This window comes from Arachis ipaensis, chromosome B4, assembly GCF_059453495.1.
Source record: "Arachis ipaensis isolate K30076 ecotype BB chromosome B4, ASM5945349v1, whole genome shotgun sequence".
Taxonomy (NCBI): domain Eukaryota; kingdom Viridiplantae; phylum Streptophyta; class Magnoliopsida; order Fabales; family Fabaceae; genus Arachis; species Arachis ipaensis.
In genome coordinates, this window is record NC_142439.1 from 39,118,477 (window position 1) to 39,180,646 (window position 62,170).

Here is a 62,170-nt window from a genome sequence, read left to right on the forward strand (position 1 = left end):
CACCTTCTTTGAATATTCTTCCACTAGTTTACTTTTATTCACTAGTTCAGCAAAATTTTGTATCTCTAGCAGAACAACAGAATTCATCAATTCTTCTCGGAGTCCTCCTTCAAACTTTAAACACTTCCATTCCTCAAAGTCTGCTAGGTTCCCTTGACAAATCTTGGAGAAACGGCACAAGTCATCGAACTTACGGGCATACTCAGCAATAGTCATATCCCCTTGTTTCAACTGCATAAGCTCCATCTCCTTAGCATCACGTGCTGCTCTCAGAAAATAGTTTTTATAAAATTCATCCCTAAAGGTATCCCAAGGAATGTCATTTTCATTCTGTTGTAGTAGTCGCTGTATCCCCTGCCACCAGTACTCAACTTCTCCCTCGAGCATATAAGTAGCAAACTCCACGTGTTGTCCTTTCGGAACATGCTGCGCTCTCAGTGATCGTTCAATACCTCGAAACTAGTTATCAACGTCAGCCGCAACGAGTGTACCCTTGAACTTAGGCGGATTAACCTTCAGAAAGGTCGCAAGGGTCATGGGTCTTTCAGGATGCCCTAAGTTATTCTCATCATTCCCATTATCTTCTCCGTATTCATTCTCATTCCCATTTCTCACTCCGAGACGTTCAACAGCCCTAGCCGCTGCTACAGCAGCTTCACGCACTACTTCAGTCACGTTGTTCATGGTAGCCATAAACGTTTCCTGTTCCCTCTCGTAGTTAACATTAGGAATTCCTTCCCGTACGCCTCATCTCCGTGAACCCATTGTAGTCCTGTTCACACCAAACAATCATTGTTAAGGTGATCATTCTTAACACTTCAAGTCAAGTGTGAACATTCCCAAAATGAAAACACAGAAACAATCATGCAACATATATCACTGGGATATCCTATACGCATGAGACACACAACAGAGTATGCAATGAAGCATAGTCAGTCCACTCCCCAGGCTCTATTGGGAACGAACTGCTCTGATACCAAATTGTAACGACCCAATTTTCAATATGTCTAGATCATACCGGAAACTGAGCGCTACCAATTTGTCTTCCTAATTATTATCTATTATTTATCATATGAGCCTGATTCGTTGTTAAAAGCGTAGTTAATTTGCGAGGTATATTTTTTTTTTAAAATGTTTGGATTAATAGACAGAATCATTCATAATCAACTCACAACTGATAACAGATAAAACAGTTATAAGCAACCACACATAAATACATCACAAGTAGCTAGCAACATTTAGTTATCCAGCCTTTATTAGAATATAGACCTTTAGTTAGAACACCCCTAGATATAGCTAGATAATAACTATATACATATACATACATACAACATCTCAGGTCCTGACCTGTTCAAGAGGTCCCTAAGCTGGCACCTAGGCTAGCCTAGACTCTATACTCACCTAGTCCCTCTGAACTTCTAAAGCGAGGTAAAATACATTCTAGGTCTTCAAAACTCAAGTCAGGTGAAACGTCATCAAAAGGTAGAACATCATCTGCTACTCCTCTGTACGATCAGACATTGCTATAAGACGTCTCTCTAGTACCTCATCAAGTAGCCACACAATAGGAGTCTCGTACACAGGATTTAGATTAAAGTTCACGTACAAACGGGGTGTAGACATTGGCTGGACTCATAGTATATACATAGACAGAGAACGATATTCATCCTATACTCAGAAGACTACCTAGAGCGGAATTCTTTTTGCAAACAGTCGTCAGCGAACTACTGAAGGGAGCTCATGCTTCCATCTGAAGGGGGAAGGGAGAGAGAAGGGATAAGAATTGGGGAGTTCTTAGTAGGGCCAGGGTTATTAGTTAAGTTCATTAATTTTGTGTTGTTTAGCAGATAAATAGCATAATACAGAAAAGCAGTAAATAGAAGATACAGATAAATAGAGAAGATAGAAAAAACATATAGCAGAATACAAACAAAAGAATACAAGAAAATAACACGAACATAGACACAGAGAATAAAATACAAACAAAGAAAGCATACATTCATGCAACAATCATAATAGAGAAAATGCACAACCAAGTATGATGCATGTCTGGCCCTAGCGCAGGTAATGAGCTCATTTGTCGGTTTCTACCCACTCCCGACGTAACCCAAAGCAGCTGAAACGGGTATGGTTTTCCAGTCAACATAGGTACAGTTCTCACTAACTGTGCGTCATATCCTCTTTAAGCAAACTTTGCCTTACAGGTGACGGCATTCCAGCCGTGTATGAAATAATATCCTCTGCAAGTGATCCCAGGTTATCAGTTGTAGGTATAGCTCTCAATAGCTGTGTAGCACTGGAAAACGTTCTGTGGTCGTACCACTATCTATCTGACTGCCTTCACGCAGCAGATCATCAAACAAATAATTCTAGAGTTTCCTTAAGGCAACAAATGACCTCTTAATAGGTCATCTACTCTGATTTCTCTGTTTAACGTTAGTATTTAAAGCTTATGTAAATTTCGGTATGAATAGTTAGCCTGTCCCAAGTATAGGTTCATTAAGTCTATACTGAAACAGTTTAACTTTTCATATAATACCTAACCCTAGTCGCAACTCAAGTACTAACTAAGTTGCCCAAGTTCGTTTACTAGTCTCTGTCTGTTTTTCTGTCGTTAAAATTTTACAGACTTTTTCTTTGGTTTTTATCTTTTCTTTAAATTTTTATCTTTCCTTTATCTTTGCCTCACTAATATGTTATTATCACTCCCTAAGTATTTTATGAAGGTAATTATGAGATTCTACACTTAAAGTTATATTTCTAAAGCTTTTATAGAAAACTGCTTTTTCTGTATTATTTTATTATTTTTATTAAAAAATTATTTTTAATTAAATATTATTATTTAATATTTTATTATTATTTATTATTTTATTAATATATTTTTGAAAATTACCTTCCTTTAACCTTTTACTTTATAAATTCACTTTTTACCACCCGTAACTTTTAATATTTCTACTTTAACCACCCTAACTTTCAGAAATTACAAAATAACCCCTCAAACACCAAAATATTTACTTCCTTGCCCTTTCTAAGATCTAAAAGGTGTTCTTCAATGTTCTTCACCATATTCAAAGTGTTCTTCATGTTCTTCGTATATTCTTCAGATTCTTTCTCTGTTTTTACCCGTTTTTCAGTCTTTTCAGCAACCGATTTTTACCAAAATTCAAAATAAATTCTCAGCTACTAAAACCCCATCTTTTCCACATGATTTCAACACAAATTTAACCTCAATTTAAGCTCTAGGATTTTGTTTTTCCAGCTGCACTCAAGGACATGTTTCATAGCTTGAATATCATCAAATTTCATCAAATTTTCACCAAAATTTTAACAAGAATCACTCATATAAATCATCAATTTCAAGCACAGCCAAACCATATCATAATCACACAACTCAAACACAATCAATCAAGATTAAATTCGTCAAACCCTACCTTGATTTGCTGCTCCAAATCTGGTTACTCTTTGAAGTGTTCCTAAAGCACTTTTTCCTCCTAAAACACATCAAGAACAACTTTAAAACTCTAAATCATCAACTAAACAAACTTCAGCAGCATCTTAGGAAGGTTATCCTCACCTTAAACGTGCAGGAAATCAAAGATCTTTGGCCCACAAGTCAAGCTAAACAAGAGATCTAAGGAAGAACATCAAGAAAACACTTGTTTAAGCATGTTTCCTTGAAAACCGAATTGAAAAGGGAGGGAGACAGCCATCTCACCTTATTTCCATCCTTGATAAGTTACATGGTTATGTAGAGAAATAAGAGAGGATCATTTTGGTGAAGTCGGAGTTTTGATTTGAGTTTTAGTTCAGAAGAAATCAAGATTTGAAGATTTAAGTGTTCATGAAAGTTTCTCTCTTTTCTCTCTTGTTATTTTCGGCCAAAATGATGAAATGAGACAGCCTTGGAGGTCTTGGGGGTGTAAGGTGAGTTGTGATTGGTTGGCTTGGAGGTGGATTAAAATAATATCAAAATATCTCTAGTGTACAACTACTAAAACTAGATGTATCGGAACACTCATAAAAACATCTCTAAAAATTATTTTCTGAGCTACTAACATAAATGACACTAGTAACATATTTATTGTGAGAGTAAAACATGTATAATGAGACCTTAGCATTGCTAAAGTCATCAGAGAGTGCTGGTGCTAAGCTGCACCAGTAAACCGTAAACCCGGTTAAACCGATTTTCTGTTTTTAACTAAAACAGACCAGGTAACCTTATAATATCATTCAAGAATTTTCTAATACTAATATAATGATAATATTATATTATTATCTCTCTCCTCTCATAAATCGAATCCGGTTCGTCAAACAGAGACTATTTACGAAAATCAGAATCAAAACTGCTAACCGATACGGTTCAAAAACTAGGCTCTTCGTGACTGCGTTATTGAGCTTGCCTCAGAAGATGTTCTAGCTTAAGGATGACATAATGACAATGAAGATTGAGATGCTTGATGATATATCAGAGGTGTTCCCTTTATTGATCTTCCGGAGAAATCCGTACTTTCAGAAAAGATCTCATGTACTCGAAAATCAGAGTTGTTACAATTTCAGTGTCTTTATCCCCATTCCCATAATTCACACCTTCATTCATAACACCACTCTCACCTTTATTCAACTCATTAACCTCGACAGTGGCCTCATTCACAATTTCGTTCACAATCTCGTTCAGAACAACACTCAAAGTCTTATTCAACTCTTTAACCTCAACAATGGTCTCATTCACAACTTCATTCTCTCTCTCATTAATCTGACCATCTACCTTATTACTCACTTCAACTTTGTTCACATTATCAACGGTGGATTGATTTCAAACATACTCTCACTGCTACCATCAAACACCACATCTTCATTAATAATTTCAGGGTTGGCATCAATAGGGTGATCAAAATAAAGATGGACAGTGTTGTCATTCTTCATCGCACTCTCACACATCCTCATCACTTCAGCATCCCTCCTAAGTACTCTTAGACTCTTAGCTAAGTCTAAGCCAGATTCTAGCCAATACACTTCATTATATCCAGGGTAACCCAAGTCTAGAAATTAGCCCTCAACAAAAAATAAATTGCATGTCTCCATATTCACACCATGTATCTCAGTTACTAAACTCCCGTCGTATATCACGTTACCGTCTCCACCCCTTTTTAAGGAATTCATGTGATGATATACAAACATAACTAGATGATCCATCTAAAAAATAGTAGAGAGAAGATACAATAATTAATCAAGAAGTTACAAGCGCAAGAAACAAAAACAAAAATGGCACAATCAAAATGATCATAAGGTAGTCCACAAAGGCAACATAAACGAAAAGATGGAATGAAGCAAAACCTACCTCTTCGTAGGGTTGTTCCTAGTGAATAATGGAGATGCAATGATGCCAGAAGTAAACCCTTACGCTTGAAGCTCCAGATTCCACAATATCTCTCACGTCGTTTCGTCCTTCTTCGCGCCAAGCTTCCAGAGCAACATCTCTCCCTCTCTACGTGACCTTTCAGTTTTACTCATAGTGAAACACTAAGTCACAGTAAGTCAATAACTAGTAACAACGATTGGTAATTAAGGCTTAGAACAAATCCATTTGATTTAGGACAAAATCAATTTCAATTAGGTTTATTTTCAGCTAAGTCTATAATTTATTTAATAACAAATTCCACCTAAAATAAAACCTATCTTGTCAGAAAAAATCGATGTCCAACTCAGCATTGTCCTTGCCAGAGCTGTGGTCCGACAAGCACGAGGACACGCTTGACAATTTTTTAAATCATTTAGGTACCATTTTGTCAATAACGATAGTGAGGTACCAAAATGTCAGCATTTGAATCTTTTGGGTACTGATTTGGTCATTACCTCTTTTTTTAAAGATGTTTTTTAGTAATTAAAATTTAATATATATAATTAATTAAATTATATTATTTTTGTCAAAATTAGATCAGATAAATTGATTTTGTCGAAAAATCGGTAAACTACACCTTGAACCGATCTAAAATAATATTTTTTTTATAAAAATGACTACAATATCTCTATTATAAAAGAAAAACTAAAATACTCTTATTCTTATTATTATTATTATTATATATATATATATATATATATAAATTTTGAGAATCTTAAATCGTAACCATTCTCTTCTCTCTTTATCGTTATAGAGTTATGATATATGATTCTCAAAATTTTAAAAAATATATATAATAGAAATATCTTAGTTATTTTTTATAAAAAAAATATTAATTTAGACTGATTTAAGATTTGTTTTACCAATTTTTTGGCCAAATCAAATTATCTAATTTAATTTTGACAAAAATAATACAATTTAATTAATTATATATATTAAATTTTAATTATTAAAAATCATTTTTAAAAAAAGACGTTTTAGACGTCTTTATCTGAGTAGCTCCCTATACTTTCTCTTAAATTAATTACTCCACTGTTAGAGAAATCAATGATTTTTATCTTAACACTTAAGTGGACGATGTTATGATGCATTTATAGGTTTCATTTTATCCACAACCTCTATACATACATACAACCGTTAAAAAAACACTCCCTCGAATATCTCCCACCCTCTCATGTTAACCCTCCCACCTCCGATCCTCCTCTCACTTCAAAGTATTTGGTGATGAAAATGTAGCGAAAAACTTGTTCACGTAAACATTTTTTCATTCTTAGTCATACACAGTTGACAAATTTGTGTGGTTAACTCCGAAGAAAATAAGAAACGAAAACTTCCCTTAACGCCTTCTTTCCCCCTCCAACTCTTCCTCTTCTTCTATTCCCACATTTCCATTCCACTACTACTATCCACTTTTTCTTAGCCAAATTACTTATTATTGTTGTTCAAAATATATATAACGTTAAAACACGGGGAGGGCGCATTATTATTATTGCCATGATGCTCAACATTCTGGTAGTTTTCAATGAGAAAATTGAAGAATGTTACCATGCGAGGGTGATTTAATTTTGACGAAGACTATGAGAATTAAGAGACGCAACGATGGTGGTGAGTCCAAATCTTGAACATGCTTGTCATGCACGGTATTTATATGGTGTGGTCTATGTCCATGTACCATTTGCCTGTATTTGCGTATCAATAAATTTGTAACTCAAAAATATTACGTAGACACAAAAAATAAATCGTTAAATTACTTGTGTATTAATATATATTTGTTAAATTTATTTTTAATGTGTATTATATATGATAATTATAAAATTAAGTAGTTTAAATATTTAGATGCTCATTATTTTTTGTTTCTCAAGCTATCTTTTTGTCTGGTATTTGAGCTCTATTTAAGAGTTTAAAGTAGTGTTTGGAAGAGAGATAGAAACTGAGATTGAAAGATAAAAACTGAAATAAGTTTCAGATATAAAGTGGAAGAAGACTAAAATAAGAATAAAATTCTAATTTAATTTGTGTAAAGTTAGAATTAATTAATTGAAATGAACATATTTTAAATATAAAATATTAAAATATTATAAAATTTTTAGTCTCCTTCTCCAAAAATTTTTCAATCGTCTAAATATTTAACTAACTTGATTGGTCGAGTGATCAACTCACTCATCCACTTAAATAAGCGTTAGAATTCGAATTCCTTCTTTTATCTATGTAATTCATTAGCCAACAAATTCTTAAATAAAATTAAATTTGCGAAAATTAGTTATTTATTGTTGAACTAAAAAATAGTATCAGAAAAAAAAAATAAACTAGAGAAAAGATGCTCATATATAGTTATTGGTAGTAATCATCATAAATTAGCGAATGTAATAAGTAATTAAGTTTTGCTTGTACACTAGTTTAAAAACTATTTTAATTTATTTTTTCAGGCATATACTCATAAAAGAGTAAGTAGCCAATGAGACACACTCTTATTTTTATATAAATATAAGTGATCATGTTATATGTACATACAAAAATTAATTATTAATTTATATAAAATATAAAATATATATTAAAAATAAATTAAATAATATATATTTTTAAATACATAATAACTAATTTAATAATTATTTATTAATATACATATAATAATTTTTTAATTATTATGTATTATTAATGGTTGTTACGCTCTTGCACTGTTGTCCTTCCAATGATGTATGTGATTTGCTTCATTATATATACAGGGATCCAAGGTGACATGATTGATGAGGTAGCTTGAAGAAGGATGTTCAAGTCAAATTAGAAGTAGTAGAATAATAGTAACATAATTTCATGGAGCCTAGCAGCAGTAGTAGTATTAATAATAATAATAATAATTGCATGGAAGAAGTGAGAATGGACGTGCAGTACCCGCCAGTTGTGGCACCACCTCATAAGAGCAGCCTACAGAAGTTCAAGGTCAAATTGAAGGAAACTTTGTTCCCTGATGATCCAATGAGACAATTCAAGGGTCAACCATTTGGTACAAAAATAGTCCTTGCTGCTCAGTATGTGTTCCCTATTCTTCAATGGCTCCCTCAATATAGCCTCAAACTCTTTAAATCTGACATTATTTCTGGTATCACCATTGCTAGCCTTTCAATCCCTCAGGTTAATTAGTTACTCATTAATTTATTATTCTTAATTACTTTTACTTTTAATTTTGTCTATAAAATTTATTAACAAAAATATTATGTACACACTAAAAATTATCTATTAAATTAAAAATTATATATTTATGTATAAATATATATTATTATTAACTTATTTTTAATATATATTTTTTAATTTTACTTATATTTTATATCGATAATTAATTTAGTAATTGATTTTTAATATATACGTAGTAGCATGATTGATTTATTAATTATCCTTCAATGATGTTTTTTTTTTATCAGGGGATTAGTTATGCTAAGCTTGCAGGTTTACCTCCAAGTTTTGGACTTTGTGAGTGCATATATATTTCTTGGGTTTATAATTAAATAATTATAACTTAAAAGTTTCAGAACACATTAAAAATTATTAGGAATATAATTTTAAGCATTAATGACATAAATATTATATAAAATCATCGTCTAATATAATTAATTTCACGTTTTGAAGATCATTGAAAGTTTACCATACAAGCATGAACAAATAGTTTTTTCTTTTTTATTAATGTATCAATATGTAATGAGAAATTCTTAGAGGCCAATAATTTTAGTAATTTTGGTTATTATTTGATTAGTCTAAATATTAAATTATTTTTAATAAATAAATTTTATTAATTTATATTTATAAATTCTAAAAAATTGAATATATTATATTAAATCATGTATATAAAATTCTAATAAATATAAATATAAACTATATGCATCTTATGTATAATATCTTTGTAAATATATGTACAAATTATAACTGTTAATGTATTAACAAAAAATAATAATATTTTTTAGTTATATAACATTGCTCATATATAATTATTGAATACACGTATAAACTATTTTTTTAGTGGTGCATTAAAATTAAATCCAATTATTAAAGCTATATACACCCAACTATAAAATAGAATTATATATATTGTTACAGGGAGGAGAAACTTTTCTTTAAAAAATAAAAAATTAACGCACACCATTTACACGGTAAAATGACAAGTATGAATGTGTTAGGAAGTTTGGGCTATTCAATTTAGTTGAGAATATAACATAGGTTGGTTTTGCATGTTTTATTTCAGATTCTAGTTTTGTTCCCCCACTTGTGTATGCTGTTCTTGGAAGCTCAAAGGACCTTGCAATTGGTCCAGCAGCTATTACTTCTCTTGTGTTAAGATCCATGCTTACGCAAGGAGTGTCTGCCACATCACAACCTCAACTCTTTCTTCAGCTTGCTTTTACTTCCACTCTTTTTGCTGGTGTCTTTCAGGCAGCTCTTGGTATTCTAAGGTTAACATATCTTTCACTTTTCTTCCTTTCTCAATTCCTAGCTGTAGAGTAGGGGTATCAATGTATCATGTTTACGGTAGAAGATTCAAATATAACATTTGTTGGAATATGATATCATTTATTTAAATGTCACCTAAGTATTAATAAGATGTTAATTTTTTTTATGAAGATATTTGGGTTTAAAGTTTGATTAATTTGTTTAGTTATATTTTAAAAATACATACTAAAATTAAACTTTATAATTTATCATCTAACAATAAAAAAAAAAAAAAATTTAAGATCTTTTTTGTCGTTATGGTGACTTTTTAGGAATAATATTTATTAAGAATATAATCATCCATATATCTTTTGTTATTGGCTTAAATTTTTAAAAAAAATAATTTTATAATATGATCAGAATTTTTATAACCTAAAATCTAATGTTCAATTCTTTTTAAATTTCAAAAGAAAAAAGAGAAAAAAAAAATTTAACATAAAACAAAAAAAAGTCTATATACATTTATCCAAACTCAAAAAAAATTCTTACATGAGAGAATATTTTAAAAATATAAATATTTATATACTTCTTCTTATTAACTTAAATTTTGTTAACAATATCATAAAGATATTTAAATGTGACACTCATCATTTAACAGCTAGTAATTTGGAGTAGGTGGCTAAATAAAATCTGATGGACTATTATAACAAACGATTGCAGGCTTGGATTTATCATTGACTTTCTATCAAAGGCCATACTTGTCGGATTCATGGCTGGAGTTGCTGTAATTGTATCTCTGCAGCAGCTTAAAAGTCTTCTTGGAATCACACATTTCACCAAAAAGATGACCATCGTTGATGTATTGAGTTCTGTTTTTAGCAATATTCACGAGGTTAATTAACATATATATAACTCCCTCTAATATTATATATCATTATTATTTCAATTTTCTCACACATGAATCCTATTCTATTTCATCTTTAATTTTGGGTTCTCTGCAGTGGTCTTGGCAAACAATAGTAATGGGCGCTGGGTTCTTGATTCTACTACTACTAGCAAGGCAATTTGTATGTAACTATATATATATATATATATATGAGAAAATATATAAGGAACTAACTTTTAATTAGCCAACATTAGCTAGAAGAATTTTTTTGTTAAAGACTTATAATTTAAGGTTTAGAATTTTGTAAATAAATGTCATATGTACACTAAAATCAACCATTAAATCAGTCACATATAAAATATATATTGGCTAAATAAAATATGTATTTATATATAAATATATAGTGGTTAATTTTTATTGTATATGTAATATTTTTGGACTTCTTATATTGATAATTAACGTACTTGTAAATTCAGAGCTTAAAGAAGCCAAAATATTTCTGGGTCTCAGCTGGAGCTCCTCTTCTGTCAGTAATAACGTCAACTGCCATACTTTTTGCAATTAGGGGTAAACATCCTGCCATTCTTGTTGTAAGTATGATGCAATATAAATTCATGATTACCATATGTATGTAATGTAGTAATTATATTACTAAACAAATGTATGTATATATTTATATGTATTGGTAGATTGGAAAGCTTCCAGAAGGAGTAAATCCTCCTTCAGTAAAGATGTTGTATTTCGAAGCAACTCATTTAGGACTGGCCATTAAAACTGGGATCATTGTTGGTATTTTATCCCTCACTGTAAGTTTACAACTTATATATGTTAGGATTTTTTTTCCTTAACTTGGATTATAGTAACTAGTGTACTGATTCACTCTTTTATATATTAAATGTGTAAAAAATATTAAAAATTAAATTAGTTGTTGAGATGATAAATAGTTTATATAATTCTACTTAAAGGTCTTTAGTTTAAATTTTGTAGATAATATTTTTTTTAAAATTATATAATAAAAAGATGAATTCTGTCTAACCCTCTTTAAAATAAAAGATAAGTTACATATCCCTTATAACATATTCAATAATTATTGAATAAAATTAGTTAGCTTATTATCATTCACTTTAACTTTTAATTTAATCTAAATTTTGATTACCTAATTAATCAATTAAGCATGATCTAATTTCTTTTGTAAATTATAAAAATTACTAAACATCAAAATGTTTTAAAATTCTCTAGAGAGAAAAGGAATTATATGTACATATAATAAAAAAAAGAAAAGGAGACAATGATGATCAACTTTCTTTTTGTATATATGGTAGGTGCTTGGTGAAAAGTGAATATGAATATGAAGAGTGATTGATAAATATGAACACATAAAAAAATTAGTTAATAATATTGAACGATAAATCATTTAGTACAAAGAGTGCAGTAATATCTTTTCTTAATTTTAAAATAGAATGATACAAATAGAATCTTTAATGACTTTTAAAAAAGTCTCAAAAAAGTATCAAAATTTTTTTTATTTTTTATTTTTTGTAATTTTTTATTGTGCAGGTAAAATTACAAAATATAATTTTTATAAATTGCAAAAAAAATTATATTTTGATTAATTAGCTAGTTAAATTATCATAATTTAGATTAAATTAAGAGATAATATTAACTGTAATAAGTCAATTTATTTTATCTAATAATTATGAAACATATCACAAAAAATAACTTATCTTTTATTTTAAAAAGAGCTGAATAGAATTTATCTAATAAAAAATATTTAAAAAAATGTTAGATACCAATTTTTTTCATATTGTCATTATATAGTATAGTATAAATATTGAAGTATAGATATAGGATAGATTAATGGTAGATAATAATTTTTTGAAACAGGAATCTATTGCAGTTGGAAGGACATTTGCAGCTATAAGAAAATACAAAGTGGATGGTAATAAGGAAATGATAGCTATTGGGTTGATGAATGTAATAGGATCCACCACATCATGTTTTGCTTCAACAGGTATTATATAGTATGGTCTCTAATTAAGTAAAAATGATAATTAACGTAGACATATATTATGTATGTTAAATAGTTCAGTAACAGATTAAACCATCTAGTTATATCTGTGGTCATGACTATTTCAGGATCATTCTCTAGGACGGCTGTGAACCACAACGCAGGGGCAAAAACAGCGATGTCGAACATAGTTATGTCGGTGGCAGTGTTGGTGACACTCTTGTTTCTGATGCCATTATTGCACTACACACCGCATGTGGTGTTGGGTGCAATCATAGTAACAGCAGTCATTGGCTTTGTTGATATACCTGCTGCTTACCGTATTTGGAAGATTGACAAATTCGATTTCGTTGTCATGTTGACTGCATTCTTCGGTGTCATTTTTATCTCAGTTGAGTATGGCCTAGCTCTTGCTGTAAGTTTCCACATTCATCATATCCTCTAAATTTTGATTCACATCTATAGTATATAGACACGCTATGAAATATATGTTAAAATAATAATATTATATAACTAACAAATATTGATATTTTAGGTCAATATTTATTTAAGGAAAAGTTTAGGGCCAGCAACTTTATTAAATTCTGATCACCCATGTAACCAGCAAAAAAAGTGAGTCATTGGATAAAATCTCACACCAATCTCACACTATTAAAATCATCATTGATGGCTATTTGATGGCTACAAATCACAAAAATTGCTGTCCCCTAACACTCCTCTTTATCTAATAATAGTAAGAGGAATGCTAGGGACCAACAATTTTCGTGATTTGTAGCCATTAAATAGTCATTAATGATATTTTTAATGATGTAAGATTTTATCCAATAGTGTGAAATTACTCATTTTTGTTTTGCTGATTACATACTGGTCAGAATTTAATAAAGTTGCTGGCTCGCTAGACTTTTTTTAATAATAATTTATATCCATGGTTATAGAAGTTTGTATTTATATTTATCAAAATTTATACATATAAATTAATAACATTTATTTGTTAAAGATAATTTGGTATGCTAAAATTTATTGGTCACTTAAAACTTTCTGTATACTAAAATACAGATTGAAAATAAGTTAAATAAAATATGTACATAATAAATAATTTGATAACTGATTTTTAGTGTATAAATAAAATTTTTGAATATCTTTTTGGTATTGTTTTGATATAATAATTAATTAATACATATTGCCATATTGGTACAATAAAAACCTAAATGAATAAAAAGCGTGATTTAAAGTTTAAACTTTTTTAAAATGTATGATTTGATTTTGAAGAGTTAGTTTTCTTTCAACTTTACTTCTTAAAATAATTATGTTAATAAAATACATAATAAAAAACATTTTTTTAGGATTTAAATTGTGCATTTTAAAAAAAATAAACTATACATAAACAAAGTTCAAGGATAAATTGCATTTCTTTTTTCAAAAAAACTAAGGTCCCAAGAAATTTAAGAAGCCTTATTATAGTAGCACCCTTCTTGGAGGTTGAGTATTTGAAAAGAAAAATCAAATTATGTGAAAGTTGTTTGATTCATCATTATGATTGACCAGAGGAAATGCTGATCATGGTGATGATATCAGGTTGGTTTATCAATCTTAAGGATCCTATTGCAAATTACAAGACCAAAAACAGTAATGTTGGGGAACATACCAGGGACAAGATTGTATCGAGATCTTCACCATTATAATCAAGCTACAAGAATTCCTGGTTTTCTCATTTTAAGCATAGAAGCTCCCATCAATTTTGCCAACATCACCTATCTCCAACAAAGGTTGGTTTAATTTAATTTCAACGAGTAAATATCTAATATAGTTCTGTACATTTTTATGAAAGATAAAGCGATTTTAATAAAAAAAAAAAACACTTTAATCTTCAACCTTTTTATTTTAGGAAAATATAATTTTTTTGTTAAAAAAATTATTAAATAATAATAAAAATTAATTTTGTAAAAGTTTTATTTATATTTTGTAGAAATTTTAAACCTTCACAAAATTCTTTTCAGTAATATAACCAATTATGACCACTGCTATTACCACCTTTTTCATCCTCATTGTTATCACTTCTATCTTTATTATTTTTATTATGTAATCATATTTTATCATCATTGTTATCTCCTCAACCGTCATCATCACAAATATCGATATTATCAACATTAATGTTTTCTTTTTTCATTTTTTATTGGATGTTATTTTTTCCTTTTAAATAAAAGATATTCATACTGTAATTATTTTTTTTCTTGCAACATCATTTTTATAAATAGTTTTTCTCCACTTAACTACTATTATTGGTGTAGGAATTTTTCAAAAACAAACTTATTAATAATTTGTGAGAGTTTAAAACCTCAACAAATGTGAATAAAATCTCTACAAAATTATTTCTTGTTATTATTTAATGAATTTTTTAATGAAAGGATCGTATTGTCCCAAAATAAAAAGATTGAGTGTCAAAGTGTCCTTTTTTTTTTTACAAAAATTACTTTATCTTTCGTGAAAATGGACAAAGACTAAATTAAATATTTACTCTAATTTCAACTTTACGTCTTTTTATCGCTCACTAAATTATTATATTATTTTCAAGTAAATCAAATTGACCTCGGCAAATTTCACTGCAAGTAGTTAAACTAGTTACCTAAATTTTGATGGAATCAAATTAGTTTCTAACCTTTTATTTGTCTTCATAACATTTGATTATCTTCAGTATAGATAAAAAATGACATGGAGAAAAAAATGGTCTAATTAAAGACGCTATTGGTTAATACCAATTTGATTTAATATAAAAATTTGATGGATCATCAATTTAACTCATTGGTGAAATTTCACGATCAATTTGAGCATTTATTCGTTAATTTTCTTTCTATTGATCAATTGTTCACATTTATTCTAGGACTTTGCGATGGATTGAAGAAGAAGAAGAAAGCATGAAGGATAACTCAGTTTTTCGGTTTGTGATATTGGAGATGTCAGGTAGTTACATTATTATTGTGAATAACTATATATAATATCTGTTTGTAATTTTATCAAACTTTACTTCTTGCATGCGGATCATAATACTACGCAGTAATAACGACAAGATGTTTTGAGATTTTCAGCTGTGAGCAACATAGATACAAGCGGAGTCTCACTTTTTCAAGAGCTGAAATCAGCATTGGAAACCAAGCATATTAAGGCATGAATAATGCTAACTCACTCATACATATTCTCATTTATATATATTATTTAATTTATTTTTAATATATATTTTAACATATATTTTATACAAACAATTAATTGAGTAAACATTTAATCCGGTTCTTGTTCATTTTCACGAAAGACAAAGCGATTTCTGTAAAAAAAAAAAAAAAAAAAAAAGACACTTCGATCCTCAACCTTTTTATTTTGGAACAATACGATCCTTTTATTAAAAAATCCGTTAAATAATAACAAAAATTAGTTTTATGGGGAGTTTTATTTGTATTTTGTGGGAGTTTTGAACCTCCACAAAATTCTTTACAACAATTTAACCAATTACTACCACTACCTTCTTCATCTTCATTATTATCACTCCTACTTCTATGACTTTTATTGCTTTATCATTATTATTATCTCTTCTACTATCATCATCACCAATACCTATATTATCAACATTCAAGTTCTCTTCTTTTATTTCTTATTCGATGTTATTTTTTTCTTTTAAAAGATATTTGTACTATAATTATTTTTTTTTTGCGGCAACATTTTTTGGTTGTCCACGGTATCTCTCAACCTGACAGGTCAAGGACTAATCCGTCACGAATCTGAGCTCCATTTAATGCTCTGTCGCTGGCCAATGGATTGCTGCATACACAAGACAAGATTCAAACTCCCGACACTTGTTTAAACGGATGTGTGAGCTAACTACTCGATCAATCCAAGTTGGTTTTTGCAGCATCATTTTCATCAATGGTTTTTTTCACTTAACCAACATTGATGAAGAAACTTTTCAAAAACAAATTTATTATAATAGTTTGTGAAGGTTTAAAACCCCCACAAAATACAAATAAAATTCCCACAGAACTAATTTTTGTTATTATTTCATAAATTTTTTAATTGAGGGATCGTATTGTCCCAAAATAAAAAAGTTAAAAGTCAAAATGTTTATTTTTTGGATAAAAATCGCTTTGTCTTTCGCAAAAATAGATAAATATCGAGTTAGGTGTTTACTCTAATTAATTTAGCCACTATTTTTTTTTTTTTTTACTCATGACATAATGGTATATATCACATATCTTCACACCCCTTTGGATGGACATGTTTGATAAAAGACACGTTGTTTGGGAGGAGATAGATATAAACCAGATGACATATGTTGACTTTTAATTTTCTCCAAAAAGAAAAATAATAAATAAAAAAATTGTCTGAATTTTATCTATTATGAAGTTAGAAAACGAAAATTAAGGACAAAATTATAGCTTTTCTATCTTATATATAGGAATAATGCCAAATAAATAAGTTTTTTTAATTAAGTTTTCAATTATGTTTTTTTTTTTTTTTTTGCTGCTTCTCCTTTTCTCTTTTTTTTCTCTTTCAACAAGTTTTTTTTTCCTTCTCTTTTATATTGTTTGTTATTCATATAGAATTTTTGTATTATTTTCCAAAATTTTGTGTTGACTTTAAAAAATGTCTATGTTATTAGATTCATCAGATTAAGAAAAACAGATGAAAAAAATAAGTAACCTGTTTGACATATGTTTAAAAAAAACTTATTCATTTAGTACTTTTTTATGTGTAATTTTTGTATATCTCTATTCTTTTGTATATGAAATATTTAAACTATGGTTGTGAGAAAATTAAATATGATCGGTCAGTTTAGTTGGGATAATAAATTAAAGAAGCTCAACTGATCGATCCACTTCGCTATAAAATCCAGTTGAGAATAATAAAAAAAAATGGTAAAACAAGTGAAACATTGAACCAATTTGATTTTTTATTGAAAAATAGATTTAAAAATTAAATTTTAGAGACATTAATTTATACAATATATTATTTTTAATAGAAAAATATTAAAAGATCATTAAAATTTATTATTTTTTACCATTATTTTAAATCATTAACTCAATTTCTTTAATTTAGTAATCCAACAACATACTTTAACTTACATTTTTAAAAATTAATTGACTAATAATTAATAATAAAAAAATAAATTTTAATAGTTCTCTAACATTTCTTGTATATTCTCAAAATATTGACTTAACATTCAAACTAAAAAAGGTGATAGATACTTTTCTCAACTATTAAATAGATTTATGAATTTAAAATAGATAACTACAAAAATATCTAATAATAAAAAAATAAATAACTACAAAAATATTTAATAACAAAAAAAATTAATTAAAAACAAATAAAATGTATCTTATTTATATTTGTTAATTATTATTAAAATTAATAAATATTAAATAAAATAAATTTTCAACTATTTTTTTGGTCTCCCTTGACTAATTAAGATGTTGTGATGTAAAACAGCTAGCATTGGTGAATCCTCTTGCTGAAGTGATAGAAAAGCTGACAAAGGCAGATGAATCTGACAGCTTCATTAGAGAAGACTACCTCTTCTTGTCTGTTGGAGAGGCTGTTGGAAAACTTTCATCAATAATGGAGAACTCCCCTTCAGTCACCATGCAACAAGAGCAGCCACCTTACATGTAAGTACCAACAATATGCACATCCATTAAAATCACACTCAATTTTTTTTTTTTGATAAAATATATTTTTTTGCTCTAATATCTTGAAAATATCTATTTTTAGCATTTAATTATTTTATTCAATTTTATTTTTAACGTGTTCAATTTATTCAATTTTATTCTTAATATTTTTAATTTATGTCAAAATTATTCTTAAAGGTTAACTCTATCGAAAATGTTAACAATAAAATTAATTTTGATAAAAAAAAAATATTAAAAACAAACGTGAATAAAAATAAACATTAGAAATATTTAAAAAAAAATATAAATATTAAAAACAAAAAACATAATTTTTTTTTGTTATACCACTTTTATTAACAAATCATCGAAATAAACCAATACCATATGCCAACAAGAACATTCAAAAGCGCCGCATTTAAAAATAGAGGATCTTTTTCAGATTTTCTTGTATCTTCTCGTTAGAATTTGCTATTACTATTCACAAAATCTGAAAGATACAAAGGGCATGATACAAGAAAATTTGGAAAAGATTCTATTTTCAAATGTGGTGACACGTGATTTTTGGATGATTCTGGAAATAATCTTGCTGACATATAGTATTGGTTTATTTTGTTTGTTTGTTATATATAATTTTATAATTATATATGCTTCTTAAATTATACAATGATTATGAATATATCCATAATATAATTTTTGTGCAGGTCCCCTCCAACAGAACTCCCAGTAGAGTCGCCTGAATACTCTAACAACGTTTAACTGCGTAGTGAACTGTGGAAAATTGGTATAAAATTCAGCCATTTCATGTTATTGATTGATTGCCTTCATGTGCTTTTTGTGCACACATGATCACAATGAAATTAACTAGTGAATATTGTATACACGAATTACAAATAAAGAGATAGATAGTCATGTATATAGATCAAGATATTTGTAAGTTGTAACAATTATAATAATATTGTATTTATAGGTTTTCCAAATATTAGGATAATTAATTTAGTTAGTGATGTAGTACTACATGTATTGAGAATAACTGAAAGTTTATTACTGCTCTTCAATTTTGTTACTACACTTCAATTTCCTGTCACACAATGCATCCGTCACCCCGAACAGAAATAACAAGGGTACTCTGGATATATAAAACATTAACTGCCAATCAATTACGATATATATTCGTTTATTACAAGTATAATTATTCTACTGTAGTAATTTGATTATTCTGGAATTAGTTATCCAACATAGTGACTTATTTGATAATTAATATCTATTATCTAATATACGTAGACATTTTTTGCAAAAGATTAATCTCCACATACAAGCTTTTTCACTATACAAGTTATACAAGTTTTGAAAATCCTTAATTCCTAAAACGCGCCTCTTATGCCATGTATGTTTTACGCACCTCCTTAACAGTTTTTTCAATCAATCAACGCGTAAATATATAACTTTCTTTTTCGAAAGGATTTCGTTTCCTTTTTTGAATTCCTTTTGCATTTTCTTGTCTTCTCTCTTCGATCTCTTTCGTGCGTTTCTCTCTCCCTTCTCCTTTGCCGTTTACGTAAGTTTCTCTCTCTGTTCTCTTTCTTCGTTTTTCTCGTTTTCAAGTTGTTTCTGAAATTAAGCTCTGAAATCGTTTTGAAGATAATGGATGATTCAACTTCAGATTATCAACTGAACCAGAGCGAAATGGATTTTGAATTTGAATCCAATGAAGTTCCTGAGGTGTGGTTTAATTCCAGTTAATAATTGAATTTGAATTTGAATCCAGTTAGTAGTTTATAATTGTGTAGTTAAATAATGCATGAATCTTATCTGTGAAATTTGCTGTTTATTATTCCTTGTTTGAATTGAATCTAATGTACTAGTTCTGATGAATTTTTTGCATTTTATATCAAATGTTCGGGTGTAAATCAGGAATATTTGTGTGTATTTTAGGAAAGTTTGGGTGTATTTACAGTTTATGACTTTTCATCTCATTGAGGGTGAATTGTTTTATTCTTTTAGTTGAATTGTTTTAGTTTCTGTTTAATGATAATTCATGAATCTGATTTTTGTTATTTTTTATGATGGTTTTATAGTTCTATTTGCATTCTATAGTTTATGCTTGTTTTAATATGGTGTATTTTTGGTGTATTTTGCAGCCCCTCTATGGTATTGATGAGCAGTTTGTTCTCCACATACAAGCATTTTTCTCATACAAGTCTTTACAAGTCTTCTCCTCCTTTTATTGTTTTGAATCCAATCAAGTGGCTGAGGTGTGGTTCAATTCAGAAGAAAAAAATGTAGCATTAGAGGAAACATTTTTCTGTACAAAAATGCTATTTGTACACTAAAATCAGCTACTAAAATCAACCACCAATGTATTTGTGTATAAATACATGTGTGGTTTAATTTATTTTCAATGTATATTTGTATTCCAGTATGTATTTTATACTGGTGGCTGACTTTGGTGGCTAATTTTAGTGTACACGTAGCATAACTCATTTCTGTATTTGCACCAAATTTGGGTGTAAAACGAAGATATTTTGGTGTAACACGAAGATATTTGGGTGTATTTTAAGAAATTTTGGGTGTAGTTTTATTCTGATAAGTTCTGCATAATTTAGAACATTTTCTCTTCCTCCTCTTCATCTTCTGCTACTTTTTTTTTAATCATCATTACAATCTTCTTCTTCTTTATTTCTTATTCATCTTTTCCTTTTTGTTTTACCTTCTCAAGTTTCTTAACAAGAATAAAAACAAAAAATCAAACAAAGAAGAAGAAAAAACACATAATGTTCCAAAATTACTTGGAAAAGGATGAACTTACATTCATTTAACTAAAAGAAAGAAAGAAATAAGGAAAAGAATAAAAAAAATACAGCATTAGAGGAAACATTTTTCTGTACAAAAATGCTATTTGTACACTAAAATCAACCACTAAAATCAGCAACCAATGTATTTGTGTATAAATACATGTATGGTTTAATTTATTTTCAATGTATATTTGTATTTCAATATGTATTTTATACTGATGGCTGACTTTGGTGGCTAATTTTAGTGTACACGTAGCATAACTCATTTCTGTATTTGCAGTAAATTTGGGTGTAAAACGAAGATATTTGGGTGTATTTTAAGAAATTTTGGGTGTATTTTTATTCTGATAAGTTCTGCATAATTCAGAACTCTTCTCCTTCCTCCTCCTCATCGATTCTTTTTTTTTTTCATCATTATCACCATCTTCTTCTTTTTTTTCTTATTTATCTTTTTCTTTTTGTTTTACCTTCTCAAGTTTCTTCTCATTCAAACAAAGAAGAAGAAGAAACACATAATGCTATAAAATTACTTGGAAGAGGATGAACTTACATTCATTTAACTAAAAGAAAGAAAGAAATAAGGAAAAGAATAAGAAAAAAAGCAGCATTAGAGGAAATATTTTTCTGTACAAAAATGCTATTTGTACTAGGGGTGCACATGGGGCCGGGTGAAGCCGGGTTCGCCGTGACCCGAACCCGACCCTAAATAATGACCGGGTCTGTTTATGAGACCCTAACCCGGCCCTAGACCCGATGAAATCGTGTTACTTTCGGGCCACACTTAAGCCGGGTCTAGACCGGGTGAAGCCCGGGTCTTGATCAACTTTATCACGACATCACCAAAAATTAGATTCTATATTTTTTGAACCTCTAAATTTTGAAAAATAATTATTCCATAACATTGTAACATTCACATAATAATAATTTAGAATCTAATAATAATAATTTAAAGTTTCATAATAATAATTATGTCAATTACACACTAAACATTCAAAATTCAAAAGAAAATTAAAACAAAGTTAACAACCAACACAAAATTAACATAATAATAATAATAATAATTTATAGTGTCATACCAACCAATAACAACAAACTATTAAGTAGCAAACAACTACAGAATAAAATTCATTTGATTGGTAGCTTGCTCTCAAGATTGTGAACTTGATTCTTGTTGTGTGGATGTGTTAGTAACATCTGCAAAACATAAAAATTAGTCTCTTAAGATCATCATATGAATTAAATTAAATAATAAAAAAAAGTAAAGACATCATAAAGTAAATATACCATTAACAATCTTGTCACTACTGTCAAATTGATCAATCTCAAGTTCTTCAAATATCTGCTTAGAAGGATACAACCAACTTTGAGTGCAGATTAAAGCTTCTGCCATTTTTGGTGACAAAGAGCTACGATAAAGATCAACCACACGCCCACCGGTACTAAAGCATGATTCAGATGCAACAGTTGAAACTGGAATACCAAAGACATCACGGGCTATGGGAGACAAAATTCTATATTTTGATCCATTTAATTTCCACCAAGCCAATATATCAAAATTCTCATCTTCGATGTCCACAGGATCTTCGGCCAAATATTTCTCAACATCAGATTTGCTATCAGCATTAGCTTTTTCCTTCTTTTGTTTTTTCCACAAATTCACTCTATTTGCAGCAACACACCTAGCACTAAACTGACTACTGTCTTTATCATCCAAAACAGCTCTAGAGGAACTGACACCATCATCAAAAACTTTATCATCTACAATTTCTTTTGAATAAAATTTGTACAATGTCTCCAATGTAAATTTCACAAAACTAGTCATACTAGTAGCCACTTCCTTATCATATACATCCTCCAAACACCAAGAAAGATAATCAAGTTTGTATCGAGGATCTAAAACAACGGCAACAAGTATCAAAGGATTAAACTTGTCAACTGGTCCCCAATATTTATCGTATTTAGCCTTCATAGAGCATGCCATAGTTCCCAATAATTCAGAATTGTTGTGGCTCCAAGATGTTAGTTGAGAATTTATAGATGCAATTTCATGAAAGCATTTGTTTGAAGTAACATGTAAAGAAGATGAGAAACACAAAGTAATCTCATAGAAGATTCTCAAAAAATCAATGAATAGCCTAGCATGTTGCCAATCAAGTGCCGTGGGTGGACCAACTTTCTTTTTACCCCCACTATCCTCTCCAAACCATCTAAAAAAATCAGTTTCTTGATCATAAAGTCTATCAAAAGCTTTTTCAAATTTTTCAGCATGTTCCAACATTAGATAGGTGGAATTCCATCTAGTTGGAACATCTAAACAAACAAGACTTTTAGACTCTATCAACTTAGCCTCAATGCATTCTTTAAATTTTTTAATTCTTTGGGGAGAAGATCTAACATACCTAACAGCATTCCGAATGCTTTCAATGGAGGCATGTTGCTCTTTAATTCCTTCATTCACTATCAAGTTGAGAATATGAGCACAACACCTCATTTGCAAATATTTTCCTCCGCACACCAATCCACCCCTTGTAGCTAGTTTTCTTTGAAGGTAAGTGATAGCCCCATCATTTGAAGATGCATTGTCTAATGTGATTGTGAAGACCTTTTCGATTCCCCACTCTCTCAAACATGTCTCAATTTCTCTCCCTATTGTTTCTCCCTTGTGGTTCTCAATCAAGCAAAAGTTGAGAATTCTCTTTTGTAGCTTCCATTCGTCATCAACAAAATGTGCAGTTAGGCTCATGTAGCTAAAATTTTGATTTGATGTCCAACAATCTGATGTCAAACAAACTCGAGCACATGACTTTGCCAACCAAGCTTTAAGTTTTTTCTTCTCATCTAAATAAAGCTGAAAGCAATCTCTTGACATTGTCATCCTGGATGGTACAGTGAATCTTGGCTCAAATCGATTAATCATTTTGCGAAACCCAATCCCTTCGACCACGTTAAAAGGGTGTTCATCAAGGATAATAAACTCAGCCATTGCCTTCCTACAATCTTCCACGCTATAGCCATTGACTTTGAAAGTTTTGCCGGCTTCACCTTCTTCACCAACCTTAGGCATATAACCATGAAGTGTCCCATTTTTGCCTGCTTTTGTAAATATCCACTTGTGAGAAATTTTCAAGTGTTTATTCAAAGAATTTGTGCCATGTCTAGTTGGATGACATAGATATACTTTTCGACAGTGATTACATTTGGCCTTGTGCTCTCCATTGGTCTCGCTAAATGGAAGCTGTTTAAAATGCGTCCAAACATAAGACTTTTTTTCCTTGCGAGTAGCCTGCTGTCCCTCATTAGCTTACTGTCCCTCGTTAGCCTGCTGTCCCTCATTAGCTTGTTGTCCCTCGTTAGCCTGCTGTACCTCCTTAGCCTGTTGTCCCTCATTAGCCTGCTGTCCCTCATTAGCAGCAACCTCATGCTCTATGTCCATAGCTTTGTTGTCCTCATTACATTGGACTGCAATAGAACTAGGATCTCCTCCTCCCATTTGTGTTTATCTAAACATAAAAAGATTCATATAACAATATATCTAAAAAAAACTAAACATACTTAAACAACTTATCATAAATTCAATATATCTAAATAAAACTGAGCATACTTAAACAAGTCTTCACTGTTCAGTCTCATCATTTAACAATAACAAATGCAAAAAGAATTAAATGTTTAATTTACTAATCCAAAAAAGAAAAACAAAACAAATAAAAAAGATTCATAAGTATGTTGGTAGTAACCAGTAATCGTGGAATTCATGGTTTCAAAATGGTTTGGCATTTTCTGCATCATTACTTTTATCTCTCTAAATGAACCTTTTTCAGCACAACATCATTGCAATCTTTTAATTTTTGTACCCTATCTGTGCATAAAATATGTGACCACTCGTACCCTCACAAAAAACAAACAACTTATAAGGCTTTCCAAGATTGGTATTTAGTATTTACTAACATAAAGTGCAGTAGTGCACAAACCAGAAAATTCAACTTTTAAATAACAATCAAATTTTAAGTGGAAGAGATCAATTACAATTATTAGTGGTGCAAATTATAAAACTAAAATTATTGTTCCTACTTCCTACTTCCAAGAATTTGCTAAGGCAGCCAATAATTATAATTGCAAATTATGTTCCTGCTCCCAATTTCTCTCAATTGTTAATTCCTATCTCTAATCAATAACTTCTTCCTATTTCATCTAACATGTAACTCTCATCATTGAAGTATTCAAAATACAAACCAAAAAATTAAACACAAAAAAATCAATTTTGTTAGTTTTTCTCAAAATCAAACCAATTATAGCAAGAAAAATATCAACGATTTCATTAGTTCTTTCCAAAAATTAACAAAACAAACAAAATAGGGAAAATATTTAGCACTCAATAGGCCAGTAGTTGCAAGAAAAAATGAAAATCAATGATTTTTAGCAAAAACAAATTACCTGCTCTGCGTCTTGCGATGAGCACTGCGTTGGTGAGAACTCTAAGTCTCTGAGAGATGATTAAAGGCGAGTTACTGGTGCGCACGGTGTTTGACGGTCAGCAGTTGTGGTGGTTGATCAAACTTGGTGGAGAAAGAGGAAGCTCTCCGTTGGCCGTTGGGGGCTTGGGGCTACGGCGCTACGCCTCAGGGGAAGTGGTTTGAGTGAGAGAGACTGATAGAGTGTGTTGTATGCAGTTGTGGTGGTTGATCAAACTTGGTGGAGAAAGAGGAAGCTCTCCGTTGGCCGTTGGGGGCTTGGGGCTACGGCGCTGCGCCTCAGGGGAAGTGGTTTGAGTGAGAGAGACTGAGAGAGTGTGTTGTATGGCTGTATGCTGTGCAGTGTGCCCTAACCCCTGAATATTGTGGGGCTGTGGGCTATTGGGCTGTGAAATGTGAAGCCTGAGTCCTGAAGAATAAATTTGTAGACATTAAACATAAAGCCAAGAAACAATAAAACATAGTGTAATGCATATTTTTTTTTATTTTTTTTACTGCATGCACGGGTCCAACGGGCCGGGCCCGGGTGACCCGAAGCTTGGCCCGAATCCGATTTAATAAATAACCGGGGCCATTTATTGAAACCTCGGGTCTGACCGGGCCATAACAAAGCCGGGCCAAATTAGCCCCGAAGTCACCGGGCCCGGTCCGGGTCTTCGGGCCGAACCGGGTCTTGTGCACCCCTAATTTGTACACTAAAATCAGCCACTAAAATTAACCACCAATGTATTTGTGTATAAATATATGTGTGCTTTAATTTATTTTCAATGTATTATTTGTATTCTAGTATGTATTTTATACTGGTGGCTGACTTTGGTGGTTGATTTTAGTATACATGTAACATAACTCATTTCTGTATTTGCAGCAAATTTGGGTGTAAAATGAAGATATTTGGGTGTAACACGAAGATATTTGGGTGTAAAACAAAGATATTTGGGTGTATTTTTATTTTGATAAGTTCTGCATAATTCAGAACTCTTCATCTTCCTCCTCCTCATCTTTTGCTGTTCTTCTTCATCTTCTTATTTCTTATTCTCATAATTCTTTTTTGGAGGAAAAAATCAAACAAAGAAGAAAAAAATACATAATGTTGCAAAATCAAAAGAAGAGGGAGGAGAAACACTATATATGATGAAGATGAAACACGCGAAGAAAAAGGAGGAGAAACATAAAGAAAAAGGAGAAGAAGAAGGAAGAAGAGGATGAGGAGGAAAAACGCGAAGAAAAAATGACAATTATGATTTTCATCGAGGAAAAAGAAGAAGAGTCGTTCTTAATGGTGAGGGAGCGCTTTGGAAACGTGATGCGCGTGTTAACACGCTTTTGTGGGTGAGTGTAGCTTCTGTTGGGTTTGACCCAACTTGTAAGACTTGTAAACCAAAAAGACTTGTATGTGTAGCATGACTGTAAAAATAAAATAATATCCAAGCTTATTCCAGGATAGTAGTTTATTATTATTATTATTATTATTATTATCTGAAACAGATGGATTGGACCTAGATATGGGTCCAAAATTCTTTTGGGCGCTAAATTCGACGTCTCTATAGAAGAGGTGTCGTCGTCCAATGTCTTGAGGATGGAGGTGGTACCTGCAAGGGAAGTTCGATGTTTAAGTTAACAAGGATTTTAGATAAGATTTTATGTAGATTAGAGTTGAGAAATACCTCGAGTAGAGGGGATATTTATATAATTGAATGAGTGACCTAGTGGCCACTCTTGTAACTTTCCCTCCTATTTTAGTGGGTAGTTATCTTCTCCTTTTTTTACGGGGTTGTTGAGATCTTATATTTGAATATATGAGCATTTTTGTAGATGTAGTTAAGGTTTTGTACTAAGGTCGATCCGAAGAGGTCAGACACGCAGCCATTGTAGAATTCGAGCCTTATATGCTTTTGGGACTGGCCTTTAGTTTTGAGCCAAAGTATGAACAGTGTCCCTGCTCGAGACCAAATTCTTAGAAGTTGGACTCGAGCATCCATTTAAGTCGTGGATGCGAGTTAATCAGGTTGGCTTTCTTGACGTGCTTTGAGGATCCAGGTCGGGAAACTCGACCAAATTTTTGAAATGATGTGACGTTTCGCCTTTTGTAATGTTTGCACGCTTCTTCGATTATATTGGTAACCGTGTGCACCGTTTAATGTGTAAGAATTCAATTTTCGGTAAACAGACTTTTTTGGCTATTTTAAAATTTATTTCGCAAAATGTCAAACCATGACCCTATAAGAAATAGTGAGGCTGGCCCAATGGTAAAAAAAATAAAAAATTAAATAGAAAAAGCCATTAATAAGGTCAAAATTGACTTTATGACAACAATTAATTTTCTTAAGTCAAGTTTGACTAGTAAATAATAAATATTAGTTTACCATTGGTTTATTTTTCTTACTAGAGACTTTTTGAGCCAGAAATTCACTTTTAGTGACGGTTTTGGGTGTGCCAAGAAAAACTCTTATAAGCAAAAACTTCGAAACCAGTGGTAAAAAAAAGAATTTCTACCTTGGTAATTGTGTCCCAAGATTGATATTAGCAATTCATTCATGATTTATTTCTTTAAGAATAAATCTTAGCCATTAATTATTTTACCACGGTAAAATTTATTTCAAACCGAATTTTTGACTAGTATTCCGCAAACGACTCCTAGAAACCCTAAATCTTCTTACTTGCCACACAAGTAACCTGTCTCTCTTTCTCAGCCTCTGGGTTGAGACTATCTTAGCCTTTCACCCCGCTCTGCTATATTTTTAACCTCGAGTAACTAACTGCAGTTAACTGTGGATAAGCTCGACACGCAAGCGCTGACCAAGCTTCCTCGTTTTCATGTCCCTTATTCATTGAAGCCCAGCCCTTGACCACGAAAATTCCAGCCTCTTTTTACTATCATAAATTCAGCAAGACTTTGATTTTTTATTTAAGGAAGCATTGGCTACAAAATTCACAAAAAACTTTACACATTTTTACACTCTTTTGACCGAATTCTTGAGAGAGAAAGAGAAAAACTTTTTGCACTTGTTTTCTGTGCCCCATCTCCTATTTCAACTCTTCTTCTATTGTTCTTCTTGTGTTCTTCAAGTACTCAATCCATACAAGCACAAACTCTTGCCCGTTTTCGCCAATCCTTGCGTTTATATTGAAATTTCAGCTAGGTAAACTCTTGTTCTTTCTCCTTTTCTTTTCTTTTTTAAAAACAGTAGCCATGATGAATTCTTACTCTCCTTCATGTATAGATAACTCCTCTTGAAGCACCCATGGAGCACGCCTAAAGAGTTAGAGAGATTCGAGCTCAAGGTGGTTGAATTTCGACGTTTTTGCGATACTTTTGGCCAAAAATGAAATTGCACCATCACCAGCTGTGCTTATGCCCTTGTGTGCACGTTTTCTAGTATGTGAAAGGTTTAGGAACTGAATTCAATAAGAGGTAAGAGTTAGGATTAGTTAGAGTATGTCTGTTCTTGTTTTTGGTTTTCATATGAGCCACTTTGTGGTGATTTTGTGCTTGATTCTTAATTTTAGAAATTCAGTGATGCTTCTCTATTTTGGACTATTATTTGAGTGATATATGAAACTTATTTACCTTTGGAAATTATATGAAACAACTGAAATTATTTGGAGCACTTGGAGTTTAAGTTTCAAGCCTTAAAAATCACTAAAAGTGGATAAAAATAAAAAACTGCACTCCTGAAAATTCAGCCACTAAATGATCATGAAAGTCATGTGTATAAGGGTTAAAAAGAGGTTAGAAAATTGATTTTAATCTTATGGAAAAAGGTGTAAAAGTAAAAAGGGTGTTATGGTCATTTTTCGGTAAAAAGAAAGTTAAAAATGTAATTTAAGTGAAGAATAAATAGAATTCTGAACTTAGTATCATTAGGGGTAAAATAATAATTATATAAATTAATTAGGTCAAAATTATAATTACAATAAAGTTTCGGACCTAAATAAAGACTTTAGTAAAAATTAGAAGTAAAATGGTAAAAGGCAGTAACTAGAATAAGTAAATAAATTAACAAAGGGTAAAATGATCTTTTAGGTCCTTAAGGATAGAATTGGCATTAACTAAAAGTATTATGGATAATTTGGTCATAGAAAAATTATTAGGATTAACCCGGTAATATTTTGATGGTAAATCAGGTTAAACGGTAAAACTAGAGTACTTAGGGGCATATTAGTAAATTTAGGCATAAAGTCAAACTAAAAATGATTAATTAATTTAATGAAGGAGAAAAGGTCAATTAAAAAAATATGAGGGTAAAATGGTGAAGTAATAACACTAGTGGTGAAAGCGTCACTAAAAGCCTAAAAGAAAACTAGAAAAACGAAGTTATATACACAAAGGGTAAAATTGAAAATGTACAAAAATACCAAAGGAAAAAATAATAAAATATGTGACGAGGCTGAGATATTAAAAGCAGGAACCGGTCACAAGCTTTCAAAAAGAAGGGCAGAGAAGTCCTTTAGAGATAAATTTTATTTGAGATGTGCCGCGGAAAAAGAACTGTAAACCCCAAGGTGTCAGAAGTTGTTTGGAGGTAGGTATTATCCACTGACTGCTAAAACTTTGTTTTTCCTTTATGCGTATATTATGGCGTCAAGCTTTACAACGATTGTCTGTTGTCACGGACTGGTGGTATTCTTAACCACATCGACACGTATGCACGGACGGACACAAATTGGGAAACCATATCTAGGACTAGTTCTTAGGTAATGTCGGGTTGTGGGTAGTCAACCGACGCATGAGCTCATGGCCTGCATAGGAGCAGGCATGCATCATACTTGGTTACTGCATTCTCTATGTTTGTGATTGCTTACTTGTACATGTGATTATATTTCGTCTCTGCTTCTTGTATTTCGTGCTTGGTTACTATTCTACTATATACTTGTATTTGTACTTGTTTGTGTGACTTACTAACCTAACTGCGTGAAGTCTTAGACTTAGGCTATGGAACCCCTTAGGTTTTCCTGTGTAGTACCCTGTTGAGAACCTTAGGTTCTCACCCCTTACTTCCCCATTCCGCAGATGCAAACCGGCGAGATCTTCTTTGAGTTTTCAGCCTTGGGACTAGCGAGTAGCAGTAACATTATCGGAGGGTCAGAGCGACTTCTTTTACTTCCACACCGCAGTTCCATGTTTTTTCAACTGCCAGGGATTGATGACCAGCAGTAGTTATAACAATAGCAGTAGTAGTAGTAGTAGTCTTTGCCCTCGCTTTGTATAGACTTTTAGAGGGCTATGTGCTTTTATAAATACCTATATAAACAAGTTAGAAGGGGTCCCAGACTAGAGTGACTCTTGTGAGTCGAGGCCTGTTAGTATAAATATGGAGTCTGTAAATATTTTCAAGAATAAGCAACGACGTAACCCAGTATAAATTATGATGTACTGAATGAGCCTTCACGCATATATGTATGAGATTACTATGTTTTTTGTATTTTCTATGCATCATGTATATATTATCTATTCAACTTTTATCTATTTCGTTATTTCTATATACCTGACACACGATCTCGACTAGCACTATAGGCTCATATGTATATATTTAATATAAGGTCTAAAGTCTTTAGGGAAAGCCGTGTAGTAGCACCTGGCAACTAACATTGGTCATAACGTTCTAGAAGTTGGGTTGTTACATAATGCATAGTAGAGTTACCATTTGCCCTATTGTTTATATAAGGCAATTTCTCCTCCTTTTCTCATTTTTTCGCGTTTCCATTTCCCCTTAGGGTTTTTCTTTTCCTCTGCAGAGCCATTTTCATTTTGAGTTCTTCTTTCCTTCGAATCTTTCTTCATTTTTCTTCGAATCTCCCCCTTAGTTGTTTCTTACAAGCTTTTGGGCCCCTTTTTTCCAAGATCTTTGCACCCGCCTTTTTCGCTTTCAATATCATCAAGGTTGGTACTTTCTCTTCTTAATGGTTGTTTATTAGTGACTGTTTAATTTTTGTTAGGGCTTTCTTGTTTGTGATGTTTTCTTAGCTTCTTGTAGAGTGTTATATCTGTTCTCTAAGAACACGATTTTGTTGTTTCTAAAAGTTGCCAATTAGGGAAAAATATGGTTTTCTGGCTCTGCTATTTGTTTGTGAACTCCTCCTTGTGTGTTGCTTCTTTTGAATATTATAGTAGTTGTTGATTTTCTTAGAATAATTTTTTGAAGTGACCTTCACTGTGACTGGGGTTTTATATTGTCCCCAAAAGGTGTCGTGTTATCTCTGACGATGATGCCATTTTTGTTTTTGTGAACCTGGGATATACTTTTCCATAGTTAATATTTGGAGATGCAAATATTTTGCTTCTGTGATGATTTCTAACTTGTTTGATGATTACCCGAGCTATTATTTGTAGTGATGTAGTTTTTCCTTTTTTTAGATATATATTCTTATGTCTCGCTCAGTAGTTCTCAACATGTCTTCTAGAGTTTCTTCCAACCTAGATTGGGTAGATAGTACGATTTTGTCCATTGTTCCTGTAGTTGATAAGGAGTACATAGAGAGATTTTGCTTTCAACAAAGAATTTGTAGAACCCAAGAAGAGAAACAAAAGTATGAATTAGAAGCTCCTGATCCTGAGGATAGAATATGTTTTTCCCAGTATAACAACTCAAAAAACCATTTTTTGTTCATGTACGAGTGTCTGTTCACTAAGCTTAGGGTGACTCTTTCTTGAAAGAGTAATTTTCGTCGGTTAGGAATTTCACACAAAATAATTCCATTGATAGTATAGTTTCCAACCAACAAATAATACTCAATCAAAGTTTTAATATGGTTGGCATAAGTACAAACCCCAATGAAAATAAACTGAAGTATTCAAACCTCGGGTCATCTCACAAGGAATTGCAATGAAGTGATCAATTATTGGCTATGAAGGGGCAAAGGGGGTTTGATTTGTAATTAACAAGAAAAGTAAATAACAAGAAAGTAAATGACAATTAACTAATAAAGGAAAGGAAAAGAACTCTTCGCTAAGGCTTGGGAATTAAGATCACCATCCTTGTCTACAAATCATGTATTGACAATTACGAGAGACCAACCCATCAAGTCTAATTCTATGCTTGAAGTACGTCAAATAGGCTTGATCAAGATCAATCTATAAGTCCCAACCTACCTACTAATTAGCTTAGTAGTGGGTTAGTGTCAATGGGTATCAAATTGACCACTAAGAGTCCTCAAATCACCAATTCAATTAGACTCAATGACTCAAGATCACCCAATTCCCTTAGCCTAGGCCAAGAGTAAAGAAAACTACTCTAAAACTAGTAAAAACATTTCATCAAACACCTAGAGTGCAATAAAAGTAGACATCACAAAATGTAAGAATTAATAAAAGCTATAACTAACATGAGCAAGAAATAAACAATAGCAATGAAGATAAACAGAAAAAGACATGGAAACATAAAATTGCATTAAAAAAAATTAAAATCCAACAAGGGTTCATAAACATAAAAGAGAGAAAAATAAGAAATTAACAAGAGAAGTAGATAAACTAAAGTGTTAGAACAAATAAAAGTAAAGAAAAACTAAAATGAAACAAGATTAAAACATAGATTTAAAAGGAATTGAAATAAAAATCCTAAAATCTAGAGAGAGGAGAGAGCCGCTCTCTCTAGAATTCTACCCTAAAACATGATGAAAAACTATACTATGACTCCCCCCATTCTCTTACAATCCTTGGGTTCAAAAGCATCAGAAATGAGTTGGATTTGGGCCTCCTTGAGCTTAGAAATCGCTCCCAGCGTATTGCCTTTAGTGAGGTCATGTGCCGCTTGGCACGCGTACACATGGGTCACGCGTACACGTCACTGGCAAAATTTCTCTTCACGCGTACATGTGGGTGACGCGTGCACGTGGCCTTGAGTTCAACAACTCCTCATTTCTTCATGAATTCTCCATTTTTGCATGCTTTTTCTTCATTTCTTCAACCCAATCTTTGCCTTCTAATCCTGAAATCACTTAACAAACATATCAAGGCATCGAATGGAATTAAAGTAAATTAAATTTAGCAATTTTAGGGCCTAAAAAGTATGTTTTTACTTTTAAGCACAAATTAGGAGAAATTCACAAAACCATGCTATTTCATTGAATATATGTGAGATAAGTTGATAAAATCCCCTAAATTCAACACAAGATAAACCACAAAATTGGAATTTATCAACAATCTCCTTTTCCGACTTTGAAACAGAAATTATTCAAACCTCTAAGATTTTCCGTTCTCATCTCCATCCGAACTCCTGGAGTTTTTTTGAAGGTTTATCAGTTAGTTAGTCAGGAGCTCGAGCTTCCCTTACCCTCCAAGGTTTTCTTTTACCTTTTCCATCTTACCAAACCCTTTAGTTCTAAGATGCAACATTGGGCTTCTTTCCAAGCTGTGTAGGGTAAGAAGGTATTTTCCATCTTTGATGATTCCTTTATCATTTCAAAAATTACTTCAAGGTCCGACCTATGGAGGGTGTCCGACCTTTTTTCAATAATGAGAGAGATGAGCCCATTTTTTGTCAATACTGATAGGAGTTCTCTAATGTTGTGAAATATAATCTCGAGGATCTTGATGAAGTGGAAGAATATATAGTAGCCCTATTTTATGAGTGTTGGGGCCGATCTCTTCACCTCGATATAAAGACATTTCGATAGCCAAGCCCAGCTATGTCTGAACTGAACTAGGTAGCTAGTTTTTATTTTGTAGATAACCCCGCTCTTTTATTTGTTGAATTCTAAGTCTTAAAACTTCTTTTATCCTTTGCTTTTATAGTGAGAATGACCAGTGGCTCGGACGCTTTGCAAAAATTAAGGCAGGCGAAAAAGAATGCAACTGCTCAGTTAGTTCAATTGAAGGAGGTCAAGAAGTCGGGTAAGACTTTATCTCCTTCGAAAACGGATTCATCTTCTTCTCAGTCTGGAAAATTGGCACCTCTCCCACCTTCTATCAAAGAGTCCACACCTCAAACTGTCCCTCCTATTCCCCTTTTAAAGAACCTCTGAAGGAGTCTAATACAAGTGGCTCTCAAAATAGAAAAACCTTCCTTCTTAGTTTGAAGTGTTGATGAACAAGGTTTTAATATTGTCAGCTTTTGTGAAGAATACATCCTTCCCCATAGTTCCATAGGTATAGACAATTCATCTATGGAGAGACATTTGGAGGTGCTAGCCCAAGATAGAATTCAAAAGATGGGGATGTGTTCGGCTTTGCTGAATAGTCTTCACGAAACCCCTCTTAATGCTACTCAGAGGGAGTTGTTTGAGCTTCAAGCAGTGGTTGCTTCTTTGAAGGAGGCCAGGTCAAAACTAGAGGCTGAGAAGAAGACTTTAGCATCTGATGTTGCCAAGATTTGTGAGAGGGTGAAGCTTTCTGAGGCAGTGTGTGCTATGGTAGAGGGCTTCCAGAAGAAGGCTGAGGAGAGACATCGTCGAGAGGAGAGGCTTGAAAGAGAGGAAGAACTCGAGAAGCTTAAAGAAGAGCATGAGGAACTAGAACTATCAGTAGTAAAAGGCATGGATGAAGTGGCTGAAAATTTGAAGGCTCAGTTCAGAGTTATGATGCCCGAGGTGAACCTCTCTCTCATTGACCCTGACAATGTCATGATTGATGGGAGGATTGTTTTTTTGGATTCAATAGACGTAGAATTTCTCGAGAATCTGAATCTAAAGGGTGTTGATCAAGCCCTTCTTTCTTCCGATGCCGAAGAAGTCAACCCGAGTAGCTCTGATGTGGTTCCTCAAGCTGAACCTGAAATAGTCACTCAACCTAAAGAAAACTCCCAACCTGGCTCACCTGCTGCTGAAGATGCCTCTTAGGTTTAGCTTTTACTTTTCTTGCTTCTAAGTTGTAATGCCCGAATTTGTGTGTTTTTGAACGATTTTATTTTGTGGGACAATTTATTTAGTGAATGCTTTGAACTTTTATCTTCGCTTCATTCACTTATCTCTTTTTTTTTTGCAATAAGTGTTATAGAATTTTCCAGGTGAGTTATTTTTGCAACTTATTTGTACTTGGACTTCTTAGCTACTCGTTTTGATCCGAGTTGTATATGAAGTTGGGTAACTTGCTTTTATTACTCCTTGCATGGATGCTTGATCATTGAAGGTCGGTTGTTACTCATGGATGCCTAGCTTTTTAATGCTAAGTTATTTTGCCAATTGATGAGCCAAAACTTGATGGACTAATATTGACAAGTGTACTAAATCACTTCAAGTAATACCACGGTAAGTAGATATAATTCCCACGAGGATTAAAGAATTGAGCAAGCAACTTCAAATCGAATCTCTAATAAGATTAACAAACCTTTGAAGTGGATGAGATCTTGAAATAATAACAGTAAAGTATGTGAATAAATGCTTATGAATGATTAGAGAAATAAACAATGAATGGAGATGTTAAGATTTCAGAGATGTTTAAGTTTTAGAAAAGAAAAAGTTCAGGTTTATTTACTTTGGTTCATGCAAGATACTTTCACGAAAAATCATATATAATCAAACTCTAATTCCTTAGTGAATCAATTTCTCTCTATCTTATTTAATCGCTAATTCCTTGGTCAATTAATTAAGAGAAAGCAGTTAAGCACAATTCTGATTTAAAGTCGCACAATCTTCCAAAAGCTATCCTTAGTCAGTTTGAAAAATTATGAGAAAGAGTTTCAATCTAATCTCGATATTAAATTTCCCAAGATAATAAAGGAATCCAAGCCAGAGTTAGAATATTTTCCAATACTTCTAATCATTAAGATGAAAAACGAAACTAATTCTTGAAAAAGTAACAATGCATTAATCAAAATAAAAGAAATGTTTAATTACTCTGCAGGTCCCTATAATTTTACCGAATTTTCAATTAGGTCCCTATGCTTTTTTTTTCAATTGGGTCCTTAAACATTAATTTTTTTTTCAATTTAGCCCCTACCGTGACAAAATCATTTGAGATAATAGAATATTGTGTTAAAAAATCGAATATTCTCATAATTAGGTTAAAATAGCAAACTGAACCCACCTCTAATTTTTCAAAATCTCAAAACTACCCTTACATTTTGTAAAACCCTAGCCAGCGCTTGTTCTCTGAAGTCAGTGGCGTTTCTCCTCTGTTTGCTGGTGTCGTTGTCGTCTTTGGCGGCGTGAGCGTCCGTCGTCGTCTGTCGTCCTTGCTCTGTGCTGCACTGGTTTGTGCTGTTAGTGGCAACTCCATAACACAGACGTCACTATCAAAGTCTTGGTTACCTCCACAGCTTTGGAGAAAGCTCTTTAATTTCTCTTAAACTAAATTTATTGAGCTGAAGAATTCAAGAAAGAAAGAAGAACGAAATCGAAAATGGGTAATCAGAAGCAGAAATGGAAGAACAGTCGCAAAGATTCCCAATTCGCACCCTTTCTTACTTCACGTTCCAACATTGACCTTAAGGTGCAAAATTTCCCTAATTAGCCTTTTTGATTTTGCGTCTTATCTCAATTTAGGGTTTTAAATTTCACCGCAATGTGTGTAATTTCCCTTTATGTATTCTATTTTCTAGATAAATGGTGAAATTTGAGTGTGAGAAAACTGAGTCAAGGGTTTAGGGTTTTTAATTTTTGTTCTTTTGTGGTAATTCAGGATAAGTAGTGAAATTTGAGCGTTAACACACTCAAGGATCCAAAGAAAAATCTAGGGTTCCTAGAATCAAGGCTGTGGCCCCTGCTGCTGCTATCCCCTGGTAATGCCATTGTTGTTTTTGGGGAAGATGCTACCCTATCACTGCTATAATTCTTCAACCTGATCCTTTTTGTTGCTGTGGGTGATTTCTCTCAAAATGATGAAGATGCTAAGAATCCTCTGCGGTATGCGAATTGACGTCTCTAATTCTATATGTATTATTACAATTAAATGATGTGGATTAAGATTGTAGTTCTAGTTAAAACTGTTGTATGCCTCAACAAAATAAGAAAGGTATTTCGTTACTTTTAAATTATTCTGAGACTTGGTTGCTTTTGTTTATCTTCTCCCCAAGTACAATGCAATGATTTTAGAAGCGCTCTTAGCTTTGAAAGATGCTAATGGATTTGACCTGAATGTCATTGTTAACTTCATTGAGGTCAGATTATGAACTTATAGCAAGTAAACGTCGCAGGGAAGAAGAAGTAATGCTAATTCTCAGAATGTAAGTTACTTAACTTGTAGCTTACCACTGTAATTCCAAGACGTTTCTGTGAAATTTTTTCATCAATTATAAACTTGAAGGACTATAAGATATGTAAAAAATGTTCTTTTATTAAAATTTTGTTATAAAACAACATAACATATCATGAGGCATAGTGTTAATTTAGGAATGTGTAGAGAAAATTCTTAACTGTTGTTTTATATGTCTTGTCTTTTGTTGAAACTTGAGAAAATATATATTGTTTGTTCCAGCCTGAACATAAAAAAATTCATACCTTCAATATACTTGCTTTTTAAATTTTGTCAGTCAAATTAGTTCTCTTGCTTGAAGAACTATATAGAAATAAGTTTTTTTTTTAAATAATTCTAGTTATAACTATATCAATAGTTCTGGTTACCATATGCCATATGCAAGTTCTTTTATTATGTTGATACGATCATATATGGTTGCATATATTTATTTTTATATGCAATAAATTGCTCTTGCAATTATGGAATGATTAATCCCTTTTTTTTTCAATCAGACCAGTTACATGTGGTAGTGACTCAACAATAGAGGTGTATATGGAGGTGACCGGAGAACCCTCAAAGAGATGAATAGACATCACAAATATGATCTTGCTCCGACTTTCTTTGTTCCAAAAGCAGGCTACCATGCTTTGATTGAAGCTTTTGGTGGAAAAGGCTATTTTGTTGGGACATCTGATTAACTCAAGTCTAATCTTTCTCAGCTCTGAAACTGGCCGTTATCAATGTTATAATTGATCCCTATGCTGGTTCAGAGAGTGGGAGGCTACAACACAAGAACTGATTTTCAGATTATCTATATTATACTAAAATTACGTTTTCTATAGTTTTCGTTTTTAGATTTCAAATTTTAATAACACAAATTACATAGCATTGTGGTTTTCTATGGTGTACCATGATATAATAAAGACACAAACTATATTCCATTAATCCACACAAATGTAAAATGATACATGATCATAATGAATACTTGAATGATGAAAATTGAATTTTATATATACTTATTACTACTATTTTTGTTTCATTTTATCAATGTTATAGGAATATCTTTTATTGAATATTTATAGTTTCACCGAATTTTCAATTAGGTTCCTATCCTTTTTTTTCAATTGAGTCCCTATATATTATTTTTTCTTTTCAGGGGTATACAAGTAATTTCACAATTCACTAATATTTTTTTGACGTTGAACGTTAACAGGGACTAAATTGAAAAAAAATCATGTATAAGAATACAATTGAAAAGAAAAAAAAAGTATAGAGACTTAATTGAAAATTCGGTGAAACTATAGGGACCTGCATAGTAATTAAACTTAAAAGAAACAATCAATTTACCAATCCATAAAAATCAAACAGAACTCCCAACCCTAGCAAAAGAGAATTAGTGACTCATGAAAAAATAAAAACTAAACTAAACTAATGAATGCAAGATGTTGGATGCTAGATGATCCTCCATGAATCATCCCTCCGCTTATTTATATCCTAAATCTATCCTAAAATTCAAATTTAAACTAAATCTAATCTTATCTTTCGAAGAAGGATAAGGTAACTAAAATAATAATTCAAATTTAAAACTAACTCTTATCTTTCTAGAAGAAGCTAACAATAACTAATCATTCAAATCTTAAATCTTTGGAGAGTCAGGGCCAAATTAAAATATTCTGGACGAGATTTTTAGGCGCTGCACTTTAGATGTTGGCACTAGGCACCAATGCATTTCGGACCCCCGGGAGGTGGAGATTCTTTGAAGTTGGGGCCAAACATGGGTGCTGGGCGCCCAGTTGATGAAAAACTTGCTGAAGTTGGGCGCCCATGATTGAAGTCAGGCGTCAGGCTTCAAAACTCTTCCACTGGCATTTAACTTCATTGTCTAAAGTTATATTTCAATGTCTGAAGTTAGAATTCAGCTGTTGAAGTTAGGCGCTACTTCCTTTCTTTTTCACTAGGCGTTTTAACTTGGGTTTTCTTTCATGGTGCTTTCCTTGTTTGCTTCTTTTTACTTGATTCTTTAGAGAATAATCTTGAATACACAATGATTCTAAAACAACTCTAAATATATAAATTAGCTACGAAAATTTCAATTAAAACATAAAAGTTTCAATCATAAGAAAACTACTTAAAAAGATATGTAAAAATCACTTAAGATGCCAAGGCATCACAACACCAAACTTAAAACTTTACTTGTCCTCAACCAAAAAGAAGAATAAATAGAGATTATCTTAGTGATAAGAATTGACGAGTTTATTAATTTAATTCTAATTTGGATGTTAAAGTAAAAGTAGGGTTTATAATAATCTCTATGATCGCATGTGAACTTTTGCTATCTTCATAAATCTTGCATACTTAAAATTAAGAATATTCAAACACTCTAATTTGGATTATATTATAGGAATCCTTTTATAATTTTATAACCTTGAAAGTAGCTTATTTTTCTAAAAGATTTAACAATTTTTTAACTGGGGAGGATACTTGAAATTTTGACTCTAAGTATTTTGTCTCAAGGCAGCTCCTTATTGTGGGTTTTCAATCATTAATCCCGAGCCAGTTGGCTCAAGTTATCGGGTGATGAAGCATCCCTCAAATTTAATCATCCACAAGCACTTAACTAAAAAAAATCTTTTCATATATCGAGACATAGGTGTCCAGAGCCTCTTTGAACTCTATATGCTTTATCTCAAGGCAACTCTTAATATAGGTTTTCAATCGTTAATCCTGAACTAGTTGGTTTAAGATATCGGGTGATGAAGCACTCCTCATATTTACTTATCCAATTCTCTCCTTGACACAATAGCACTAGAAGCACATAACTGGACTCTAGTCATTGGTGCTCAAAACCTTGTTATTCTTCTGTTTTCGATCCCTCTTTTTTTTATTGCTTCATGGTTTGGACTTTGAATTCCCATAATATTTTTCTAGATTTTTGTTTTTGAAGATTCTATCTCTCTTTTCGCAAGTTTCATCCATATTGAGTCCATTGATATAATAATATTCTTTTACAAGTGATCCACTTTTTATTTAATCTCCTTTTTATTCTTCAATTCCTCTCACTCAGATACTCTCTAATATTCAAAATTACTAAAAATAAGCAAACAAAATTTTGAACAAATTGAATGAAAAAGAAAAATACAAAATATAAAGAAAACATGATATGAAAGAAAATAAAAGAAGAAAAGAAAAAAGTAATAAGAAATATGAACATTGCATGCAAAATTTTTAAAAATTATTTTTTGAATTTAAATTAAAATCCATAAAAAAAACTATGAGTGAAGGTACTTCGAGATCAACGTAAGAGAGGAAGGGTGCTTCGAAGGCGCTGAACTTGAGCCTTGGGCGCCAAACTTGGAACCTTGGCACCAGGCGCCAGCTTCTTGGCACCTTGAAGGCGTTAGACTTCAATTGTTGAAGTTAGGTGTCAGCCTCTTTTTTTTTTTTTTTTTGAAAAACTAATTAATAAAAGAAAAGTACTTTAATGAAAAAGAGAAGAAGGAGAAAAACACTTTAAAGAAAAAGAGAAGAAAGACATTCTAAATGTGGTTGGGTTGCCTCCCAACAAACACTCTTTTAACATCACTAGCTTGACTCACAATTTTGCTAGGATGGAAGTTGGATTGATTCGCAACACCTTCTTCTAGTGCTTTCCTCCATTGAATGCACATCTTGCAACTCTTCTTCTTTTTCAGAAGTTATGTGTTGTAGAGAGTTCTCAAGGGCTCCTTCATAAATGACTTCTTGGACTAATAGGTCAATTAAACCAACTCTCATGCAGCTCTCTAATTCACTAGGGTATTTCATGACTTTGAAGACATTGAAAATTATTTGTTCATTGATGAACGGATTTTTGCTAGTAAAGAATTCACAATAAATTTCCGTTACAAGTATAGTTTCTAAACCAACAATAATCCTTTCATACAAAAATTTAGTTGTCACTAAAACAAACCCCAATAAAAATAATAACCGAAGTATTCAAACATCGGGTCGTCTCTCAAGGAATTACAGGGAAGTATGTTACTATTGGTTATGAAAAAGTATCTTTTGGGGTTTTGAATAAGGAACAAGAAAAATAAATTGCAAGAAAGTAAACTAATAGCTATTGGTTATGAGAATTAGAAGTCATATCCTAGCTATCCTTATCAATTGTGATGAGAATTTTCCATTGCTCCCACTTAGTTAACCTCTAACTATGGAGGAAAGTCAAGTGGATGAATCAATTTAATTCCTCAAGTCCTAGTCAACTCCTAAGGAAAGACTAGCTTTAGAGGGATCCAAATCAACTAGCAACTTCTCAATTATCAATCAACAAAGGAGTTTGATAACTCAAGAGTCTCCAATTACTCTACCAAATCTAAGAGGAGAAAAACCTACTCGAAAATCCAACCAAACATTTTATCAAACACTTGTTAGGCTGATACGTGAGCATCTTATCTATCTTTTCCTTGTGAATTTACACTTGAATTGCCAAGTTTAATCAAAATTTAAATATTTTTTAGCCACTATGGATGCTACTTTGAGTTGTGCATAATTCTATTTATTTCATGTAGCATTTGGATGGATTTGACGGAGTTTTGTAGCAGAAAAGGGAGAAAGCGAATGATGCTGTCAATCCTGATCTCCTTGCACTCAAACAGAAATAACTTGAGTTATCGAGGTCCAATTGACGTGATTTTAGCGACGTTGGAAAGCTAACTTTTAGGGCTTTCCAACGATATATAATAGTGCATACTTCTTCTCCAGCAACCTCTGCCTCCTCCACATTGAACTTGGCCCCTGCCAAGTTCAGCGTGGAACTTGAAAGCTCCCAGGGAAGCACGCGCCACATCCCACGCTGAACTTGGAAAAAGCCAAGTTCAGCGTGGACTCAAAGGGAAACAAGCAAAATGCTGCTGCCTCCTCCACACTGAACTTGGAAATTTCCAAGTTCAGCGTGGATCCGAATGCCCCAAGTGGTTCCCAAGCACCCATACAAATCTGCGCTGAAATTAATTAATTTTGATTTAATTTTTTTTATTTATAATTAGGAAAAGATATTATTTAATTTTTAGAAAATATATTTTACATTAATTAGGATTAGATATAAAAGAGAAAAGAATCAACCCTTCAGGCTCATCTCTTCTCTTCTACCTCATCTTTAAACCTCCACTGTTAAGGTTAGGAGCTCTGTCTGTTGTGTGGATTGATACTATTATTTTTCTATTTTAATTCATGTACTGATTTATATTTTAAGAATTATTTTTGTTCTTTATCTTATGAATTTGAGTGGAACGGAAGTATGACCTTTGTTCTAATTGAGTTCTTGTATAACTTGGAAAAGCGCTTTACTTGAACAACAGCTTGAAAACATGTTCTCCTAAATTTCTAATTATCTAGACTTAATGGGATACGTGACATATAATCCTCTTATATTTGGGTAATTAGGATTTTTGTGGCATATAACTAGAATTGAACTTCATCCTCTAATTAGAATTAAGTGACCAAGGAATTGGCAGTTGATGAATTTTAGAGGAGACTAAAAAGGTCTAAGGAATTAAGGTTTAGTCACATATAGTTTGCCATGAATTGAATCTTGCATGATTAAAATAGTCAGTAATAAAAGTCAATCCGGAAAATAGATAACTCTGAAGCCTTAACTATTTCTCCATATATTATTTACAACTTGTTTACTGCTTGCTTTCTGATATTCTGAATTTATTGTTAATGCTTTTGCACTCTCAAAACACCATTTTCTGCTTGTCTGACTAAGCCAATCACTTAACCATTGTTGCTTGATCCATCAATTCTCATGGGATCGACCCTCATTCACCTGAGGTACTACTTGGTATGACCCGATGCACTTGCCGATTAGTTTGTGGGTTATAAATTCTACACCAAATTTTTGACGCCATTGCCAGGGATTGACGGTGATTGACAACTATTCGTTGTTTGATTGCTTAGATTAGATAATTTTTCTTTTAATTAATTTTTTATATTATTATTAATTTTTATTTTTCATTTCTTTTGTTTTCTTTATTTATTTAATTTTTTTTCCTTGCCTTTCGTTTCCCATCCCCCTGTCCTTGTTTTCTTTTTTTTACTTCCTTTTAATTTTTTTATTTATTTAAATCTCATCTTTTCTTTTTTTTTCTTTTTTTTCTTTTTTTATTTTCATTTTACTTTATTTTTTTTCATTATTTTTTTTACTTTCTATATTTTATTAGTTTTATTTTATTTTTGTCTTTAATTTTAAAAAAAAATTGCATCCTATATTATTTTTTATTAATTTCTGAAATTAAGTTTGGTGTTTCCTAGTTATTTTTATTTTAATTTTTCTTATTTATTTAGCTCCCTAATTTCGAAAATTTTTGTCCTAAATTTACAAGTAATTTTGAATTTTATTTATTTGTTTTAATTAGTATTTTTATTTTATTATTTTACACAGGTTACCTCACTGGGAATTCTGTGCACTCTGACGTAGAAAATTCCATCTTTTCTTATCTTCTATCTGTTTATGAGCAGGAACAGGAACAAGGAACCTCTGTTAGACTTTGATCCTGAACCTGAAAGGACTTTGAGGTGGCGTTTGCAACAAGCAAGACTTTACAAAGCTACAGAGTCCACTATGGATCATAATAATGCTGTTAATGCCAATGTGGCAAATTCAGTTGGGAATGAGCAACCTAGAAGAGTGCTTGGCTCTTACACTGCTCCTAATGTAGACTTTTATGGCAAAAGTATTGTGGTGCCTCCAATAGCTGTAAATAATTTTGAACTGAAGCCACAACTAGTTACTCTTGTGCAACAAAATCATCAGTATCATGGACTTCCTCAGGAAGACCCAAATAAGTTTATTTCTGATTTTCTGCAGATTTGTGATACTGTGAAGACCAATAGAGTGAATTCTGAGGTGTACAAACTCATGCTCTTCCCATTTACTGTGACGGATAGAGCAAAGCTGTGGTTAGATTCTCAACCCAAGGAGAGTCTGGATACTTGGGATAAGGTTGTCACCGAATTTTTGACTAAATTTTTTCCACCTCAAAAGCTGACTAAGCTGAGGGTGGAGGTTCAGACTTTCAGATAGAAAGATGGTGAGACCCTTTATGAAGCTTGGGAGAGATTCAAGCTACTAACTAGGCAATGCCCTCCGGACATGTTCTCTAGATGGACTCAGCTGGATATCTTTTATGAGGGCTTATGTGAAATGTCCAAGATGCGCTTGGATAATTCTGCAGGTGGTTCTTTGCACATGAAGAAGACACCAGAGGAGACTACTGAGCTTATTGAGTTGGTTGCTAACAACCAATACTTATATTCCTCCAACAGAAATCTTGTGAACTCTGAGACCTCTCAAAAGAGAGGCGTGTTAAAAGTGGAAGCTGTTAATGCCCTTCTTGCTCAGAACAAGCTTATGTCTCAACAAATAAATTTACTTACTCAACAATTGAGTGAAATGCAAGTTTCAACTGTCAACACCCAAAATCCACATCAAGAGGTCCCTTATGACATGACAGGTAATTTTATGCAAAATGAAAATTATAATTATGAACAATCTTCTTCTGAACAGGTCAATTACATGGGGAGTGCTCCTAGAAATCCCAATAATGATCCCTATTCTAAGACCTACAATTAGGGGTAGAGAAATCACCCAAATTTAGGGGGGAGAGAGCAACCTCAGAGGACACAGAATTTTAATAATAATTCTCAGGGTGGTTTTCAACAGAATAATTTTAATAACCACCGGTTTTAGTCATCTCAGCAAGCAACTTCTCAGCCCCAGCAAAACAATGATTTGGAAGCAATATTGGCAAGTTTTAGACAGGAAACCAGAGCATCAATCAAAAACTTGGAGATTCAGATGGGTCAATTAGTCACAAAAGTTAATGAAATTGATCAGAGGACCACTAATAGCCTTCCTGGTAACACAATTCCAAACCCAAGAGAGGAATGCAAGGCTATCACCTTAATAAGTGGACAAGTGGTAAGAACAGAAGCACAAGTTAATGAGAAGCCAGTTGAAAAAGAAGCTCCAGAAGAGAAGAAGGAAGAAGTAGAGCACGTCCCTTCAAAGTGTGCAGACAACCCATTCCCAGACTCTCTTGACACTTATCCTACATTGCCAAAGGCTCATGAATACAAGCCTAAAATGCCATATCCTCAGAGACTTCAAAAGGAGACCAAGGACAAGCAGTTTTCAAAGTTCTTGGAAGTTTTCAGAAAGTTACAAATCAGTATTCCTTTTGCTGAGGTTTTGGAGCAAATGCCTCTCTATGTCAAGTTCATGAAGGAGCTATTGTCAAAGAAGAAGCCTTTAAGGGGAGATGCGACAGTGGTCCTGACTAAGGAATGTAGTGCCATAATTCAGAATAACTTGCCAAGAAAGATGCCAGATCCAGGGAGCTTTCAAATTCCATGCACCATTGGGAGCACAACCTTTGAGAAAGCGTTATGTGATCTGAGAGCAAGCATCAATTTAATGCCCTTGTTTGTGATGAAGAAGCTGCAAATCCAAGAGGCACAACCCACAAGGATAACATTACAGATGGCAGACAAATCTATAAAGCCTGCATACAGATTAGTGGAGAATATCTTGGTCAAAGTGGGTAAGTTCTTCCACCCAGCAGATTTTGTGATTCTTGACACAAGGGAGGATGAGAATACCTCTATAATTCTAAGAAGACCATTCCTAGCCACTGGTAGAGCTCTGATTGATGTGGAAGAAGGTGAATTAGTGCTTAGAGTGCATAATGAGCAACTAGTCTTTCATGTCTTCAAAGATATACATTCAGCAGGTGAAGAAGAGGGGTGCATGCAGACTGAGCTTATTGATCCAAACTTTCAAGAACTCCCTGATGATATGATGAGCGGATAATTTATACGCTTTTTGGCATTGTTTTTAGTATGTTTTTAGTAGAATCTAGTTACTTTTAGGGATGTTTTCATTAGTTTTTATGTTAAATTCACATTTCTGGACTTTACTATGAGTTTGTGTGTTTTTTTGTGATTTCAGGTATTTTCTGGCTGAAATTGAGGGACTTGAGCAAAAATCAGATTCAGAGGTTGAAGAAGGACTGCTGATGCTGTTGGATTTTGACCTCCCTGCACTCAAAGTGGATTTTCTGGAGCTATAGAACTCAAAATGGCGCGCTTCCAATTGCGTTGGAAATTAAACATTCAGGGCTTTCCAGCAATATATAATAGTCCATACTTTGGCCGAGTTTAGATGACGTAAAAGGGCGTTGAACGCCAATTCTATGCTGCTGTCTGGAGTTAAACGCCAGAAACAAGTCACAAACCAGAGTTGAACGCCAGAAATACGTTATAACCTGGCGTTCAACTCCAGAAAGAGCCTCTGCACATGTAACATTCAAGCTCAGCCCAAGCACACACCAAGTGGGCCCCGGAAGTGGACTTATGCATCAATTACTTACTTTTGTAAACCCTAGTGGCTAGTTTATTAAAAATGGGACTTCTTACTATTGTATTAGATATCTTTGATCAGTTGTATGCTATCTTAGATCACATTTTGGGGGCTGGCCATTCAGTCATGCCTGGACCTTTCACTTATGTATTTTCAACGGTAGAGTTTCTACACTCCATAGATTAAGGTGTAGAGCTCTGCTGTTCCTCAAAGATTAATGCAAAGTACTACTGTTTTTCTATTCAATTCAACTTATTTCGCTTCTAAGATATTCATTCGCACTTCAACTTGAATGTGATGAACGTGACAATCATCATCATTCCCCATGAACGTGTGCCTGACAACCACTTCCGTTCTACCTTCGATTGAATGATTATCTCTTAGATCTCTTAATCAGAATCTTCGTGGTGTAAGCTAGATTGATGGCGGCATTCATGAGAATCCGGAAGGTCTAAACCTTGTCTGTGGTATTCTGAGTAGGATTCTGGGATTGAATGACTGTGACGAGCTTCAAACTCGCGATTGCTGGGCGTAGTGACAGACGCAAAAGGAGGGTGAATCCTATTCCAGCATGATCGGGAACCTCAGATGATTAGCCGTGCTGTGACAGAGCATTTGGACCATTTTCACAAGAGGAGGGGATGTAACCATTGACAACGGTGATGCCCTTGCATAAAGCCAGCCATGGAAAGGAGTAAGACTGATTGGATGAAGGCAGCGGGAAAGCAGAGATTCAGAGGAACGAAAGCATCTCTACACGCTTATCTGAAATTCTCACCAATGAATTACATAAGTGTTTCTATCCTTATTTTCTATTTAATTAGTATTATTTTCGAAAACTCCATAACTATTTTATATCCGCCTGAATGAGATTTACAAGGTGACTATAGCTTGCTTTATACCAACAATCTCCGTGGGATCGACCCTTACTCACGTAAGGTTTATTACTTGGACGACCCAGTGCACTTGCTGGTTAGTTGTATCGAAGTTGTGACAAATTATGAATTGAGATTAGAGCACTAAGTTTTTGGAGCCATTACCAGAGATTACAATTTCGTGCACCAAGTTTTTGGCGCCGTTGCCGGGGATTGTTCGAGTTTTCGGCAAGCTTTTGGTCCGGTAACATCAGTGCCAATTTTTGATCCGGCAACAACACCAAGTTTTTGGCGCTGTTGCCGGGGATTGTTCGAGTTTGGACAACTGACGGTTCATCTTGTTGCTCAGATTAGGTAATTTTCTTCTTGTTTTATTTTCAAAAAGTTTTCAAAAACCTTTCAAAAATTTCTCACCTGTTTTCAAAAAAAAAATGTTTTCAAAAATATATTTTTCTTCAGAATTTTTAGGAATGAATTTTAGTGTTTCATGAAACATGTTGAATCCTATCTGGCTGTAAAGCCATACCCAAACTGCTTTGGGATTGGTCTTCAACTAATCACCTCAATGGATGTAATTTACATGCTAGAGCTTGGCTGGCTGTTAAGCCATGCCTAACCCTCAGATTGGAGCTTTAGACTAAGAATTGAAGATTCCTGGAATTCATATTAAAAAATTTGGAATCCTTATTTTTTTTCTTTTTCAAATAATTTTCGAAAAAAATACAAAAAAATTTCATAAAATCATAAAAAATCAAAAATATATTTCATGTTTCTTGTTTGAGTCTTGAGTTAATTTTTAAGTTTGGTGTCAATTGCATGTTTTAAAATTTGCATAAAATTTTCGAAAAATTCATGCATTCATAGTGTTCTTCATGATCTTCAAGTTGTTCTTGGTAAGTCTTCTTGTTTGATCTTGATGTTTTCATGTTTTGTGTCTTTTCTTATTTTTCATGTGCATTTTTGCATCCATAGAGTCTAAACATGAAAGATTTCTAAGTTTGGTGTCTTGCATGTTTTCTTTGCATATAAAAATTTTTCAAAAATAAGTTCTTGATGTTCATCTTGACATTCAAAGTGTTCTTGGTGTTCATCTTGACATTCATAGCATTCTTGCATGCATTCATTGTTTTGATCCAAAATTTTCATGCATTGAGTCTTTTTCATGTTTTTCTCTCTCATCATTAAAAATTCAAAAATAAAAAAAATATCTTTCCCTTTTTCTCTCTTAAAATTTCGAAAATTAGATTTGACTTTTTCAAAAAATTTTAAAATCTAGTTTTTTCATGAGTCAAATCAAATTTTCAATTTGAAAATCTTATCTTTTTCAAAATTTTCTTCAAAAATCAAATCTTTTTTATTTTTCTTAGTTATTTTCGAAAATTATAAAAATATTTTTCAAAAATCTTTTTCCTAATTTTATATCATAATTTTCGAAAATAACATCATCAATTAATGTTTTGATTCAAAAATTTCAAGTTTGTTACTTGCTTGTTAAGAAAGATTCAAACTTTAAGTTCTAGAATCATATCTCATAATTTCTTGTGAATCAAGTCATTAATTGTGATTTTAAAAATCAAATCTTTTTCAAAAACTAATTTAAATCATATCTTTTCAAAAATATCTTCTTATCTTATCTTTTTCAAAAATTTGATTTCAAAATATTTTTTCTAACTTCCTAACTTCTTATCTTTTCAAAATTTGTTTCAACTAACAAACTAACTTTTTGTTTGTTTCTTATCTTTTTCAAAACTACCTAACTAACTCTCTCCCTCTAATTTTCGAAAATATCTCCCCCTTTTTCAAAAATTTCTTTTTAATTAACTAATTATTTTAATTTTTGATTTTTTATTTTCGAAAATTACTAACCTTTTTCAAAAATTATTTTCGAAAATCACTAACTCCTTTTCAAAAATTATTTTCGAAATTTTCCTCTCTCATTTTATTCTATTTATTTATTCATCTACTAACATCTCCTCACCTCACATTTCTGCTCTCCTCACCCTTGTGTTTCTTTCCTTACATTACATTCTTTGTCCCCTTCCTTTCTTCCACTCACACAGGGACTTCTATACTGTGGTATAAAGGATCCCTATTATTATTATTATTATTATTATTTCTGTGCCCTCTTCTTTGTCATATGAGCAGGAGCAAGAACAAGAATATTCTTGTTGAAGCAGATCCAGAACCTGAAAGGACTCTGAAGAGAAAACTAAGAGAAGCTAAATTACAACAATCCAGAGAGAACCTTTCAGAAATTTTCGAACAGGAAGAGGAGATGGCAGCCGAAAATAATAATAATGCAAGGAGAATGCTTGGTGACTTTACTGCACCTAATTCCAATTTACATGGAAGAAGCATCTCCATTCCTGCCATTGGAGCAAACAACTTTGAGCTGAAACCTCAGCTAGTTTCTCTGATGCAGCAGAACTGCAAGTTTTATGGACTTCCATCTGAAGATCCTTTTCAGTTCTTAACTGAATTCTTGCAGATATGTGATACTGTTAAGACTAATAGAGTAGATCCTGAAGTCTACAGGCTCATGCTTTTCCCTTTTGCTGTAAGAGACAGAGCTAGAGTGTGGTTGGATTCTCAACCCAGAGATAGCCTGAACTCTTGGGACAAGCTGGTCACGGCTTTCTTAGCCAAGTTCTTTCCTCCTCAAAAGCTGAGCAAGCTTAGAGTGGATGTTCAAACCTTCAGACAGAAAGAAGGTGAATCCCTCTATGAAGCTTGGAAAAGATACAAGCAACTGACCAAAAAGTGTCCTTCTGACATGCTTTCAGAATGGACCATCCTGGATTTATTCTATGATGGTTTATCTGAGCTATCAAAGATGTCATTGGATACTTCTGCAGGTGGATCCATTCACCTAAAGAAAACGCCTGCAGAAGCTCAAGAACTCATTGACATGGTTGCTAATAACCAGTTCATGTACACTTCTGAGAGGAATCCTGTGAATAATGGGACGCCTATGAAGAAGGGAGTTCTTGAAATTGATACTCTGAATGCCATATTGGCTCAGAACAAAATATTGACTCAGCAATTCAATATGATTTTTCAGAGTCTGAATGGAATGCAAGCTGCATCCAACAGTACTCAAGAGGCATCTTCTGAAGAAGAAGCTTATGATCCTGAGAACCCTGCAATAGCAGAGGTGAATTACTTAGGTGAACCTTATGGAAACACCTATAATCCATCATGGAGAAATCATCCAAATCTCATGGAAGGATCAACAAAAGCCTCAACAAGGCTTTAATAATGGTGGAAGATACAGGTTTAACAATAGTAAACCTTTTCCATCATCCACTCAGCAACTGACAGAGAACTCTGAACAAAATACTTCTAATCTAGCAAACTTAGTCTCTGATCTATCTAAGGCCACTGTGAGTTTCATGAATGAAACAAGATCTTCCATTAGAAATTTGGAAGCACAAGTGGGCCAGCTGAGTAAAAGGATCACTGAAATTCCTCCTAGTATTCTCCCAAGCAATACAGAAGAAAATCCAAAAGGAGAGTGCAAGGCCATTGAATTGATCACAATGGCCGAACCTGTAAAGGAAGGAGAGGACGTGAATCTCAGTGAGGAAGACCTCCTGAGACGTCCAGTGATCAATAAGGAGTTTCCCTCTGAGGAACCAAAAGAATCTGAGACTCATCTAGAGACTATAGAGATTCCATTGAACCTCCTTATGCCATTCATAAGCTCTGATGAGTATTCCTCTTCTGAAGAGAATGAGGATGTTACTGAAGAGCAAACTGTCAAGTTTCTTGGTGCAATCATGAAGCTGAATGCCAAATTATTTGGCATTGAGACTTGGGAAGATGAACCTCCCTTGTTCACCAATGAACTAAGTGATCTGGATCAACTGAGATTGCCTCAGAAGAAACAGGATCCTGGAAAGTTCTTAATACCTTGTACCATAGGCACCATGATCTTTAAGGCTCTGTGTGACCTTGGTTCAGGAATAAACCTCATGCCCCTCTCTGTAATAGAGAAACTGGGAATCTTTGGGGTGTAAGCCACTAAAATCTCATTAGAGATGGCAGACAATTCAAGAAAACAGGCTTATGGACAAGTAGATGACGTGTTAGTAAAGGTTGAAGGCCTTTACATCCCTACTGATTTCATAGTCCTAGATACTGGGAAGGATGAGGATGAATTCATCATCCTTGGAAGACCCTTCCTAGCCACAGCAAGAGCTGTGATTGATGTGGACAGAGGAGAATTGATCCTTCAAATAAATGAGGACAACCTTGTGTTTACAACTCAAGGATCTCTCTCTGCATCCTTGGAGAAGAAGCATAAAGAGCTTCTCTCAAAGCAGAGTCAAACAAAGCCCCCACAGTCAAACTCTAAGTTTGGTGTTGGGAGGCCACAACCAAACTCTAAGTTTGGTGTCAAACCCCCATATCCAAACTCTAAGTTTGGTGTTGGGAGGTCTCAACAAAGCTCTGCACATCTGTGAGGCTCCATGAGAGCCCACTATCAAGCTATTGACATTAAAGAAGCGCTTGTTGGGAGGCAACCCAATGTTTATTTATCTAATTTTCATTGTTTTTCATGTTTTATTAGGTTCATGATCATGTGGAGTCACAAAATAAATATAAAAATTGAAAACGGAATCAAAAACAGCAGAAGAAAAATCACACCCTGGAGGAAGACCTTACTGGCGTTTAAACGCCAGTAAGAAGCATGTTTTGGGCGTTCAACGCCAGAACAGAGCATGGTTCTGGCGCTGAACGCCAGAAATGGGCAGCATCTGGGTGTTTGAACGCCAGAAATGCACCCTGGAGAAGAGCTGGTGCTGAACGCCCAGAACAAGCATGGTTCTGGCGTTCAACGCCAGAAATGGGCAACAAATGGGCGTTCAATGCCCAGAACAAGCACCAATCTGGCGTTGAACGCCCAGAGTTGTGTGCAAGGGCATTTTGCATGCCCAATTTGGTGCAAGGTTGTAAATCCTTGAACACCTCAGGATCTGTGGACCCCACAGGATCACCTCAGGATCTGTGGACCCCACAGGATCCCCACCTACCTCCACTCACTTCTTCTCACCCCTCTTTCACACAATCCCATAAACACTCTTCCCCAAAACCCTTCACCAATCACCTCAATCTCTCTTTCCCATCACTTCTTCACCACTCACATCTATCCACTCTTCCCCATAAACCTACCTCATAAACTCCACCTACCTTCAAAATTTAAAATCAATTTCCCACCCAAACCCACCCTAAATGACCGAACTTACCCCCCTCCCTTCCCTATATATAACCCTCCATTCTTCCTCATTTTCACACAACACAACCCTCTTTTCTCTTCTTGGCCGAAACACACCTCCCCCCCTCCTCTCCATATTTTCTTCTTCTTCTTCATCTATTCTTTCTTCTCTTGCTCGAGGGCGAGCAAAAATTCTAAGTTTGGTGTGGTAAAAGCATAAGCTTTTTGTTTTTGTTTTTCCATTACCATTGATGGCACCCAAGACCGGAGAATCCTCTAGAAAAGGGAAAGGGAAGACAAAAGCTTCCACCTCCGAGTCATGGGAGATGGAAAGGTTTATCTCCAAAGCTCATCAAGACCACTTCTATGATGTTGTGGCCAAGAAGAAGGTGATCCCCGAGGTCCCTTTCAAACTCAAGAAAAATGAGTATCCGGAGATCCGACATGAAATCCAAAGAAGAGGTTGGGAAGTTCTAACAAACCCCATCCAACAAGTCGGCATTCTAATGGTTCAAGAGTTCTATGCCAATGCATGGATCACTAGGAACCATGATCAAAGTAAGAACCCAAATCCAAAGAATTATGTTACAATGGTTCGGGGGAAATACTTAGATTTTAGTTCGGAGAATGTGAGGTTGGCGTTTAACTTGCCTATGATGCAAGGAGATGAGCGCCCCTACACTAGAAGGGTCAACTTTAATCAAAGGTTGGACCAAGTCCTCATGGACATATGTGTGGAAGGAGCTCAATGGAAGATTGACTCCAAAGGCAAGCCGGTTCAATTAAGAAGACTGGACCTCAAGCCTGTGGCTAGAGGATGGTTGGAGTTCATCCAACGCTCCATCATCCCCACTAGCAACCGATCTGAAGTTACTGTGGATCAGGCCATCATGATCCATAGCATCATGATTGGAGAGGAAGTAGAAGTTCATGAAGTCATCTCCCTTGAACTCTACAAAATAGCCGAAAAGCCCTCCCCTGGGGCAAGGCTAGCTTTTCCTCATCTTATTTGCCATCTATGTTACTCAGCTGGAGCTTTCATAGAAGGAGACATTCACATTGAGGAAGAGAAGCCCATCACTAAGAAAAAGATGGAGCAAGCAAGAGAGCCCATTCATGGAGCTCAAGAGGTGCAGGAAGCTCATCACCATGAGATCCCAGAGATGCCTCAAATGCATTTTCCTCCACAAAACTATTGGGAGCAAATCAACACCTCCCTAGGAGAATTAAGTTCCAACATGGGACAACTAAGGGTGGAACATCAAGAGCACTCCATCATCCTTCATGAAATTAGAGAAGATCAAAAAGCAATGAGGGAGGAGCAACAAAGACAAGGAAGAGACATAGAAGAGCTCAAGGACATCATTGGTTCCTCAAGAAGGAAACGCCACCATCACTAAGGTGGACTCATTCCTTGTTCTCACTTTCTGTTTTTCGTTTTCTCTATGTTAAATGCTTATCTATGTTTGTGTCTTATTACATGATCATTAGTAGTTAGTAACTTTGTCTTAAAGTTATGAATGTCCTATGAATCCATCACCTCTCTTAAATAAAAACTGTTTTAATTCAAAAGAACAAGAAGTACATGAGTTTCGAATTTATCCTTGAACTTAGTTTAATTATATTGATGTGGTGACAATGCTTCTTGTTTTCTGAATGTATGCTTGAACAGTGCATATATCTTTTGAAGTTGTTGTTTAAGAATGTTAAATATGTTGGCTCTTGAAAGAATGATGACAAGGAGACATGTTATTTGATAATCTGAAAAATCATAAAAATGATTCTTGAAGCAAGAAAAAATAGCAAAGAACAAAGCTTGCAGAAAAAAAAATATATAGGCAAAAAAAAATAGAAAAAAAAAGAAAAAGCAAGCAGAAAAAGCCAGAAGCTCTTAAAACCAAGAGGCAAGAGCAAAAAGCCAATAACCCTTAAAACCAAAAGGCAAGGGCAAATAAAAAGGATCCCAAGGCTTTGAGCATCAGTGGATAGGAGGGCCTAAAGGAATAAAATCCTGGCCTAAGCGGCTAAACCAAGCTGTCCCTAACCATGTGCTTGTGGCGTGTAGGTGTCAAGTGAAAACTTGAGACTGAGCGGTTAAAGTCAAGGTCCAAAGCAAAAAAAAAAAGAGTGTGCTTAAGAACCATGGACACCTCTAATTGGGGACTTTAGCAAAGCTGAGTCACAATCTGAAAAGGTTCACCCAATTATGTGTCTGTGGCATTTATGTATCCGGTGGTAATACTGGAAAACAAAATGCTTAGGGCCACGGCCAAGACTCATAAAATAGTTGTGTTCAAGAATTATCATACTGAACTAGGAGAATCAATAACACTATATGAACTCTGAGTTCCTATAGAAGCCAATCATTCTGAACCTCAATGGATAAAGTGAGATGCGAAAACTATTCAAGAGGCAAAAAGCTACAAGTCCCGCTCATCTGATTGGAGCTATGTTTCATTGATAGTTTGGAATTTATAGTATATTCTCTTCTTTTTATCCTATTTGATTTTTAGTTGCTTGGGGACAAGCAACAATTTAAGTTTGGTGTTGTGATGAGCGGATAATTTATACGCTTTTTGGCATTGTTTTTAGTATGTTTTTAGTAGAATCTAGTTACTTTTAGGGATGTTTTCATTAGTTTTTATGTTAAATTCACATTTCTGGACTTTACTATGAGTTTGTGTATTTTTCTGTGATTTCAGGTATTTTCTGGCTGAAATTGAGGGACTTGAGCAAAAATCAGATTCAGAGGTTGAAGAAGGACTGCTGATGCTGTTGGATTCTGACCTCCCTGCACTCAAAGTGGATTTACTGGAGCTACAGAACTCAAAATGGCGCGCTTCCAATTGCGTTTGAAAGTAGACATTCAGGGCTTTCCAGCGATGTATAATAGTCCATACTTTGGCCGAGTTTAGATGATGTAAAAGGGCGTTGAACGCCAGTTCTATGCTGCTGTCTGGAGTTAAACGCCAGAAACAAGTCACAAACCAGAGTTGAACGCCAGAAATACGTTATAACCTGGCGTTCAACTCCAGAAAGAGCCTCTGCACGTGTAACATTCAAGCTCAGCCCAAGCACACACCAAGTGGGCCCCGGAAGTGGATTTATGCATCAATTACTTACTTCTGTAAACCCTAGTAGCTAGTTTATTATAAATAGGACTTCTTACTATTGTATTAGATATCTTTGATCAGTTGTATGCTATCTTAGATCACGTTTTGGGGGCTGGCCATTCGGCCATGCCTGGACCTTTCACTTATGTATTTTCAACGGTAGAGTTTCTACACTCCATAGCTTAAGGTGTGGAGCTCTACTGTTCCTCAAAGATTAATGCAAAGTACTACTGTTTTTCTATTCAATTCAACCTGTTCCGCTTCTAAGATATTTATTCGCACTTCAACCTGAATGTGATGAACGTGACAATCATCATCATTCCCCATGAACGCGTGCCTGACAACCACTTCCGTTCTACCTTCGATTGAATGATTATCTCTTAGATCTCTTAATCAGAATCTTCGTGGTGTAAGCTAGATTGATGGCGGCATTCATGAGAATACGGAAGGTCTAAACCTTGTCTGTGGTATTCTAAGTAGGATTCTGGGATTGGATGACTGCGACGAGCTTCAAACTCGCGATTGCTGGGCGTAGTGACAGACGCAAAAGGAGGGTGAATCCTATTCCAGCATGATCGGGAACCTCAAATGATTAGCCGTGCTGTGATAGAGCATTTGGACCATTTTCACAAGAGGAGGGGATGTAACCATTGACAACGGTGATGCCTTGCATAAAGCCAGCCATGGAAAGGAGTAAGACTGATTGGATGAAGGCAGCGGGAAAGCAGAGATTCAGAGGAACGAAAGCATCTCTACACGCTTATCTGAAATTCTCACCAATGAATTACATAAGTGTTTCTATCCTTATTTTCTGTTTAATTAGTATTATTTTCGAAAACTCCATAACTACTTTATATCCGCCTGACTGAGATTTACAAGGTGACTATAGCTTGCTTCATACCAACAATCTTCGTGGGATCGACCCTTACTCACGTAAGGTTTATTACTTGGACGACCCAGTGCACTTGCTGGTTAGTTGTATCGAAGTTGTGACAAATTATGAATTGAGAATAGAGCACCAAGTTTTTGGAGACATTACCAGAGATCACAATTTCGTGCACCATGATGCACAACAGAAATTGCAGCTCAAACCTCCTTTAGTGACAACCAATAAAATTCCTCCTGACATCAAACCTAAGTTTGGTGTCAGGAATGCATCATCCACCAAAGAGGAAGTCCCCAAAAAGAAGAAAGTACCCAGGGGATGGAGAAACAAAAAGATCCCAACTGAAGGTTTTTCCCTAGGAATGACAGTGGTGTTGACTAGCAATCCAATGTGGATCTATACAGTAAATAGAATCCTCTCTCTGGAGCATATTGAGCTAATTTATGGAGACACAGGAAAGAAGTTCAAAGTTAGGGGTGAAGAGCTGAGCCCCTATGATCCTCCTCTTTAGAGGAGCTGACCGTCAAGCTAGTGACGGTAAAGAAGCGCTTGTCGGGAGGTAACCTGATGATTTCGTATTGTTAGTTATTTTTCCATTGCGTTGATTATATTACTTGTTTGAATTTTTATTGTGTTTCTACTATTTTTCGTTGTTTTACTTGTGTTTTGATCATGCAGATATTTTAAAACAGGAACCGAATACTTAGAAAAATTTTTTTAACACTCTGGAGGAGGTTGATTCTGCCAGTTCTACGCTGAACTTGGGATTTTCCAAGTTCAGCGTGCAAGGAGGGAGTTCTTACTGCCAAGTCCATGATGAACTTGGAAAATTCCAAGTTCAACGTGGCCAACTACGTCAATTGGTGTACACCAGGGCCAGACTCCACGCTGAACTTGGGCTGCACCAAGTTCAACGTGGAGAGGAGAGCTTATGCTTATTCAATTCAATATCCCACCAAATCATAACAAATCCTACCTAAATCCCCCCATCTTGGTCCTCACATCTCTCTCAACTTTTCCTGATCCCCTGCCCCTTATTCATTCCCCATTTATTCTTTTTCCCCCTTTCCCAACCCGTACCCCAGCTCAAAAACCCCTTCCCCACACTACGATACCCCCTTTGACCATATACCCCCATTCTCAAAGCCTCACCCGTGACCCCTTCCCTCCTAAATCCAACACACCCTGCACCCTTCCAGTAAACCTGACCCCCAACCCCTTCTATATATGTAACCACCCCCCATCCCCTTATATATCTATGTTCTCCATTATATAAATATATATATATATATATATATATATATATATATATATATATATAATAAAAAAATTACAAACTATAAAAGAAAAATAAAATAAAATAAAATTAATTATAAACTATATATATATTAATTATTTTACTTTCTCTTGTCCTTTTATCATTCTATTTTTTTACACTAATATTTATTTTTACTCCTCCGTCTGTCTTTTTATGTTTCTCTCTATTTTCAGTTCTTCTTTGCTTGAGGACAAGCAAACTTTTAAGTTTGGTGTTGTCGCTTCGCTTGTGAATTTTCTGTTTATTTTAATGACACCAAAGAGAGGCGAATCATCTCCACGGAGGAGCACAGCCAGAAGAATGAGATGGCCACTAGGATAACTGAGGTAGTTAAGTTCCTTTCATTCTATATTTTCTCCCGTTCTTATTATGTTATATTCCTGTTTTCTGCTATTTTTGTTATTGCATGATCAATTGTTATTTCAATTCCTAGGTTTTAGTTTACTTTACTGTCTATTTTATTATTTGATTTCTTTTTATGCTGAGAAAGAGTGTCTCATGTATTTCTCACTGAGCTTGAAAATCAAAAGAAAAGAAAGAAATGATATAATGCATGAAAAGAGTGAATTTATATTTAAGATTAACCTTATTTACTTAAATGTGGTGGTACTATTTGTAATTCTGAATGAATGACATGAATAGTATATATTTGAATTTAAATCAAGAGATGTTGATGTATGAGGAACAGGGATTTAGAGAATTATTATGACTTCTATGAAGTAAACAAAAGCTTAATCCTTGAAGCAAAAAAAAAAAAAAGAAAAAAAGAGCAAGGTCCAAGGCTCTGAGCATCAATTACTAGGGAGGTCTGACATTATTAAAAGCTCAAAGAGTTGTTTTCCTAGTTATATGCTTGTGGTATTCTTGTTTCAAGTAACCTTTGAGACAGAATATTTAGAGTCGTGACCAAATGCATTCAGCAGAGTACGCCAAAGGCTTTGAGCACCACTGTTTGGGAGTAACTGAAAAAGAAAAAAAAATCAGAATTTAGAAAGAGTTCCCCAGTCAAGTGCTCGTGGTGTTTCTGTGTCAAGTAAAACTTGAGACAAAACATTTAAAGTCACGGCTAGGCTCAAGGTGTAAAGCACAAAAAAAAGAGAATTAAAGTAAATTTTGTTGTGTTCAAGGATTAACTGGAGTATAAAGATTAGAGAATTCATAATATGATCCGAATTCTAATTCCGAATGACACTGACATTCCTCTGATTCAAGGGAGAGTAAGATGCCAAAACTGTTTAGAGTTACAATGAATAAACCCCATTTTAAGAATAGACTTGAGTATGACTAAACTCTCACTTCTCATGCAAATTCACATTTTAATCATGCACTTATTTCGGTTGCTTGAGGACAAGCAACAATTCAAGTTTGGTGTTGTGATGCGTGACTGGCATTCAACGCTAGTTATTTTGCCTTTGTGGGCGTTTAACGCCAGAATTGGGGGAGCATTGGGCGTTGAACGCGCAGCTACTACCCCGTAGCTGGCGTTCAATGCCAGCTTCTCTGCCACTTTGGGCGTTGAATGCCCAGCAGGGGCTTCCTTACTGGCGTTCAATGCCATCTTAGGTGCCAATTTGGACATTGAACGCCGAGTAAGGTCTTCCTTACTAGCGTTCAACGCCAACTCGTCCTCTTTAGGTTTGGCCTCAGCCTCTGTGGTGATGGCCTTGCACTCTTCTCTTGGGTTTACTTCAGTGTTACTAGGAAGAGTGTTAGGAGGAGTCTTAGGGGTTCTCTTGCTCAGCTGACCAACTTGTACCTCTAGATTTTTGATGGAGGATCTTGTTTCAGTTATGAAACTATGAGTGGTCTTAGAGAGGTTGGAGACTATTGTGACTAAGTCAAAAAGGCTCTGCCTAGGAGTCTCCAAGTGTTCCAGAGAAGATGGGAATGGTGGTCTGTTGTTGAACCTATTCTGGGTTCTTCCACCTTGATTATTGTTAAAGCCTTGCTGAGGCTTCTGTTGATCCTTCCATGAAAGGTTAGGATGATTCCTCCATGAAGGTTATAGGTGTTTTCATAGGGTTCCCCCATGTAATTCATCTCTTCCAGTGAAGGTTGATCTGGATCATAAGCTTCTCCTTCATAGGAGGCTTCTTAAGTGCTGCCAGTTGCAGCTTGTGATCCAGTCAAATGCTAAGAGATGATATTGACTTGTTAGGTCAACATCTTGTTCTGAGCCAATATGGCATTCAGAGTATCAACTTCCAGAACTCTTTTCTTCTGAGCTACCCCATTGTTCATAAGGTTTCTCTCTGAAGTGTACATGAATTGGTTGTTTGCAACCATTTCAATGAGTTCTTGTTCCTTTGCAGGTGTTTTCTTCAAGTGGAGTGATCCACCAGCAGAATGATCCAAGGACATCTTGGATATCTCAGATAGGCCATCATAGAAGATTCCTAGGATAGACCATTCTGAAAGTGCGTCAGGAGGACACCTCCTGATCAGTTGCTTGTATCTTTCCCAAACTTCATAGAGGGATTCACCCTCTTTTTGTCTGAAGGTTTGAACTTCCACCCTGAGCTTGCTCATCTTTTGGGGTGGAAAGAACTTGGGCAAGAAAGCATTGACTAACCTTTCCCAAGAGTCCAGGCTTTTCTTAGGTTGAGAATCCAGCCATATCTTAGCTCTGTCTCTAACAGCAAAAAGGAAAAACATAAGTCTGTAGACCTCAGAATCCACTCCATTGATTTTAACAGTATCACAGATCTGTAAAAATTCATATAGGAACTGATGTGGATCTTCCAGTAGAAGTCCATGAAATTTGCAATTTTGTTGCAAGAGAGAAACTAACTGAGGCTTTAGCTCAAAGTTATTAGCTCTAATGGCAGGTATGGAGATACTTCTACCATAGAAGTTAGTAGTGGGTGTAGTGAAATCACCCAGAACCTTCCTTGCATCTCTTTCATTATTCGGCTCAGCTGCCATGTCTGTACTTTCAGTTTCTTGTTCAAAAATTTATGTAACATCTCTTCCGGAGTGTTGTGCTTTAACTTGTTGCAAACGCTTCCTTAGAGTCCTCTCAGGTTCAGGATCAAGATCTAAGAGAGGTTCTTTATCCTGGTTCCTGCTCATAAATAAGAAAAAGAAAACAAGAAAGAAGAAGAATGGGAGCTCTATGTTCAAGAACAGAGGACTCCCTGTGAGATGTGAAGAAGAAAGAAGAATGAAGATAGAGGAAAGAGATGGAACATTCGAATAAAGGGGAAGAAGAATTCAAAAATTAGAAGTAAAAAGAGAAACTAGAATTAAAATATTTTTGTTTTTATTTTATTTATTAATTGAATTCAAAAATTAAAAGCTAATTAACTAAAAAGATTTGAAAATTAAATGATGAATTTCGAAAAAGAAGATAGAGAAATAGAAGAGAAGTTTTCGAAAATAGGAGAGAGAAGAATTAGTTAGGAAGTTTTGAAAACGAAAAAAAGAGAAAACAAGTAACTAATTAAGAAAGATTTGAAAACAAGATTAGATAGAAGATTTGAAAAAAGATTTAATTTTGAAATTTGAATTTTGAATTTTGAATTTGAAACAAGATGAGATAAAGATTTGAAAAAGATTTGATTTTTGAAAAGATTTGATTTTGAAATTCAAATTTAAGATAAGATAAGATAAGATAATGATTTGAAAT

At 33.7% G+C, this 62,170-nt stretch overlaps 1 protein-coding gene and 1 non-coding gene across 2 annotated transcripts; one reads left to right on the plus strand and one right to left on the minus strand.

Moving 5' to 3' along the window:
• Nucleotides 1-8,209: 8,209 nt before the first annotated feature.
• On the plus strand, nt 8,210-19,115 carry LOC107636391 (putative sulfate transporter 3.3). The gene is made up of 14 exons (XM_016339907.2): nt 8,210-8,527; nt 8,815-8,863; nt 9,630-9,837; nt 10,535-10,706; nt 10,816-10,881; nt 11,177-11,290; nt 11,390-11,506; nt 12,585-12,711; nt 12,837-13,123; nt 14,284-14,474; nt 15,587-15,666; nt 15,792-15,868; nt 18,181-18,359; nt 19,061-19,115. The coding sequence occupies exons 1-14, from the start codon at nt 8,210-8,212 to the stop codon at nt 19,113-19,115; spliced, it is 2,040 nt and encodes a 679-aa protein (XP_016195393.1).
• Nucleotides 19,116-44,763: 25,648 nt separating this feature from the next.
• Nucleotides 44,764-44,869, minus strand: LOC148567256 (small nucleolar RNA R71). Its single transcript, XR_015882144.1, has one exon. It is a non-coding gene; the product is annotated as a small nucleolar RNA R71 (small nucleolar RNA).
• Between the last annotated feature and the right edge of the window lie 17,301 nt (nt 44,870-62,170).

What these genes read in the sequence shown, in the direction of transcription:
- LOC107636391 (XM_016339907.2), top strand. Translation starts at nt 8,210, where the DNA reads ATGGAGCCTAGCAGCAGTAGTAGTATTAATAATAATAATAATAATTGC. An exon ending in TGTGATATTGGAGATGTCAG is followed by an intron (nt 15,667 to 15,791) that starts GTAGTTACATTA and finishes TGAGATTTTCAG; the next exon opens with CTGTGAGCAACATAGATACA. An exon ending in CAAGAGCAGCCACCTTACAT is followed by an intron (nt 18,360 to 19,060) that starts GTAAGTACCAAC and finishes ATTTTTGTGCAG; the next exon opens with GTCCCCTCCAACAGAACTCC.